Source organism: Nicotiana sylvestris, chromosome 10 (assembly GCF_000393655.2).
Source record: "Nicotiana sylvestris chromosome 10, ASM39365v2, whole genome shotgun sequence".
Classification (NCBI taxonomy): Eukaryota; Viridiplantae; Streptophyta; class Magnoliopsida; order Solanales; family Solanaceae; genus Nicotiana; species Nicotiana sylvestris.
This window is the reverse complement of record NC_091066.1, coordinates 132,470,351-132,531,298: the sequence shown is the minus strand read 5'-3', so window position 1 is coordinate 132,531,298 and position 60,948 is coordinate 132,470,351. Positions and strand designations below refer to the sequence as shown.

The 60,948-nt window shown below is 41.3% G+C and overlaps 2 protein-coding genes across 7 annotated transcripts in view; both read right to left on the bottom strand.

Annotated features, from left to right (window-relative positions):
• Positions 1–278: 278 nt before the first annotated feature.
• On the bottom strand, positions 279–7,477 carry LOC104237984 (WAT1-related protein At3g28050-like). Of its 6 annotated transcripts, none has more exons than XR_713793.2 (9): positions 7,175–7,477; positions 6,965–7,078; positions 5,765–5,996; positions 5,525–5,683; positions 3,964–4,115; positions 3,698–3,874; positions 1,560–1,628; positions 833–879; positions 279–580 (listed from the first exon to the last, which is right to left on the bottom strand). XR_713793.2 is itself a non-coding variant. In XM_009792237.2 (7 exons), the coding sequence occupies exons 1-6, from the start codon at positions 7,423–7,425 to the stop codon at positions 3,724–3,726; spliced, it is 1,059 nt and encodes a 352-aa protein (XP_009790539.1). In that variant the 5' UTR covers positions 7,426–7,477; the 3' UTR covers positions 279–580; positions 3,698–3,723. The 6 variants fall into 6 exon arrangements, 1 of the variants encoding a protein (XP_009790539.1); XR_713794.2 differs by having other exon boundaries at positions 1,571–1,628; XR_713795.2 differs by lacking the exon at positions 833–879.
• A 49,884-nt stretch (positions 7,478–57,361) lies between these two features.
• Positions 57,362–60,948, bottom strand: part of LOC104237985 (putative transcription elongation factor SPT5 homolog 1) — a 9,059-nt gene continuing 5,472 nt past the window's right edge. The window contains exons 18-22 of the mRNA XM_070160484.1: positions 60,303–60,357; positions 60,103–60,223; positions 59,858–60,001; positions 58,860–58,960; positions 57,362–57,733 (exon numbers count right to left, since the gene is read on the bottom strand). Of these exons, the coding sequence (XP_070016585.1) occupies positions 57,485–57,733; positions 58,860–58,960; positions 59,858–60,001; positions 60,103–60,223; positions 60,303–60,357 (670 nt within the window). The 3' untranslated portion in view covers positions 57,362–57,484. The remainder of the gene's footprint in view (positions 57,734–58,859; positions 58,961–59,857; positions 60,002–60,102; positions 60,224–60,302; positions 60,358–60,948) is intronic.

Sequence of the window (60,948 nt, the reverse complement as noted above, 5' to 3'; positions counted from 1 at the left end):
GCACTAAACTCCCGATATGTGCGGGGTCCAGAGAAGGACTGGACCACAAGAGTCTATTATAAGCAGTCTTACCCTGCATTTCACCAAACTCCCGATATGTGCGGGGTCCAGAGAAGGACTGGACCACAAGAGTCTATTATAAGCAGTCTTACCCTGCATTTCACCAAAAGGCTGTTAATATCACTGATGTGTGCTTAATTGCTGATTATGGTTATTATGATGAACCACATGAATGGGAATTATTTCACATTCGGAGCATTTTATTTGAACTTTTGAAATGAGAAAACCATATTCCATTTCTATAACAAATAACAGCATCCTTTGCATAGAATGTGAATGCTGACCAGAATAACAATATTATATACACTGATAAAAGAGTGATGCACCAGGTCATTACGGGGAATCATTTTGCATTTTATAGGTTTATCTACTCTGCATTTACAGCAACAGTGAGAATTTTGTATGAGTATTCCAACAATTTTATACAAACTTCAGTAAAGGAGGACTTCCATCTGGTTGTGGCTTACATGTCTGCAACTTCCACAATATGCCCTGTCACCTTGCTTTGACTTCTTCCAGTCTGCAGGCAGGCAAGAGCTTATAGTCCCAGCATCAATCAATAAGGAAAGTCATGCAAATAGCTATATTTTTTTTGTAATGTGGTGTCTGTGTCAGCTTGTGCACATCTCGACTATTCCATTGAGTACTTGCTTACCCTCCTACTAGCATAGTCATGCAAATAGACGTTTATCGAGAACAATAGATTCTTAACGAAACTTTATATGATTCTATTAGAAAGAAAATGACATGTCAGAACAAGTCATGGACATACTTTCATTGACATGAAAGAGAGGATACAACCATCTTAAGTGCCTCCACCTGCACAGAAACATTTCAGTGACTTATCTAGTTTTCTTTTCATACAAAAAGAATGATTTATCTTATATATTCAGTCATGTATGACTTTGTAAAAGCCGATGCAAAGTCAGGCCAGAGCTTACAGTCACACTGGCATCAATCAAATAAGCAAAGCCATGCAAATAGATCTTTAATCAAGAATGAAAGATTTTTAATGACACTTTACATGATGTTATTACAAAGAAAATGATGTGAGAACAAGTCAGGATCATACTACCATTGACATGAAAAGAGAGGGTACAACAATCTAAAGTGCCTCCTCCTGCACAGAGGCGTCAGACATTTGACAAAGAGTTATCTAACTTTCTTTTTTATACATAAAGAATGAGATATCTGATATATTCAGTCATGTATGACTCTGTAAAATCGATAACAAAGTCAGGTTAGAGCTTATAGTCAAACTGGTATCAACCAAATAAGCAGTCATGCAAATAGATCTTTATTGAGAACAAAAGACTTTTAATGACACATTACATACTGATATAAGAAAGAAAATGACATGTGAGAATAAGTCATGATCATACTTCCATTGACATGAAAAGATGGGACACAACCATCTAAAGTGCCCCCTCCACACAGAGGCATCAGGCATTTTGCAATGAGTTATCTAATTTTCTTTTTAGAGGCAAAGAATGAGCTACCTTATACATACCGTCATACTTGACTTTGTAATAACCAATGCTGCTTTCAGTAACATGAGGAGACAAGCTCTATCAATGTTTTTCGAAAAAAAAAACCTCTTATCAGTTCTTTGCTTCCATTCAGATTATTCAACATAAAATGTCAACGACAAGTGCATTTTGAAACGTCAAATACAATGTTATGTCAGCATATACATTCACTTTTTAATATAAAATCCCCAAATGCACATATATATCACACTATAACACACAATGTCAACTTCTTCAAACACAGAAAGATATGTCTTCTAGTTTCATAGATAAAAAAAATCTATGGTGTTCTATGATTCATTTATTTATCAAAAAAGGGTAGGTTTCTCTTTTTCTTGTTCTTCTCAAGTCATGCAAAGCATCATTCTTATTATTAATTTAGTTCATAAGTTTCATCAAGATAAAATTATTATGGGCCGCATATGCTTTCAGATCACTAATAGTCTGTCCGCTAAAAACTGATTCACCATTTTTCTTCTCAAATATATCATTCAGTCCTTCTGTACTTTACAATTCATTTCTGTAAAGCACAGCTAGTTCTTTTACTTGATGCTCAATCCACCAACATAACAGATCCGTGAAATAAAAGAAGATAAGGAGAGGATGTATGTAGGTTGAAGAAAAAAGGTTTCAAAAGACGAACTGCGCTATAAAATCAAAGGTTATATTACATCCTAAAATATGCATACTATTAAGATTATTGCAAGCCAATAATAAGTGCATTTTTAACAAATTAGAATGTTTTCAATAATATCATAAAGTAATTCCTCAGGATGGTTGGCACATTGGACACCACAGGCTATCCACACCTTTTCTTCACTTTGAAGCTAATATGACCTTTTCTATCCAACTCATCTTTTTACATATAATCCTTACGACCTGTTACAATTTATAATACCGAAAACAAGCCGTCTAACTTACGATATATACATTGAAGTCAATAGGTTTGCATCTGGGAGGGTTTACGCAGAAGAATTCAACATAGATTAAAAGGATGAGATTGAATTATGGTGGACGTCAGCTCTAAATTGAAGAAATTCTCAATGGACTGGTTCAGATGTAGCTTACATGTTACAAGCTGCCAAAACTAAGGCAGAGCTGTAGCGAATATACTAGGAAATGCCTATATATCACAAATTTGGAACTTTTAACTAGATTATCACCACGGCCAACCACTTCTCTACTTCTAACTCCCACTTGATCTCTGTGACAAAAGGCCTATCGGCATTTAAGTATCACTTCCTCAAGTTGCATCCATGTCAAAATCTCATCTTTCTAAATAAACATTATGTTAAATTGCTATCTTTTGAATACAAAGGAGAACCCCTTATAAATGGAAATTGGAATGCCACAACATTGAATACCAAATTCATATTTGACAGCACCGATTTCTGAAATCGGAAGAGCATATAGGGATAATGAATAGTTACCATATTAATCATTGACATGCCAAGAACAGAGACGTAACAGAAAGGACAATATTCTTGCATTACACTTGCTCTTACGAAACAAACTCTAAATTAAATCCTAAAACGTCTCCTGGACGTACTTTAAAAAAAAAGACAAAAAATGTTCTCTCTGGGAAGGACCGACATGTTCCACATAATGTTTGATTCAAGGATGTCATACATGTGGGTCTACATATTGGCTATAGTATTGGTGAGCAAGAATTAAAAAGAGAGTACTTTTACCAAATATTCCCTTGTTTTGTTGTTTCTTATAATTCTTGAGATTTATACTCTATCCAAGGGTCTGAGCCCAAATAGGATGTGACGGCTCTGTCTACATCCTTATTCAAAGAAAACATAAGCAGAAGGAGCATGAGTCAAAATTGTCCTAACCACACCCCATCCAGCCCAATATTTAATCATTTTCGGTCCCCTGAAGTTTCTTAACTAAGTCATATGGACTAAATACATAATGTTCTTGGAATAAGCTACAAAGACCTAGGAGATTTACGTATACACTTAAATCATCTTCACAGTGAAGCAGACTGCTCTAAGAGACTTTGCTCGAGTATCTCTTGATATAGTTATACACAAAGGATACACAGAAATCGTATTCCCCGTTTGCTTTAAACAGTTAAATGCTAAAAAAAATGGACGTACCTATGATATATGCTTTTATCTTGTGCTTAAACTTCTGTCTCTGCATCCTTTATTTGCAAGAGTGGGGCCTTTGAATTGATATTTCTTGACAGATGGTCTTCATCTACCTTCTTTTCTTGTGTTTTTCCCCACATCACAGCATAAAAGCCAACAACAATTACAATTGACCCCACCAAGCTGTAACAAAAGTGATGATTAGGCACATGTAGTCCATTTTGCCAACACTTCTATAGATTTGTAAGGTTGTCAAAGAAATATAACAATACCTTCCAAGGTAGAAAATATCTCCTAAGAAGATGATACCCAATGCAGCAGCAATTACGATTCCCAGAGGATGGAACATAGCAACAAAGAGAGGTCCTCTTCTACGAACGCACCAAAACATTACACTGACTTGAAATGCAGAGCCAAATACTCCCTAAGAAAAGCAAAATACATGTCAGATGGTTGAGATATGCTGAAGAAGGGTCAGATGGTTGAGATATGCTGTAGAAGGAAACTGATGAACCTCTCGATGCTGATCAAATAAGCAACCATAAATTCATTATTCTCAATTGATAAAGCTCAACATTTATAATTTTCTTGTAATTAGGCTTCTTCTAAGATGCACAAGCTAACGTATTCTCAAAGGAACCACTGGGAATAAAGTGTAATAGCTGGATAGAAGAAGATGGAAGCTAAACCACCATAAATGGACAACTGTTAGGCCAGGGTAGTTTGAATAATTTCTTGAACACAAGATAAACCAAATTCAAAGCTAATATCACTCCTTAGCAGGTTTTAGCACATCAATAGAAGTTATGTAAGCCTATGTCTTGTTTTACTAAGTGATTATGAGGACAGTTTTGATTTGTCTTGGTTTAGTAGTCTTTGGAAGTAATTGTCCTTAAATAGCAAAGCACTTAGTTGTAATTTAAAATATCATTAGCAAGCTGGTAGAGAAAGTAAGTAAGAGAATTCAATATACTAGTGATATAGCAATATAGTGAAAAAACTGTTCTAATTACCACTAAAGGTTCCAAATTCACTGTTCAGTGTATTTTGAAAGGGAAATGGGCACTAAGCACATGAAAGGTTTGCCTGTTAAGAAGACACGATATGTCAAGATATTTCCACAGTTGAAGCAATTTGTTGCCAAAAAATTTAGTTAACCGTATAAAGGCAGTATGTGAATCTTTCAATCTTAAGCGGATCCCACGAAGAAAGAAACTCTTCTAAAATTAGAAGTATCTATTATTCATTGATCACTTTGCCAATATCTTCTTATCCTTCTCACTTTCGTATCACTAATTTACAGCACATATTTTCCAACCTGAAAACCTTGGAACAGCCACTAAATTCAGTGTGCAAACATATAAGCCTCACATTGGCCCAGCTTATCCCTCTCGACCTTTCTTTTGTATTAGCGTTTTCAGATTCATATTTTAGAACAAACTCCTTGTCTAGTTTAGTACCGAGATTGATCCCACCTTAGCAAAACACACTAACTTAGATTAACTAAGAGTAGGAAAAAAAACTGTATCCTTAGGTTGCAATTGGGAGAGTCTAGTCTAATAGGAACAAACTGAGCCAAGTAAAGATAATGTTCAGATCAAGGGGTTAAGTGGAGAAAAATGTACAATTAGCTTGAATTTACTTCTGATACAAAGCAGGCGGAAAGCTAGAACCAGATTAAGTAAATTCATACCATTCGCAATTGAGCATGAATCATATATTTATTGAAGTACTCAAACAGAGCCTGACAAGTGCTTCGTCGATTATTATCTTAGCATGGTCACAATATGAGAAAATCCTATAATGTAAAATGCACACATTTTACCTACTTACTGAGTATAGAACAGCGAACAATCTCGTACCAGATTGTAGCATCCAAGCATTTATGTTCATGTCCATAAACAGAGAGACTATTGCTGATAGAATGGAGGAAAAGAAGCAGTAAAAGAAGACCACAATCAGCTCAACTGGATAATTTTTAAGGATGGAAGCCTGTAAAAAGCATAAATATATCAATTCTAGCGCCGATTCTCAACTAACAAAGGTGTGGCTTTCAATGAGTTATTCTCACACCTGTACAATTAGATACGCTGAAGCCGCTATGCAATCCACTACAAGATATAGTCCTCCAATCACCCAGTCAGTTTCCTGAAAATGAAGATAATTTTGAGGCTTCAAAGATGAGGAACTCAAAAAAAATTGCGGTCCCTTGTAAAGAGTGGCGGTGAAGGCTCCGGCAATTGAGACGACGGTTCCAACAGATTTAATCAGGGTACTTGTACTTCGACAATCTAATTTCTCCATCCTGATAGAAAGCAAAGAAAAATGTGCATTTTTGTTATTTGTTCCAGTCTCTTGTGATCGAAGATATCTATAGTATCCAATTACATCAATAAAGCTTACAAAGAGAGGAGACCGCACTGAATGATTTTTTAGCAGGTTTATCAAAATGATATGACCTTCTAATGTGCATGTGTATGTGCTCCTACTTCATATTTTCTTTTAAATCTTCATAACCAAATGGCAGATGAAAAGAAATATGAAACACAGCACCCTCAACAAAGAATATTGAGGCATTTTTGTATACATTCACTTTTTCCAGTTCAATGCTAACATGTTTTAGTTTAACAAATAAAGAATTATAGATAGCTAAACTCATGGTGCTGTACAATATTCTGTTTTATTTCCACCATTTTATTCTTCCTTCCATGGTTCCTTAATTTCCTACGTTGTTTCTGGTTACACATGCTCTTTAATTGAATGGAAATGAGCATTCAGTTGAATTAGAAAACAATTATACTGATTATCGAAAACAAAGAAACTCCGATGAAAACAAACATAGAACTCACTGCAATATTTGTAACATTGAAAACATAAGTATACCAAGTAGAAAATTCAAATTACGAACACTTCACTTCGGAGGGAACAATATACTAATCTGTTTTCTCATAAGCTAGAAAGTGAATAAACTGGCTTGCTTAATACTCCCTCCATTCCATTTTATATCACACTCATTCTTTTTTAGTATTTTCCAAAAAGAAGATGATCATTTCCATATTTGGTAACTTTTAACTTTAAATTTCTCATTTTACCCTTACTCTTAGCTATAGAAATGTCGTGGTATAGTTAAGACCACAAGTTCGTGCTAGCCTTTCTTTCTTTTTAAAACTCAGTGCCGAATCAAACATGATCATATAAAATTAAACGAATTGAGTATTGGTGTTCATTCTACTCTAAAATCAACTAGAACAAAAGTGAGAAGAGGGTAAAAACCTGAAAATGACGGCAAGTACGAAAGTAAAACCTGGGATGAGATTGAGCATAGCTGAAGCAAATGAAGCAGAAGTATAATTAATCCCAGCATACCCTGTTAGCTGAGCTGAACAACTACACAAAATCATGAAAAACCCATAACCCAAATATTAGACCTTTACCAATTGCTAAATCAAAAACCAGCTAATTGAAAGATGAGAAATCCCATACCCAAGAACTCCCAGCAAGAAAAATCCACATATAAGTGAGAAATTGAGTGGAGGACGAGTTGACCTATAGAAGAAGAAAGAAGGGAGGAGAATAAGGGAAGCAAGAGCATTGGAGTAGAAGACGAAAGTGAAGTTGGTCATTCCAGTGGACATGGCTTTTTTGCCTACAATCATTAAACCCACTTGTGCAAATTGTGTTGAAACCATTCCTATGTATGGCAAAGCTTCCTTCATCTTCATCTCCATCGCCATTTTTCAGTCTCTTGTTAGCTGACCCTGAACTTGGACTTTATCCAGTACACTTCCAAAATCCAACATGTGCTTCTAGGAAAACTTTTCTATTGCGGGTCCCAAAATAACCCCAAAAAAAAAATTAAATATTTGTGGAAATATCAACTTCCATATCATATTTTATCAATTAGTATATATTTTTACATCAAGATATAAAATTTATCTTAATTAATCATAGATAAAATGATATTATCTCCCACATTTTTTTTAAAACCTATTATGTAATTGTAAACTAAACGATAGTTGAGGATCACTTACTAGTTTAAATGCATTGAAAAAAAAAAAATTCATTTCGAAGTTTAAGATAGAGATAAAAATTGGCTGTCTCCGGACGCCTAGCACCATGGACGGTCTCGTGGTCTTGGCCGTTAAAAATTGGCTGTCTCCGGACGCCTAGCGCCATGGACGGCCTCGTGGTCTTAGTCGTGCCACGTGACAAGCGTGTTTGTCCCTATGTCGCCCCATTAATAGCTTTCACCAGCGCCCAGCCACAGGCAGATGCCATTAGCGCCCCTCGGCAGGCTATGCCCCAGTCGCGTGCCATTGTCAGCGCAATCGACCCATGCCCTACGGCCAGAACGGACTTGCTTTTACCTTGTGCGAATCTAAGTCATTTTTGTTGTAAATATATAGTAGTTTTACTTCCTGTATTTCCATTATGAATCTCTAGCTTATTTATGTCAAGTCCTGTAACTTTGATTTTTTTTTAAGCATTATTAGGGGGATCAAGTAGTTAAACTTTCAAGCAAGCAAACAATTCTCTGTATTGGTGTCTCTTCCCCTGGATGTCGTGTTGCCTTTCTGTAATAACTTTCATTACTGCAATCAAGTTTTCTTTCATTCTCTTTCTCTTTTTTTCCTCTTAATTTCTCTTGACATCGATTTTTCCCTACTTCACTGACAGTCTCGTACGGAGGACCCCAGTTGGTGGATAGCAACTGCACGGACATCGATTGCTTAGCCTTGTATCGCCCTTCCAAGACATCTCAGGAAGGCGTCGTGTAACAGTTGGTACCAGAGCCTAGGCTCGATATCGGACGAAGGAACAAATTGCCATTACCCCTATTTTAGACCATAGTGGATCATGGGGACCGCATTGCGGCCCTTGAAGAGACGGTTAATGTATTACGACCCATTGCGAGTACAGTGCATGATCTAAGAATCAGCCTAGTGCAAAGGTTGGACGACTTGGACAGCATGATGCGGTAGGCCAAATGAGACATTGCAATTATCAGTTGCCACTCTGAAGGAGACCGACAAATGGTAGTCACAGAGGCAGCCGAAATTTCAGTAAATTCGAGAGGCTCCAACAGGAGAGGACCAAAGATTTAGCCCATAAGCAATAAGAGGCATACATGGTGACTGTCATGCAGAAATTTATAGATAACTTGACGGGTCAGCATAATATTAGCAACGCTGTGTTACAAGGCCTACTCCGAGGAGGAGGAAACCACATCGGGGGTGCTGTGAACCTCGCCCCTATGCCACAAAAAATCAATATCCCTGAACCGAAGCCCCACAATGGGGCTCGAAATGCTAAAGAAGTGGAGAACTTCATATTTTACATCGAACAATACTTCGATGCTATGGGGGAGCTAGAAGAAACAAAGAAGATAGCAACGGCTACCATGTATCTTAAGGGTGACGCTAAACTTTGGTGGAGGGTGAAATAAGAAGCTACCAGGGCTGGTGAAGATAATTGTGATACATGGGGAGACCTGAAGGCAGCCATACGCTTACAATCTTCCTTGAAAATGTTGGATACAATGCATGGAGAAGGCTCCGAAAGTTCCGTCAGACCAAGTCAGTCTGAGATTACATGCGTGAATTCTCCGCACTTATGTTGAACATACGGGATATAGGCAACAAATACAAACTCTTCTCGTTATTGGAAGGTTTGAAACCTTATGCCCATGTGGAGCTGCAAAGACAAAGGGTATATAATTTTCCTAAGGTGTCCAAGCTGCAGAATGCCTTGGGGACTACCAAGTGGAAGCTCGTAAGGATAGGCCTCAACCACTTGTCCGTGGAGGATACAAAAGGGTTCGACCTAGAAATGGTGGCCCTAGCAGAAGTGGAGGAGATAGGTGAAATCAAATCTAAGCCTCTCACGATAATGATCAGGGGAGGAAGCCTCCTTAAGGATGTTGTCATTGCAGCAGGCCGCATTGGAGCAATTAATGCCCACAAGCATAAATGAACGCCCATCAAACTTTTGATGATAGGACGAATGACGATGCTGACCAGACAGAACCAATAGGTGCCTTCAATTCACTTATTTGTTCTATTTATGAGGCCTTAACGGGAACTAGTACCCACATCTGTAAGAAGAAAGACCCATGTACAGCTACCAAGAAAAGGAATACGGAGGCGGATGAGAAGTCTCATATTAACCAGGAGAAGACCCTAATTTTCGCCGAAATTAAAATTAATAGCAAGCCCATTTGTGCGATGATAGACACGAGTGCTACTCACAATTACCTAGCCTCAACTCAGGTAGAGTGCCTTGGTCTAGTCATAGGAAAGGGCAGAGGCCATGTCAAGTATATCAACTCACTGCCTCAGCTAGTGAGTGGAATAGCCAAAGGAGTGTTGGTGAAGCTGGATCCCTATGAAGGAAAATTCAACTTACGTGTGGTGATTATAGATGACTTCGAACTGATAGTTGGATTGGAATTCATGAGGCAAACCAACACCATTCCCGTACCTTATGCAGACATGCTACTGATAATGGGAGTAAACGGGCACAAGCCCTACATTATCCCATGTACAACCATAAAGATATCCACGGGGAACATCTCAGCCCTACAGTTGAAGAAGAGAGTCAAAAGACATGAACCTAAGTTTCTATATACCAGTGTATTAAATATATTAAATGCTCTTCGGATCTCATTCATGCACCTGTGAAGGAGATACTAAAGGAGTTTGAAGATGCATGCCACAAGACATGCTGAAGCAGCTCCTGCTTAGGCAAACTATGGACAATGAGATTGAGTTGGTGCCGGGTGCAAAGCCACCCGCCCGGGCGCCTTACAGAATGTCACAACCTGAACTCACTGAGCTTCAGATACAGTTGATGGGGATGCTGGACACAAGGATCATTATCCCCTTCAAGGCCCCTTATGGGTCCCCTGTGTTGTTCCAAAAGAAATATGATGGCACCATACGACTCTATGTGGTTTATCGGGCCCTAAACAAGATAAATCCTAAAGAACAAGTACCATATCCCGCTAATGGCGGACCTGTTCAATAGATTGGGTGGTGCTACAGTGTTTACCTAAATAAATATGAAGACATGTTTCTAGCAAGTCCGAATTGCTGAGAGATATGAAAATAGGTTATTGGAAAGTCCGGATTGCTGAGGGATATGAACACATGACGGCTTGTGTGACAAGATATTGGTCGTACAACTTCTTGGTCATTCTATTAGGCTTGACTAATGCTTCAGCCACATTTTGCACCCTAATGAACCAAGTCTTCCGAGAGTACATTGACGAATTCATTGTGCTCTACTTGGATAATATGGTATATAGCAAAAAGTTGGTGGAATACTGATCACGTCCAATCCATACTCAATAATAAGTAGGAAACGCTCATTGTAATTATAATACCCAACTTAAGTCGGGGTCGAATTTCATAGAGAGATTAAGATCGGTATTAAGGTAAGTACTCAAGAAGAGAACGTGAAATAGCTTAATTATACTTTCAAACAAAGTGAATGATTGTTTTCAAAGTTAACAGCTAGTAATTAGACTAAGAGATAGCAACTAGAGAATGAATTATTTTTGGTATTTTTAATCAATTAAGGAAAATCCTAGGGATGTAACATTCGCCTAAGTGTAAACCTAATGGGTATACTAAGTTAGTGCTTTCTTGGTAGATCGGGGTGTATTATGACTCTCAATTCTCAAGTATCCACTCAATACCTCTCGGTCATAGAGTAGTTATTCCCAAGTTGGCTTTCTCAAGTCCAAGTGGGTAGCAATCTAAGCAATTGATATGAATTCAAGTCGGTTTTTCCCTGTCTCTAGTTTAAAACCTTAACTAGCTCAATTTCTTGTTAGCCAAGTTTGCCTAGACTAGGTTCCTCTTTCTCAAGTAAGAACTAAGTCAAATAGGCATGAATCAATATTTGCACCCATTAATTCTAGATATAAAGCATAAATACGACTAAATAACAAATACCCAATCATAAACAAGAACTAGTATTAATAACCCATAAGTTTTACACATCGGGGTTGGGTCATAACCCTAGTTAAAATCTAGCTACTCATACTTGAAAACATAGAAACTACGATAGAAGAAGTAATCAAAGACATAAACAATAATTAAAAAAATAAAAGTAGTGGGTCTTCTCCAATTTTGATCACGTTTTGCCCAAAAAGATCAAATATAACCGCTACAGCTGCTAGGAATACAAAAGTTGCCCTAAAAAAGTGTTTCCCGTTTATTTATAGTGTCTAAAATTTCATTGATTAAAATACCCTGCGGGAGGTTCTGCGGCCGCAAAATTTCATATGCAGACCGTACTTTTTTCTGCTTTTGCATTAGGAGGACATTTGCGGCCGCATAATTATCTCTATGGATGCACTTCAGCTTTTGCGGCCGCATATTTTGATTGTGGACCGCATTCTTAAGAGGCTTCGCATTTGGTATTCTGCACCTTCTCTTAACTTATCAAACTTTGCCAGTGCGACCCGCAAAATGCATAATTTGGTCTGCGGATCACGCTTCTACAAAACTCCTCACAGACTTCAAGGCTTCATTTATGACCACACTTATTTATACGGATCGTACAATCATCTGCGGACCGCGCTTCTATTTGCATTTCTCCTTTTTGCCTTGTTGAGTTGTAATACTTCTTTTTGAGTTAGATTTTTTCATTGAGCTCCAATCCTCCAACATGTGTGCAATTCACACAATTTTGTTAGATTTGGAAACCAAAATCACTACTTTCGGACTAAAACTAAAGCAAGATGGTACTAATAAGTGGTTAAAACCCACACTTATCAAATACTAGGAGCAAATGCGGAAGGTCTTAGATCGACTCCGGAAGCACGAATTATACCTTCACCCAAAAATAGATCGACTTCCTCGAACATGTCAACGAGGAAGGAGAAGGACAGATAAAGATGGACCAATAGAAGATTTAGGTTGTCACAGATTGGTCGTCGCCTAAGGATATCCACGCCTTGAGGGTGTTCCTTGGCTTATGCAAATTTATCGATGATTTCTGAAAAATTACTCTCATTGAAGTGTCGTTTACAGAACTCCTAAAGAAAGTCACCCTTGGGATTGGGGTCCCAGGCGAGCAGAAGCCTTCAATGCATTGAAAGCAACTATGTCTAGTAGCCCCATCTTGGCTCTTCCTAATTTGGCCAAGCCGTTCGAAGTACAAATGGGTGCCTCCGACTATTCTCTAGGCAGAGTCTTGCTACAAGAGGGACATCCAGTTGCATACAAGAGTCGAAAGTTAAAGGATACATAACGACTCTATGCCACCCACGAAAAATAATTATTGGTTTTCGTCCACTGTTTACGCCTTTGGAGGCACTATCTGTTGGGAACCCCGTTCATGGTCAAGACAGATAACACAGATGTTAATCATTTCATGACCCAACCAAAACTGAATGGCCGACAGTCCAGGTGGCAGGAACTCCTAATAAAATTTCACTTCGACCTGGAGCACCGGAATGGGAAGACCAACCAAGATGCTGATGTGCTTAGTTAGAGGGCTGACCTAGCATCAGTGTGCCTACTCGCCACTCTAAGGGGGAGTGAAGTGGCCACCACTATAAAAGACCAAATATAGGATGTACTCATCGAGGATCCTTTTGCACAGTATTTTTTCGACCTGGCAGGACAAGACAAAACTCGCCAGTTCTACATGGAAGATGGGTTCCTGAAGGTGAAAGGGAACCGACTTTATGTTCATAAAGGAGGAGATTTGCAAAGGATTCTTCTGATGGAATGCCATGATACATTGTGGTCCGGCCACCCAGGGGAAAAACGTACCATGGAGTTATTGCACCGTACTTATTATTGGCCTCAAATGACATATAATGTTGCTTAGTATGTGAAGACTTGCCTAGTATGTCAGAAAGACAAGTCTGACCACTTGACACAAGCGGGTCTTTTGGAGCCATTGCCAATTCCAAAGAGACCTTGGGAAAGCGTGTTAGTGGATTTTATCACCTGATTGCGTAAGGTCGGAGATCTTAAAACTATCTTGGTTGTGGTAGATTGGTTTTCAAGATACACTACATTTATAGCAGCCCCAAAATATATATCAGTAGAAGATACAACTCAACTCTTCTTTGCTAATATTGTCAAATATTGGGACCTGCCTAAATACACTGTTAGTGATTGATAACTAGGGAGTATGATGCATTTTACACTCCTTCTTGCTTAAGTTTTTATTAGAAATGTGTACAAAATAGTCCCAAAGGCTCACATGTTGTACTTGATTGCAGGATTTGATCAACAAGGTGACAATTTGTCAAAAACCAGCTCAAAAAGGAGTGAAACATACACAAGTACCAAGACCAAGGCCAAGCTCAGTCAAACAGGGCCAGTGCGGCCACACACCATTCTGTGCGGTCCGCAAAGATGAAGTTCAGAGAGCAGGAATTTCAGGCAACCAAGCAATGCATCCGCAAAGGATTGTGGGGACCACATTTATTTCATTACGGCCGCACTCGATTTTGTGCGGCTCGCAGAGCCCAAGATCAGAGAGTTGCCAATTGGAGGATTATGCCCAATGCGGTCCGCGGTCTATTTTGTGCGGACCGCAATAGAATCCACCGCGGCCGCGATGCATTTTGTGCGGTCCGCGGTGGCCAACTTCAGAGAGCAGATTATTTAGTCAAGAGCCTTAGTGTGGCCGCACTCAATTTTGTGCGGTCCGCACTAGCCCCGCAGAAGTATTTTTGTCCAGAATTTTCAGCCTAGTATAATTAGTTTCTTTTTCCATTTTTAGGTCATCAGATAGATTTTGGGACAGAGCTGCGCTCATGAACACTTCTCTTTTACCATTTTGAGTAATTTTAGCTTAGTTTCACCATTGAATCTTCAAGTTTTATCTAGTAATTAATTATTATGGGCTTTTCTTTATCTATTTCTTTGTTTTCTTCTATAATTATGAGTACCTAGAACCATAAGCTAGGGTTGTGGCTCAACCCTAGTGTGAGTAATTGATGGGTCTTGTGTTTTGATGCTTGATTATCTATGGGTGTTTGATATTTGGACTAATTTAGGGTTTTAATGTTGAATTAGTAGTTGCAAACACTAGTTTATGCCTAGTTGACTTTGGCTTTTCTTGATAAAGAGAGCCTAAGTCTATAAAATTAGTCCTGTAAGCACGTGATTTTTGCTTTACGGACATTCGCTCCAAAAGAAAATAAAAATAGTGACAAATGGCTTCGTTGTACAATTGTTCGAGTTTTCATGTGTTGTTAGTCACTTGTGGATCTGTCCATTCTTTTTTTTGCATTTAATCATTAACAAACAAAATACAAAATATATGTATTAGGATGGTTAAACCATAATTCGGTCAGTAAAAGAAAATTCAAAAAATATATATGTGCACCGTTCGCCCTAGGCTTTTAGCTAACCTACGTAAATATTTTTGTGATAATTGTGTTAAAATGTTGCATTGTTGTTTAATTCCGTTACCTTATTATTTGTTATTTTTATTTTGTTTAAAAGAAAAGAAAAAATAATAAGAAAGAAAACAAAAGCAAAAGAGTAGGGAAAATCGGTTTGGGCCAAGAAATGAAACAAAATAGGCCCAAGACCAGGACACAGATCCAGTCCAAACACAGGCTGCCCGGACACGTCCCAAACGACGTCGTATCAGCGCCTCAATCTGAGCCGTTGATTCATGGCAATCAAACGGTCCAATACAGCCCCTGCTAAGTCGAAACGACGTCGTTTCAGGCAAGTTAATCTGGGCCGTTCATTCCCATTGATCCAACGGATCCAGGCCTTCCTCTAAACCCGTCAACATGACCCGATCCAATCCCCTACCCGGTCATAACCCACTATCATCTCCCGAACGACGTCGTCCCTCCTCAATGGTTAGATCCTGGCCCTTGATCTCAATTGATCCAATGGCCAGGATCTAAACCCTCAATACATATATAAACCTAACCCCCTTACCCCACGCCCCAAGCCACACCCCCCCCTCGGCCACTATTCACCATCTTCCCCAGGCTCCCTTTCCTCTCAAACCCTAGCAGCCTAGGTTTCCCACCATAAGCCTGGCAACCACAGTTCCGATGACCACCAAAATAACACCCCCGATGCACCCGACCATCCTGAACACGAATCCACTAACCACAAGCCTCGAATCACTTCCGTTCGTCTCGAATCTTCGTTTGAAGATTTGAGTCGAACCTGGACCTATGCCAAACCACCCCATCTTCATGCTAGACACTCTCCTGACCTTCCTCGTGACCAAACCAAGCTTGGTTTGGTCCGAATCCACCCACAACTCCCAAAAATCCAGATCTGGAAATCCAGACTTTTGAAGCACATGCACCTGGGGAACCCGGCCAGTTTTGACATAGGTTTGAGGTCTAATAGACCTTAACCAAGGTGTTCTCATGTGAGAACACCCTGATTAAGGTTTGTTCGGCCTCAAAGGTTCGAAGTCGAGTTTGATTTGGGTCTGTTTGGTTTAAACATTTTGGTAAGTTTTCCGTTCTTTTGTTTTATTTCCAAATAAGTTGTCAGCATATCTCTTTGTGTTTTGTTTGTTATTTTTGCTATTTTTCATCCAGAATTTCTTTCATCTCTGTTAAAGACCCTTTATTTGGTCGATTGTCTTCTGTTTGTTCTGAATACACTCTGTGATAAACATGATCGTCAGTTAGATTAATCGTCAAAGGAACTAATTCATATAGGCCCAGTAATTTAATAAAAGTTGTCTGATACCCTTTAGGTCCCCGAACGTATTGTTTATATGAGCGACTGATTATTACCTGCTATAATTAGTATAGTCGACTCGATAAATGTCGTCGATTAGTTTTCTATAACTAATGGATCGAAGGAGCTAGGAGTTTCACATAACTAATTAAACTCGGACACTGGCTGGATGACCTAGTAATGTTTGAAATGGTCTGTTGGCATTATAAAAATGACTAAAAGGGTTCAGTCTAGGCAGTCCTGAGTTCGAGTTTTCATCAGTGCAAAAATGCCCTAATGCTGCAATAGGCAGGGGCAGTAATAATCAAGGTTAACGGGGGTATTCTGGGGTGTTTAAAAAGAACAGAAGTAATTAGTTTAAGTGAGCTGACAAAAAGGGTACTAACTTAGGATTAAACTAATACCAATGGGGGAACAAGACACAAGGGTATGGGGGCTCAAAATGAATAAACAAATGAGCCCATAATTCTGGATTAAACAAAACCAGGCGTGGGGAATAAAGGGAGCTGACACCAAGCATGCTGAGCATGGGCTTAAAGAGTATGGGCATTCTGCCAATTGGCAGGCAGGGCAGCTCAGCTGTAATGGTGCATTTGGCCTATAAATAGGCCATTTGATAACTAAAACAGGGGCTGAAGTTTAAGGGTCTTAGGCTGGACTTTTAGCTTTCAGAGAGGGAAAAACAAAGGGCTGGAAAATTTGTAGTCTAAAGAGAGGTCTGGTGAGTTCAAAGAAAACTGAAAAAACATAAGTTAGTTTCCAATAAACACTGCAACCAAACACTGCCTGAAAGTTGTATAAGAGTGCATATTGGTCAAGCTGTCTTGGCCAAGTTCTTGGTTTGCATTGGTTGAGCTGTTTCTGGTTATTGAATTGGTAGTGTTGCTGCATTGAATACCCTGTTTGCTGTTGTTTCATCTTTCTTTTCTGGGTTCATTGGTTTGGTACTCGACTATTGGTTGTTCCTCTTTGTTCTGGGAAATATTGTTGGTTCATCATTCTGCCTCTGGGACTGTTTGTTTGTTGCTCGACCACTTGTGAGCTCCATCATTGTGGCTGGTTGTTGTTGCTGTGTTGTTGGTGTTTATCTGCTGTTGCTGTATTTGCTGCATACTACTCAGCTGACCATTCTCCTTCTTCTTTTTCTTTGCTATACCAGGTACACGATTAATAGTGTCAATGTAACTTGAAAGTTGAGCATGAATATAAAAGAGAAGAGCTGAAGATGTTTATTTCATACATAGACTGTTATATTAAACTTCATGTAATGTATAATAGCTTACTTTCTTGTCTAGATACTGAAGCTAGCCTGCATGCCTAGTAGATATCAATGTGTGGTGATAGAATGTTAGTTTGTATATATGGGTTGATAGATAAAAGTATTCCCAGTGCAATAGGTTGTACCTAGGCTTTATCTAATTGCGTTTAACATGTCTTTAAATGCATAAAACCGTCCATGTTAGTTAACTTCATTTCCTTTTGATAAATTGCCTCCTTATAATTGGCGAACCATTGCTTTAAAATAAACAGCGCAAGTCTGCACTTCTCAACCTCACGAAGGTCGAGCCCGAATCAAACGAACCCAGCAGGCTTTCATCAGAAAGGCAGCGGCCCAGGCCCAGCCGATACTATGTTGGCTGGGTTTGGGCCCATAATGACCGATTAGCTGCCCACGTGCATGGCCATGTTTTCTGATTTTGCGCAAGCACTCGGAATTCTGTTATAGATAAACTCGCAATCATGTAATTAATTAGGACTGTCTACCGTTTTCAATTGATAGAGACGAACACGACAAGAAACGTAGTTGCTATAGGATATCCTTTTAAAATAAGAACGAGATGAGCCTCGATGAAAATAAACAAAACACGCAGATGCGGGGCCCTTGTTAAATGTAAATCATTGAAGCATTTAGTTTCCCGGACGGGTTGTTTAGCAAATCTCACAACCCTCCTAAAATAACAACACGTTAGTCTCTTTAGGACACGCTTTAATAAACCTTACCTTCCTAAACTTGGGTGCACATTTATGTGACCCAAATCCAAATCTCGACGGATTCGAAATGTGTCTCTAATCACGGGTACATTGATTGTGACGTGGTTCGAGGTGCGTGTCCATGACGTTGCAAATTCATTTCAAAAAAAAAAAAAAAAAGGAATGAGATGAGCCTCGCCAAATAAAATACAAATTGCGGGGCCCTCAGTAAATATTTGCTTTAAAAATTGTTTAGACTTCGGGATGGACCGTTTAGTAAAATTCCACGGTCCTACCCAAAATAAATACGCTAGTCGCTTTAGGCGCGCCTTTAATAATTTAATTTCCTTAAACTCGGGTGCACATTGATGTGACCCAAATCCAAATCTCAACGGAGTCAAAGTGTGTCGACGACCACGGGTACATTGATTGTGACGTGGTTCGAGATACATTTTCACAACGTTGCAATTCTTGATAAAAACAGTAAATGATAAAAGCGGTTAAAAGTTAAATTTTGCACATAAGTTCACACTTGTATGAAATCAGATAATCAAGCCGAATATAACAGTTGAGCGACCGTGCTAGAACCACGGAACTCGGGAATGCCTAACACCTTCTCCCGGGTTAACAGAATTCCTTATCCGGATTTCTGGTACGCAGACTGTAATATGGAGTCATTCTTTTCCTCGACTCGGGATTAAAATTGGTGACTTGGGACACCCTAAATCTCCCAAGTGGCGACTCTGAAATAATTAAACCAATCCCGTTTCGATTGTCCTTTACTTGGAAAAAACTCCTTTGCGCCCATGCGGGTGCGGAAAAAGGAGGTGTGACAGCTCTGGCGACTCTGCTGGGGACCATTGACCCAGAACCACTGGTTCAGGGTTAAGAATTCGAGCCTAAAATAATTGTCATTATTTGGCTTTATTTATTATCTGATTTTTACATGTTTGAGCCTAATGTGCTAAATGCTGCTTTTACCGCTTTGATATTATTTGGACTGTATATAAACTGTGCCGAAACCCTTCTCTTCTTACCTCCGGGGAGAAGCTCGCTGGTCGAGACTCCCTATTCTGTTAGTGTCAATACCCGAAATAAGAAAGAGGACGGATAAGTTACGAAGCCGGACGGCCTTTTGGTTCCCGGTAAGTTGCCCCTCCTCGGCCCGAGTTGTCTGCTCGGGTACACTGTCTAGAACACTGACCCAGGTTTTGAACATAGAATAACGTGACTTCATGCCGGATCCCTAGTAGGAGCGCTTATTTGCATCATGTTGCATATGACTTAGGGGACTCAACACAGGGGTTGGGTCCGTCTAGGACTAGCAACCTGGTATGAAAGGACCATCCTAATGCATCCCATTTGTTTTCCGTGCATCTATTTGTCTCGAGCCCGCATGCTGACCAGTGTTTGAATAATGGAAATCGAAAAAAAAGGGGAAGGAATAGCGGTTAAGGAGTTAATTGTTTATTTTTGAAAAAAAAAAAAAAAAAAAAGAAGCCAATGCCAAAATACAGTCAAAACTCTGCTGAAATTTTGAGAAAATGAAAGGAAAATGTCTTATTAGTTTTGTTTTATTAATTGCAAAGGAAAAATAGAAAAGAAGAAAAAAGGGGTCGTCGCTCTACTTTTATATACTTTTAATATGGTTTGTCCTGTCGCAAAAATGAAGATGGAAAAGAGTCTTATTTTTGATATATATATATATCTCTACATATATATATACAAATATAAAAATACGCCTTTATTTGTGGCAAAATTACTGGTTTTGCCAAAAGTCATGAAAGTAATAAATGTGCAGGGTTTTTCATAAAGTTTTATAAAAGTAGACGTCTAAATAAAGTTTTATTATTTTTTTATTATTTTTTTTATTATTCACTTAGGCATAATCACCCCAATAAATGTGCAGGATGAGCACGGTACAAAACGAACCCTTTTCAATAATGACCAGGATCCCGTTTGAGTTGCGGTTATGGTGGAACGACTTAGGCAAAGAAGGGCAAGACAAAGTAAGGAAATATCTGAAAGGTCTCCCGGACCTACTAAACATTCAGCCTCGGGGTGATATCATCAGATCATTGGTCACTTGTTGGGATTCCGCACACAACGTGTTCCATTTTTCGGACTTCGAGCTCACCCCGACGTTGGAAGAAATAGCAGGGTACATCGGGATTGATGAAGCCCCTTTTAGGTTCAAATACTTGATTGCACCTAGAGCTGTCACGGTACACAGGTTTCTGGATTTCCTAAAAATACCTCGGACATTCCACCATCCAGATCTTGCCAAAGGATTCTGCAGTCTCCACCTCATATATGCTAGATACGGTCACATGGGCGGGTTCAATAAGCCGGATTTCAAGCTATGCAGTAGAGGCAACCGACAAAAGTGGGACGAACACAGGCTAGTGGCTTTTATGACAGCCTTTCTGGGACTTATAGTGTTCCCTAGGAAAGATGGAAACATTGATCTAAGGATAGCCGGGGTTGTCAATACTTTGCTTACCCAAGATAAAAGTACTCTGGCGCCTATGATTATGGCTGACATTTTCCGGGCTCTCACTGCTTGTCGAGCCAGGGGCGACTTTTTCGAAGGATGTAACCTACTGTTGCAAATGTGGATGACCGATCATTTATGCCATCGCTCCTCACTTTTGGGTTATGGTTCGCCAGAAAAAACTTGTATTGGAGAATTCTACACGAGAATCAAAGGGCTCAATTTACCTAAGGGAGTCACATCATGGACCGCATTTCTCCGAACTCTCACTACCAGCCAAGTCCAGTGGACGCTCGGATGGTCACCTATCGAGGAAATCATATACATGCCGGCAACCCGGCCTCACTTTCTGTTGATGGGACTGAAAAGTATCCAACCCTATGCACCATATCGGGTTTTGAGGCAACTTGGGAGGTACCAAGTGGTACCGAAAGATGAAGATTTGAGTACCCAAGTGATTGAAATCAGTCCGAACGGTCATTTCCCTGAAGAAGAAGTCCGCCAAATATGGAGTGAATGCCAACATCTGACAGCAAACACTTGTGTGATTAATACGGCACAAGGGGAAGTCGCCCCAGAATATCACGCTTGGTTTAGAGGTAGCCTGTCCTACGAAAGACCGGCTAAGAGGCCGCATCTCAAAGATTTCGTAGAATCATCCCAAGGGCAATGGAACTGGTTAGCAAAAGAGAAGGGTTATCGGGCAGAGATTGGCGATTTGAAGCTACAAATGGATAGTCTGAAATTCGATAATAGCGTACAAGTCGCGGCGGATCGAAGCGAAAAGAATAGATTGATCCAAGAGAACGAAGAGCTTAAGGCCCAAATCCAAAAATTGAGATTGTCTCTCGACGAGCAGCCCAGAAGTCGATCAGACCAGCGGTTGATAAAGGGTTTGAAAAGGGAGATCGCGGAATGGCGAGACAGGTTAGAAGAATCCGAAAAGGTCATGACAGAGTTCAAGGCACGGTGGGGAACAAGAGTAGATAAGCATCGCCGGTGTTTGAACCAATTGAAACGTGACCACGAGAAGACTGTGGCCAAAATAAAGAGGGAGATGGCTACACTCGAGTTTAAAGCAGTTAAGCAGGCCGGGGATTTCCAATCGGAGAGTAGATACTGTTACGACTTGTTGGCCCAAATGAAGGAAGAAGTGCGGCAGCTGAGGGATCAGCATATACAGGACTCACAGGTATTCAAGACGTGCAGTGATCAGATAAGACACCTACTCATAGAGAAGAAAAAAACCAGAGACAAGATCAGGGCCATTGCCCATGCCATCATCAGAAGGTGTCGACGGTGTGAAAACATGACCTGCGTTACCGTTCTCCCAGTAGTGATGGGTTATGTCAAACAGACCATGCACGAGTTGGAGCAGCTCGAAAGGGATCTCGCACCTAGAACCGCGAAAAGGCCGAACGATGCCTCGCGAGTCCCTAAGTTGGAAAATTAACCTCTGGTCGAGTCTTGTTTTAGTTAAGCTTTGATGTTTTCCCATATGTTGTTTTCCATTTTTCCTTCAATCAAATAGGGTCAAAGAACCATGGAGTCTGTACTGTTGCTATGTTGTTTGAAGCAATGTGTAATAGCAAATTTTGATAATGAAATTAAGTGACTCCGGAAGAATTTCTATGTGTCTTTACTTTGGGGCAGAACTACGCCTGGTCTGATTCACGCGGGGACGTGATACGTAGGCAATCCCCATAAGATTCGACCGCTTTTAATAAATAAAAATAAAAATACAAAAAACACAGGGTTTCCCAAAGTACTTTAAAAATGGATGAATGAGCAAACCGGGATGACGCATGTGGTTTGAAGCAAAGCATGTAGAAACGGTTAACTGCCTAGGTGCATTGCATCCTCTATGTGTTATGATCAAATCTGTTAAGCTCTAACACTAACAAAGTTTGTTGTTGTCTGATACCAGACAGTTAGTTGTTAAAGAATTCTGGCAACACATTCATACCAAACCAGATCCAAAGGACCGGTAGCAACAAGCATGACTACTTCAGAGAATAGTAATGAGGAAGAAAGGCCGATGAGCCAGTTGCTAAAAGAGGCAATGGAAAAGATTGAAAGGATGGGACTAGAGATGCATGCAATGCAGCTAGCCCTGGCCAAAACACAGAAGAGCCCTGAGACACTGGGACACATGCCGGAATACCCTCACTCTGGCCCCTCCACAAGCCGCCCAAACCCCCTCTATCATCAAGAGAGAAGCCCTCATGATTCCCAAGCTCCACCACCCCATCAACCTCTCCCAACATCCAATATTCCCATTTTTGTGGGACCTGCATCAGCCCCTTTGCAGCGAACGACCAGTGAGCCATTGTTTCAGGCTCACGATACACAATACTATCCCCCTGAGCCTACATTCCACGCACCGGAACCACAGGTTTACAATCCCCATTTGGAAGTACCGGCAGAGGTTGAGAAGCCTGTTAAGGCCCCAGAACAGGATGAAGTGTTAAGAAAGTTCAAAAGCCTGGAGCAATCCTTCAGAAACTTGCACGGGCTGGGCAATCAAGTCAGCGTGGCATACAAAGATCTGTGCCCTTTCCCAGATGTCCAACTCCCGGCTGGGTTCAAGATGCCCAAGTTTGATTTATATGAAGGGCACGGTGATCCCATGGCACATTTGCGGGGGTTCTGTAGCAAAATGAGAGGGGCAGGAGGCAAGGATGAGCTTTTGATAGCTTACTTCGGCCAAAGTCTGAGCGGATCTGCGCTGGAATGGTATACCAGGCAGGATTTCAGCAGGTGGTACACGTGGGATGATCTGGCACAGGCTTTTGCAGGTCATTTCCAGTACAATCTAGAGATAGTCCCTGACCGTCTCACGTTATTGAGGACTGGGAAGAAACCCGGGGAAAGTTTTCGCGAGTTCGGGTTCCGTTGGAGAGAACAAGCAGCTAGGGTCGATCCTCCCATGAGAGAGGGAGAAATGGTAGACTACTTTTTGCAGACATTGGATCCAACCTACTTTGGTCACTTGGTGACAACGGTTGGAAAATCTTTCAACGAGGTAGTCAAAATAGGGGTCATGATAGAAGAAGGTTTGAGGTCGGACAAGATCTTAAACTATTCGGCACTTAAGGCCACGACCCAGGCTATTCAAAGCGGCACGGGAGGTGCGCTAAGAAGAAAGAAAGAAGAGGTTGCCACGATCGAGGCAGGCAGTTGGTCCAGGGCTGGCAGGCCACACTACAACCAACCCAGGCCTCACAGGTCAAACTATCCATACAACCCACCACAAAATTTCTATCCACCTCGAGAACCACATTGTTCCGTACACCAAGCCCAGGTATACACTCAGCCTCCGGTTCGCCCACAATGGCGCGCACCGGCTCCCCAGAACATATATGCACCACCACAAAACACTTACCCTCCACCAAGGGCATATAGAAATCCTTCAGGGGCAGGTTTCCGGGGAAATCCAGATGCCAGAAATGACAGGTTGCGGAAGCAAAGAACCTTCACCGAACTGGGAGAAACCTACACCGCTGTGTTCCACAAGCTGCGGCAATTGGGTTTGGTTAGTCCCGTCCATACCCGGGAACCAAATCCCCCGCCTCAGAATTTGGATCGTTCAATCAGTTGTGAATACTGTTCAGGGATGCTTGGGCACGATACCGAGAAGTGTTGGAAGTTAAGGCACGCCATACAGGATCTTATTGACACCAATAAGATCGAGGTCCAGACACCGGAGACTCCTAACATCAACCAAAATCCACTGCCAGCGCACCACGAAGCTCACATGATTGAGTTGGTGTGTGAGGGAGGTGAATTAAGAAAACCCTCACAAACAGTGATGATGATCCAAGCTGCCCCAAAAGAAGTCTTAACCAGGGGAGGAACAAATGTACAGTCGCAGGGAGAAGGTGTCAAGCCGGTAGTATTATGGGGGAAGAACCCGTCCGTCATAGCAAGCAAACCCGAGCCAAGCAAGTTGGTAATACCAGGGATCCTGCCCACACCGGCGGTCGTGTTGAAAGGGGTATGTAGAGAACGGGTAACCATAAAGCCGGTGGTCCAACTGCCAATGCTTGACAGCAGGGCTGTCCCCTGGAAATATGAAAAAGCAGTGGTAACGTACCAAGGAAAACAGGTGGAAGAAGTCAGTTGTGAAGCGCAAGGGCTGACTCGATCAGGTCGATGTTTTGCTCCGATGGAGTTAAGGAAAACCAACCCAGTGGCAACCAAGAAGCCAGTGTCAGAAGAAGAGGCTGAAGACTTCCTGAGGAAGATGAAAGTACAAGACTATTCTGTGGTTGAGCAGCTGAGAAAAACACCTGCCCAGATCTCACTATTGTCATTACTCCTCCATTCCGAGGAACATCGTCGGGCCCTGTTAAAGATATTGAACGAGGCCCATGTACCCAGTGAGATTTCTGTAAACCACCTGGAAACCATTGCTAGCAAGATTTTCGAGGTGAACAGAGTGACATTCTCAGATGATGACCTGCCGGTGGAAGGTACGGAGCATAATAAAGCTCTATACCTAGCTGTCAAATGTGAAGACTCGGTGGTAACCCGAGTATTGGTGGATAACGGCTCAAGCGCCAATATTTGTCCATTATCCACCCTGGACCAGTTAAAGATTGACCGTGGAAGAATCCGGGAGAATAGCATCTGTGTCCGAGGGTTTGACGGAAACGGAACAGCCACTGTGGGGGATGTTGTACTTGAACTAACCATTGGCCCGGTCCTGTTTACCATGGAATTCCAGGTGTTGGACGCCACGGTATCTTACAACTTGCTGTTAGGGACGACCTTGGATTCATGCAGCTAAAGCGGTGCCTTCCACCCTACATCAGGCAGTGAAGTTCGAGTGGGAAAGACAAGAGGTCGTGTTGCACGGTGAGGATACAACATGCACCATGGGCGGAACCATTGTGCCTTTCATAGAGACCACTGATGACAAGGGTCCTTGGGTCTACCAGATTCTCGATACAGGGTCGGCCAACAAAATCTCTGAAGGAGAAATCATCCCGCACCCTAGGGTAGCTGCCGCAACAGTCATGATGGTATCGGAGATGCTGGGTAATGGGTTTGTGCCGGGAAAAGGCCTGGGAGTTGAACTTCAAGGGATAGTCCAACCTGTCTCCCTTCCTAAGAATCTGGAAACTTTCGGGTTGGGGTTCAAACCAACCCCAGCAGACAGGAAGCAAGCGCGAAAAATGAAGAAGAGAGTCTGGTTTCTGCCTAAACCAGTACCACGCCTCTCGAGGTCTTTTGTTAAAGCTAGTACCAAGGGGTCAGCAATCCCAAAGATTCGAGGACCTTTGATCGGAATAAATGAAGACCTCAATCAGAGTTTTGAAAGGCTATTTGCGGATGTCAGTATGGTGGAAGCTGGAGAGGGTTCCAGCAGGGCAGAGATACAATTTGTGGGGCCTGAGGCCAAGACCAACAATTGGACGGTTACTCCTCTTCCTGTCCGAGGGGAGTCTTGGTAGTAGGCTTTGATTAATGTTTTGTTTGTTTGTTTGTTTGATCGGATTATTCAAGGGTGTAATCCCAATTTTACTTTCGTTTTGTAAAAGTGTGAACCCTTTTTATCCTGCAAATTTAATAAAGTTCTTTTCTTTTGTCCCATTTTAATTTCTGGTTTTGTTCTTTTTCTTTCTGAACAGTTCTCTTTTTACTGGTCCTAATGACATGGCATGCACAGCGGATCTTCGACCTAGTCTAATAAATCAATCTGAATCTGACTCAACAATGCAAGAGGTCGTTTGTGATAATGAATCCGAATGTGACGAAGGAGAAGCCTTCGAAGAAATAAATCGAGAACTGTGCCAATTTGAAGAGAAACCCAAGCCTAACCTAAATGACACTGAGGCTGTGAACCTAGGAGACGCTGATATCATCCAAGAGACCAAAATTAGCATCCACATTGAGCCAAATGTCAAAGCAGAATTGATCGAAACTCTCAGGGAATTCAAAGATGTTTTTGCATGGTCATATGATGATATGCCTGGATTGAGCACCAACTTAGTGGTTCACAAATTGCCCACTGACCCGGCATACCATCCGGTCAAGCAAAAACTAAGGAAATTTAAAACAGAAATGAGTGTAAAGATCAAAGAAGAAGTGATTAAGCAGTTGCAATCGAAGGTCATTCGGGTCACTCGGTATCCCGAGTGGCTGGCCAATGTGGTACCAGTCCCAAAGAAGGATGGAAAAATCAGGGTGTGCGTCGACTACCGCAACCTCAACAAAGCAAGTCCCAAGGACAATTTCCCGTTACCCAACATTCATATCCTGATCGATAATTGCGCTGGGCGCGAGATCGGATCCTTTGTGGATTGCTATGCGGGATATCATCAGATCCTAATGGACGAAGAGGATGCTGAGAAGACAGCATTTATTACGCCATGGGGAACCTACTGCTATCGGGTAATGCCGTTCGGTTTAAAGAACGCTGGGGCAACGTACATGCGAGCAATGACTGCTGTGTTTCATGACATGATACACAAAGAAATAGAGGTGTACGTCGATGATGTGATCATCAAATCTTGGCGTCAGGAGGACCATGTGGCAGACCTAAGGAGATTTTTCCAAAGACTCCGGAGGTATGATATCAAGCTTAACCCGGCCAAATGCGCATTCGGGGTTCCATCAGGAAAGTTGCTAGGATTCATCGTCAGTCGACGGGGGATTGAGTTAGACCCATCCAAAATTGAATCCATCCGAGATTTGCCACCGCCAAGGAACAAAACAGAGGTAATGAGTTTGCTGGGTAGACTCAATTACATCAGCAGGTTCATCGCTCAACTCACAGCAACTTGTGAGCCCATATTTCGGCTACTGAGAAAGGATGCTGCAGAAGGTTGGACGACAGAGTGTCAAGAGGCTTTCGACCAAATCAAAGGGTATCTGTCTAATCCACCCGTGTTGGTCCCACCTAAGCCCGGGAAACCCCTAATCCTTTACCTGACGGTCTTGGAAAATTCATTTGGTTGTGTACTGGGGCAACATGATGACACAGGAAGGAAGGAGCAGGCCATCTACTATCTTAGCAAGAAATTCACAGTGCATGAGGTCAAGTACACTCAACTCGAGAAAACATGCTGCGCCCTAACTTGGGTAGCTCAGAAGTTGAAGCACTACCTGTCTTCATATACTACTTATCTCATATCCCGCTTGGACCCATTGAAGTATATCTTTCAGAAACCTATGCCCACGGGAAGGTTGGCAAAGTGGCAAATTCTGCTCACAGAGTTTGATATCATCTACGTAACGAGGACGGCCATGAAAGCCCAGGCACTGGCAGACCATTTGGCAGAAGAATCCCGTTGATGAAAAATACGAGCCCTTAAGAACGTATTTTCCTGACGAAGAGGTGATGCATACGAATGAGTTGGAATTACCCGAGGAACCGGGTTGGAAGCTTTTCTTCGATGGAGCTGCAAACGCAAAAGGGGTTGGAATAGGGGCAGTACTCATCTCTGAAACAGGACGGCATTATCCTGTTACGGCCCAACTGCGCTTCTATTGCACTAACAATATGGCCGAATATGAGGCTTGCATTCTGGGTCTGCGCTTGGCTGCTGACATGGATGTCCAAGACGTCTTGGTCTTGGGAGACTCGGACCTCTTGGTACATCAAATTCAGGGTGAATGGGAAACACGAGATCTAAAGCTCATACCATACCGACAATGCTTGCATGATCTGAGCAAGCAATTTCGATCGGTGAAGTTCAAACACATCCCGAGAGTTCACAATGAGGTTGCAGATGCTTTAGCCACCTTAGCATCAATGCTGCACCACCCTGACAAAATGTATGTTGATCCTCTGCATATCCAAGTCCGTGATCAGCACGCCTACTGCAATACCATAGAAGAAGAAGCAGATGGCGAACCCTGGTTTCATGATATCAAGGAATATCTCAGAATGGGGATATATCCAGAACATGCCTCTGGAGACCAAAAAAGAGCCCTTCGGCGTTTGTCGAATGGTTTCTTCCTCAGTGGAGGAGTATTGTACAAAAGAACCCCGGATTTGGGATTGTTGAGATGCATAGATGCCGGGCAGGCAACGACGGTTATGGCGGAAGTACATGCCGGAGTTTGTGGGCCACACATGAGCGGATATGTATTGGCAAGAAAGATCCTTCGAACAGGGTGTTATTGGCTAACCATGGAACACGACTGTATCACTTTCGTAAGGAAATGCCATCAGTGCCAGATACATGGAGATTTGATTCATTCTCCGCCAACAGAGTTACATACGATGTCAGCACCCTGGCCGTTTGTAGCATGGGGCATGGATGTCATTGGGCCCATCGAGCCAGCAGCGTCCAACGGTCATAGGTTCATTCTAGTGACCATTGATTACTTCACCAAATGGGTGGAGGCTAAAACCTTCAAATCGGTAACCAAGAAGGCGGTGGTGGACTTTGTTCACTCCCATATCATCTGCAGATTTGGGATCCCAAAAGTGATCATTACGGATAACGGTGCGAATCTTAATAGCAGCCTGATGAGAGAGGTGTGCCAACAATTCAAGATTACACACCGCAATTCCACCCCATATCGTCCCAAGGCGAATGGAGCAGTCGAAGCAGCCAATAAGAATATCAAGAAGATACTACGAAAAATGGTGGAAGGGTCCAGACAATGGCACGAGAAATTACCCTTTGCTTTGTTGGGGTACCGCACTACCGTCCGGACCTCCATAGGCACAACTCCTTATTTGTTGGTGTATGGAACTGAGGCCGTGATACCAGCGGAGGTCGAAATTCCATCCCTCCGAATTGTCGCTGAAGCCGGGATTGATGATGATGAATGGGTAAAAGCTCGATTGGAACAGTTGAGCCTGATAGATGAGAAAAGATTGGCAGCAGTGTGCCATGGTCAACTGTATCAGAAGAGAATGGCAAGAGCATATAACAAGAAGGTGCGCCCCAGGAAGTTTGAGGTAGGGCAGCAGGTGTTGAAGAAGATCCTCCCACATCAGGTCGAAGCAAAAGGCAAATTCGCCCCAAATTGGCAAGGGCCTTATATCGTGACCAGAGTATTGTCCAACGGCGCTCTGTGTTTGACAGATATCGAAGGTAGATGTGTCGACATGGCTATCAATTCAGATGCAGTCAAGAGATATTATGCGTAATTTCTTTAATTATGGCAATTTTTGGTTTATTTGTTTGTATTTGGCATTTGATGGATAATGAGATGACGGAGGCAATTCTTTCTTCTATCCAAACACTGTTTAACCCTTGCTTCCCCCTTTGAGCCTTAAGTAATTCTTTCATACCCCTCTTTTGGAATCACTAATGGAAAGGACATGAAAAAAAAAAGAAAAAAAAAAAAGAAAAGAGAAAAGAAAAAGAAGAAGAAAAAGAAGATGAAATCATAAAGAAATACAAAACCGTGGGAACTACGTTTGACCTGATTCCTCAAAGAGGATACGTAGGCGCCTCACGGCTCGGTCATAGTATGCATCATAATAAATATAGGATGCATAATGTACATAGTGTGCATAATAGACACAGCGTGCGTAATGCACGTAGCACAACATAAAAGTAAAAAATAAATAAATTCCCCAAGCAAGAAAACTGGGGCAGAAGTTATGTTTTAAGTTCCAACAAAGGTTTGATTCCAAAAGTTGTAGCACATCACCCTCCAAGTTGTTTTCATTTTTTTAGCCTTCCTTCAATCCCACACCAAAACCAACATCGACATCCAAAAGACCTCCCGATCAATGTTCGAGAGATGCCAAATCCGGCAAATAAGGCCGAGAATGATACACCGATCCCCAGCAAAGAAAAGGATCGTAAGACTGGGAATGAGTTGATAGTCAAAAGAATCTCCAGAAGAGAGGGTCATATCTACAACACCCCGATTCCTCGAAAAGAAATAAAATGAGAGAGTCTCATCGGTGAAAACCTTCACAGGCACCGAGAGGCGATGTAAGATGAGGGATATGAAATGAGAGAGTCTTATTGGTGAAAACCTTCACAGGCACCATAAGGCGCCGGGAGATGAGAGAAAAGAGAGAGTCTCATTAGTGAAAACCCCTCGAAGGGCACTATGAGGCGACAAGATAGAGCAGCGAAACCTACCACATTCGCAACAAGATGAACATCCATTTATCATCCCCAGCAAGTCAGCCCGTCGGACAAATCAATTGATACAAATAGACTGGGTCGGGAATCTATGGTGCATGTCATGATCACGGGGACCAGTTGTGTCATCCAGATAAGTTCTTTTGATTGTCTCCTCCCACAAAAGATTGGTTCAGAAAGATTTTCTCTTTTCCATATCTTTATTTTCTTTTCCTAAAAAAGTGTTCTTTAAAGGATTTTTCAAAGCTTACTACCAGAAACCGAAGGGAAATTCACCCAATGCAGGGTAATACAAACAGTCTTAAAAGGCCGGCCCCAGGCGATGCAGGGATTGTGCTCGGAAATGTTGGAAGAAGTAAGCTCCAAAGGGAGTGGTTTCGGGAGTTAGAAGCAGACTCCCACATCATGTGTTTTAAAAGAAAGCAGAAAAGGGGATAAATTGAAAACCATATCCCCAGCAGGCTAGAGATCCCCAACAGGCAACTTTGCCTGCCAACCAATTATGGGGACAAAGAGCAAGAAAAGGGGAAGAGAGAAAAATGGCTCGCCAGAAAGGCACCCTCTACCACCACGATTAAAACTGACTAAATCCTTTTGTCTTTTGCAGGAGAGCAAAGAATTGATGACGGCAACAAGATGCAATGCCATGGAAGTTACCAAAAACCGGGGCAGAAAATTTTCTGCCGATTGTCGAAAATTTTCTCGGAAGAACGGGGAAACAATTTCAATACATTTAAGTTCTAGGTCGCCCACCAGTATAATGCGGGAATACTTTTAAGTTCTAGGTCGCCCACCAGTATAATGCGGGAATACTTTTAAGTTCTAGGTCGCCCACCAGTATAATGCGGGAATACTTTTAAGTTCTAGGTCGCCCACCAGTATAATGCGGGAATACATTTAAGTTCTAGGTCGCCCACCAGTATAATGCGGGAATACATTTAAGTTCTAGGTCGCCCACCAGTATAATGCGGGAATACTTTTAAGTTCTAGGTCGCCCACCAGTATAATGCGGGAATACATTTAAGTTCTAGGTCGCCCACCAGTATAATGCGGGAATACTTTTAAGTTCTAGGTCGCCCACCAGTATAATGCGGGAATACATTTAAGTTCTAGGTCGCCCACCAGTATAATGCGGGAATACTTTTAAGTTCTAGGTCGCCCACCAGTATAATGCGGGAATACTTTTAAGTTCTAGGTCGCCCACCAGTATAATGCGGGAATACTTTTAAGTTCTAGGTCGCCCACCAGTATAATGCGGGAATACTTTTAAGTTCTAGGTCGCCCACCAGTATAATGCGGGAATACATTTAAGTTCTAGGTCGCCCACCAGTATAATGCGGGAATACTTTTAAGTTCTAGGTCGCCCACCAGTATAATGCGGGAATACATTTAAGTTCTAGGTCGCCCACCAGTATAATGCGGGAATACTTTTAAGTTCTAGGTCGCCCACCAGTATAATGCGGGAATACATTTAAGTTCTAGGTCGCCCACCAGTATAATGCGGGAATACTTTTTCTAGGTCGCCCACCAGTATAATGCGGGAATACATTTAAGTTCTAGGTCGCCCACCAGTATAATGCGGGAATACATTCAGCTCTAGATTTTGGAATCAGTCACCCCACCTGAAGACGGAAGGTTACGACAGAGATCCCCAAACGGGAAACAATAAAATCCTCAGCACCAAGAAGCAGACAACTGCAAAAGCAAGCGCACATTCAAAGGGAAGAAGGAACGCGTCTCAAAAGAGCAGTTTGGGAACGCTATGGCATGCCCAACATAACAATTCTGATGAAAAGCCATACCACTGAGGAAACCATTGAAAGATTTAAAGAAGAAAGTCGTATCCCCAGCGGGTCAAGCAAAGTGACGAAAACTGGCATTCAAACGTCAGCGAAGGATCAGCATCATCTCCAAGTTCACAAAATACAGGCGTCAGAGGAAAGCATTAGCCGACAAGAAAGCAAGACAACAAGAACAAGTGGGAGATAGATGAGACCTCATACTCTAGCTTAACTTCTTGTTTTTCCTTTTAGAGCAATGTAATAGGGAGATCGGTTGAGCAGTAGCATCCTACAGCAGCATGCAACAGCGCACAACAACAGCAAGCAATACAGTCACATGGTAGTCCCAGCTACCAAAATTTCCCGAACTACATTGACCTGATTCCTGTTCAGCCCAGGATATGTAGGAAACCTCCGAAGCAAAGGTTCGGTCAAATCTTTTTCAAAAATGCTTCACACGGAGTATTCGGACGGGCAAAAATCGCTCGCTTTATCTTTGCGCGAAAACCCTTCGTGTCTCCGTGCAAAGAGGGGCAGCTGTAAGCACGTGATTTTTGCTTTACGGACATTCGCTCCAAAAGAAAATAAAAATAGTGACAAATGGCTTCGTTGTACAATTGTTCGAGTTTTCATGTGTTGTTAGTCACTTGTGGATCTGTCCATTCTTTTTTTTGCATTTAATCATTAACAAACAAAATACAAAATATATGTATTAGGATGGTTAAACCATAATTCGGTCAGTAAAAGAAAATTCAAAAAATATATATGTGCACCGTTCGCCCTAGGCTTTTAGCTAACCTACGTAAATATTTTTGTGATAATTGTGTTAAAATGTTGCATTGTTGTTTAATTCCGTTACCTTATTATTTGTTATTTTTATTTTGTTTAAAAGAAAAGAAAAAATAATAAGAAAGAAAACAAAAGCAAAAGAGTAGGGAAAATCGGTTTGGGCCAAGAAATGAAACAAAATAGGCCCAAGACCAGGACACAGATCCAGTCCAAACACAGGCTGCCCGGACACGTCCCAAACGACGTCGTATCAGCGCCTCAATCTGAGCCGTTGATTCATGGCAATCAAACGGTCCAATACAGCCCCTGCTAAGTCGAAACGACGTCGTTTCAGGCAAGTTAATCTGGGCCGTTCATTCCCATTGATCCAACGGATCCAGGCCTTCCTCTAAACCCGTCAACATGACCCGATCCAATCCCCTACCCGGTCATAACCCACTATCATCTCCCGAACGACGTCGTCCCTCCTCAATGGTTAGATCCTGGCCCTTGATCTCAATTGATCCAATGGCCAGGATCTAAACCCTCAATACATATATAAACCTAACCCCCTTACCCCACGCCCCAAGCCACACCCCCCCCTCGGCCACTATTCACCATCTTCCCCAGGCTCCCTTTCCTCTCAAACCCTAGCAGCCTAGGTTTCCCACCATAAGCCTGGCAACCACAGTTCCGATGACCACCAAAATAACACCCCCGATGCACCCGACCATCCTGAACACGAATCCACTAACCACAAGCCTCGAATCACTTCCGTTCGTCTCGAATCTTCGTTTGAAGATTTGAGTCGAACCTGGACCTATGCCAAACCACCCCATCTTCATGCTAGACACTCTCCTGACCTTCCTCGTGACCAAACCAAGCTTGGTTTGGTCCGAATCCACCCACAACTCCCAAAAATCCAGATCTGGAAATCCAGACTTTTGAAGCACATGCACCTGGGGAACCCGGCCAGTTTTGACATAGGTTTGAGGTCTAATAGACCTTAACCAAGGTGTTCTCATGTGAGAACACCCTGATTAAGGTTTGTTCGGCCTCAAAGGTTCGAAGTCGAGTTTGATTTGGGTCTGTTTGGTTTAAACATTTTGGTAAGTTTTCCGTTCTTTTGTTTTATTTCCAAATAAGTTGTCAGCATATCTCTTTGTGTTTTGTTTGTTATTTTTGCTATTTTTCATCCAGATTTCTTTCATCTCTGTTAAAGACCCTTTATTTGGTCGATTGTCTTCTGTTTGTTCTGAATACACTCTGTGATAAACATGATCGTCAGTTAGATTAATCGTCAAAGGAACTAATTCATATAGGCCCAGTAATTTAATAAAAGTTGTCTGATACCCTTTAGGTCCCCGAACGTATTGTTTATATGAGCGACTGATTATTACCTGCTATAATTAGTATAGTCGACTCGATAAATGTCGTCGATTAGTTTTCTATAACTAATGGATCGAAGGAGCTAGGAGTTTCACATAACTAATTAAACTCGGACACTGGCTGGATGACCTAGTAATGTTTGAAATGGTCTGTTGGCATTATAAAAATGACTAAAAGGGTTCAGTCTAGGCAGTCCTGAGTTCGAGTTTTCATCAGTGCAAAAATGCCCTAATGCTGCAATAGGCAGGGGCAGTAATAATCAAGGTTAACGGGGGTATTCTGGGGTGTTTAAAAAGAACAGAAGTAATTAGTTTAAGTGAGCTGACAAAAAGGGTACTAACTTAGGATTAAACTAATACCAATGGGGGAACAAGACACAAGGGTATGGGGGCTCAAAATGAATAAACAAATGAGCCCATAATTCTGGATTAAACAAAACCAGGCGTGGGGAATAAAGGGAGCTGACACCAAGCATGCTGAGCATGGGCTTAAAGAGTATGGGCATTCTGCCAATTGGCAGGCAGGGCAGCTCAGCTGTAATGGTGCATTTGGCCTATAAATAGGCCATTTGATAACTAAAACAGGGGCTGAAGTTTAAGGGTCTTAGGCTGGACTTTTAGCTTTCAGAGAGGGAAAAACAAAGGGCTGGAAAATTTGTAGTCTAAAGAGAGGTCTGGTGAGTTCAAAGAAAACTGAAAAAACATAAGTTAGTTTCCAATAAACACTGCAACCAAACACTGCCTGAAAGTTGTATAAGAGTGCATATTGGTCAAGCTGTCTTGGCCAAGTTCTTGGTTTGCATTGGTTGAGCTGTTTCTGGTTATTGAATTGGTAGTGTTGCTGCATTGAATACCCTGTTTGCTGTTGTTTCATCTTTCTTTTCTGGGTTCATTGGTTTGGTACTCGACTATTGGTTGTTCCTCTTTGTTCTGGGAAATATTGTTGGTTCATCATTCTGCCTCTGGGACTGTTTGTTTGTTGCTCGACCACTTGTGAGCTCCATCATTGTGGCTGGTTGTTGTTGCTGTGTTGTTGGTGTTTATCTGCTGTTGCTGTATTTGCTGCATACTACTCAGCTGACCATTCTCCTTCTTCTTTTTCTTTGCTATACCAGGTACACGATTAATAGTGTCAATGTAACTTGAAAGTTGAGCATGAATATAAAAGAGAAGAGCTGAAGATGTTTATTTCATACATAGACTGTTATATTAAACTTCATGTAATGTATAATAGCTTACTTTCTTGTCTAGATACTGAAGCTAGCCTGCATGCCTAGTAGATATCAATGTGTGGTGATAGAATGTTAGTTTGTATATATGGGTTGATAGATAAAAGTATTCCCAGTGCAATAGGTTGTACCTAGGCTTTATCTAATTGCGTTTAACATGTCTTTAAATGCATAAAACCGTCCATGTTAGTTAACTTCATTTCCTTTTGATAAATTGCCTCCTTATAATTGGCGAACCATTGCTTTAAAATAAACAGCGCAAGTCTGCACTTCTCAACCTCACGAAGGTCGAGCCCGAATCAAACGAACCCAGCAGGCTTTCATCAGAAAGGCAGCGGCCCAGGCCCAGCCGATACTATGTTGGCTGGGTTTGGGCCCATAATGACCGATTAGCTGCCCACGTGCATGGCCATGTTTTCTGATTTTGCGCAAGCACTCGGAATTCTGTTATAGATAAACTCGCAATCATGTAATTAATTAGGACTGTCTACCGTTTTCAATTGATAGAGACGAACACGACAAGAAACGTAGTTGCTATAGGATATCCTTTTAAAATAAGAACGAGATGAGCCTCGATGAAAATAAACAAAACACGCAGATGCGGGGCCCTTGTTAAATGTAAATCATTGAAGCATTTAGTTTCCCGGACGGGTTGTTTAGCAAATCTCACAACCCTCCTAAAATAACAACACGTTAGTCTCTTTAGGACACGCTTTAATAAACCTTACCTTCCTAAACTTGGGTGCACATTTATGTGACCCAAATCCAAATCTCGACGGATTCGAAATGTGTCTCTAATCACGGGTACATTGATTGTGACGTGGTTCGAGGTGCGTGTCCATGACGTTGCAAATTCATTTTAAAAAAAAGAAAAAAAAAGGAATGAGATGAGCCTCGCCAAATAAAATACAAATTGCGGGGCCCTCAGTAAATATTTGCTTTAAAAATTGTTTAGACTTCGGGATGGACCGTTTAGTAAAATTCCACGGTCCTACCCAAAATAAATACGCTAGTCGCTTTAGGCGCGCCTTTAATAATTTAATTTCCTTAAACTCGGGTGCACATTGATGTGACCCAAATCCAAATCTCAACGGAGTCAAAGTGTGTCGACGACCACGGGTACATTGATTGTGACGTGGTTCGAGATACATTTTCACAACGTTGCAATTCTTGATAAAAACAGTAAATGATAAAAGCGGTTAAAAGTTAAATTTTGCACATAAGTTCACACTTGTATGAAATCAGATAATCAAGCCGAATATAACAGTTGAGCGACCGTGCTAGAACCACGGAACTCGGGAATGCCTAACACCTTCTCCCGGGTTAACAGAATTCCTTATCCGGATTTCTGGTACGCAGACTGTAATATGGAGTCATTCTTTTCCTCGACTCGGGATTAAAATTGGTGACTTGGGACACCCTAAATCTCCCAAGTGGCGACTCTGAAATAATTAAACCAATCCCGTTTCGATTGTCCTTTACTTGGAAAAAACTCCTTTGCGCCCATGCGGGTGCGGAAAAAGGAGGTGTGACAAGTCCAACAAGGAATTGGGGCGTATTCAAGAGATGATAGTCCCAATTAAAGGGTTAAGTCTAGAGATAGTAATACCCGACTTGAACCTCAATTGCTTGCACAAATTATCATACCCAATTGGTCTTGAGAAAGTTAAGAGAAAGTCAATTCGGGCAAAAGTACTCGAACTACCGAGAGGTATAGAGTGAGGAGAATCATGCAATGGTTATATCATACTCCCCAAATGTGACAATCTAGCCTTAAACTCAAGAATCCATCAATTAGCCACCTAGGAGAAAGTCACTACCCTAGTGCCTTTTATCTATTTGAACAACCTTAAATAATTTGATCTTAGCTTTACTTAGCTTAATTTAGCATCGTAGTAGCATAAAATTAGAAGTAAAATCAAAACCAACAATGTTTAGAAGTGCAATTAGGAACAATTACCTAACACCAATTTAGATAGAAACTCAACTCCAATATCTAGATCCCTGTGGAAATCGATTATGACCTTCTCGGGTAAAAGCTGCTTCGACCTCTCTTGCTACTTTGTAGTAGTACAGGGTTGGCCTCGATCACTTTTTGGCGCCGTTGTCGGGGAGCTAACAGTTTTGGCTATCTATCTAAATAGTTTTGTGTATTGTTCTTCTTTCCTTCTGTGTTACTAAATTATGTATGTCACAACTTTAGGTACCAAATGGCAGCAAACAACAATGACCCTCTTGGAAATGTGATTGCGGGGGAGGAGGTAGATGATGTCGGAGATGATGAGGTGCCTCTTGTACCTCAAGGACAACGTAAAGGCTGCCAGGCCAATGCTAATGCCAATGACAATATTCCAGACCCTCCTCCGCCACCTCCAAGAATGGCTCCTCGAGTGCTTCCAAACCAAGGCTATGCAAGTGCAATTGTCCCACCCCGGATCCGAGCGGGAAATTTTCAAATTACCAATATGATGATGATATTGCTGGAGCAGCGTGGGTATTTCACGGGCGCTACCAATCAAAATGTTTACAAACATCTCAAGGGTTTTGTGGATACCTGTTGGGGTAGAAAGCAAACAAATGTGTCCGATGATGCATTTTGGTTGAGACTCTTCCCATTTTTACTTAGAGGGAAGGCATTGGATTGGCTTGAGCGACTTCCCAACCATTCCATCACTACCTAGGATGAGTTGGCAGACAAGTTCATTGCAAAATTTTGCTCACCGAGGTATATGGCAGCATTGAGAGATGAGATCTCGGTATTCAAGTAGGAGCCCACTGAACATTGCATGAGATTTGAGAGCGCTATAGAACAATGGTAAAGGAATGCCCCAACAATAATATGACTGAGGCGATGATCTAACAGACTTTCTACCGGGGCATTAACACAACAAACCAGTGCATAGTGAACCAACTTGCTGGGGACAACTTCATGAAATTATCTTATGATGAGGCTTGTGACATTCTTAACGAAATGGATGACACTTCTTCTGCTTGGAAAAGTAGAGCCAATGTGCCCCAGGGTGACCCCACGGTTACTTATTTGCACAAAGAGTTACATGATCATGGGCAGGCTATAGCTGAGTTGACAACTACAATAAACTAACTAGCAAAGTCACAGTTGCAACAAGTTCAAAATCCTCGCCAAGTGAATGTTATGGAGGGTGTCAACATGCTAGTCAACAAAAGAAGACAAAGAGGTCAACAGAACCAAGGGAATTTAGAGCAATTTGACAATGATTGTGGCGGATTCCAAGATGATAGTTATGATGGGCAGAATGAAGAGGTGCAATATGTGAAAAATTATTAAGGACAAAGGGGCAATTCTTCCAACCAACAACAATGGAGACCCCAAGGCAATTGGGGCAATCAACAACAACAAGGCAATACTAATTAGGGGAACAACAACCACAACTCCAACTGGCCCAATCAGAACAATCAGGGTAATTGGAATGAGAACAACAACAACTGGGGTGGTAACAACAATCAAGGTGGGTGGAATAATGACAATCAAGGAAACCGGGGGCAAGGCTTTCAAAGGCCCCCAATGTACAAATAACCGAACAATCCACCCCCATTTCCATCCCAAGGTCCTAGTTCTTCCAACAATGACATGGGGAGAATTGAAATGATGTTTGAACAGATGATGAAAAAGGGTGTGGATACTGATGCTCAGTTGTCTTCCCATAATACTTCAATTAGAAATTTGGAGGTGCAATTAGGCCAAATATCATAGTCCTTGAATACTCACCCTAAGGGAGCTCTACCAAGTGATACGGTAGTAAACCCTAAGGGTGGGAACAATCATGTTATGGTGGTAACTACAAAGAGTGGATGAGGCGGTGATGTGAATGCCTCCAAACAAAAGAAAATTTTGAGTGATGAAGTTGAGTTGCAAGAAGATGGAGTTCCTTTGGTGGTTGAAAATGTGATTGATGAGAATGTGAATGAATAAGTGAAGATTGATATTCAAGATGCCGAGGTGGAAACTCAAAATGATGTGAACCCGTCTAGGGAACACGTAATAGACATGCCGGAGCCGGTTATGCCTAAAGCCAAGGCTCCTTTGCCAAGCCCACCTCCACCTTATCCTCAAAGGCTCGCGAAGCAGAAAAATGAGAATCAGTTTAAAAAGTTCATTGATATGATGAAGATCTTATCCATCAATGTGCCTTTGGTGGAGGCTCTTGAACAAATGTCGGGCTATGCTAAATTCATAAAGGACTTGGTGACAAAGAAACGATCCATGGATTGTGAAACTATAAAGATTACCCACCAAGTTAGTGCAATAGTGCATTCAATGGCGCCGAAGCTTGAAGATCCCGGTGCTTTCACCATTCCTTGCACCATTGGGAGTGTGGACTTTGCTAAGGCTCTATGTGATTTGGGGGCAAGTATCAACTTGATGTCCTACTCAGTTTTTAAGACTTTGGGTATTGGGCAACCGAGGCCGACTTCCATGAGATTGCAAATGGCGGATAGAATGATGAAGAGACCATTGGGTATTATTGATGGTGTCTTTGTCCGTGTGGACAAATTTATCTTGCCAACTGATTTTGTGATCTTGGATTGTGAGGTGGATTATGAAGTTCCAATCATATTAGGGAGACCTTTCCTTGCTACTGGGAAGGCCTTAGCTGATGTGAAAGCAAGGGAACTCACCTTCCGGGTGGGTGATGAAAAAGTGGTCTTTCATGTGTGCAAGTCAATGAAGTAGCCCAACAGTTCCAAGGTGTGCTCTTTTGTGGACCTTGTCATGACAGTGATAGTTGATGATACCAGTGTAATGAACAATGTGTAGGACACTCTGGACGTTGTATTGTTGAATCTTGATGTCAATGATGATGAGGGCCGAGTGGAGTGTGTGAATGTTTTATATGGGATGGGCTCTTACTCTTACGAGCCTAGAAAACTATCTTTGGACCTTGAGAATAGGAAGACTCCACCAACAAAACCTTCAATTGAGGAACCCCCGGTGTTGGAGTTGAAACTGTTGCCTCCACACCTCAGGTATGAGTTCTTAGGACCTAGTTCTACTTTGCTAGTTATTCTTTCCTCTTGTCTTACTAACATGCAGGTTGATGCCACATTGGCAGTGCTTCAAAAGCAGAAAAAGGCAATTGAATGGACGTTAGCTGATATTCGGGGGATAAGCCCCGCATTTTGTATGCACAAGATTATTTTGGAAGATGATGCAAAGCCCTCCTTGGAATATCAAAGGAGGTTGAGCAAAACAATGCAAGAAGTTGTGAAAAAGGTGGTGATCAAATGGTTGGATGACGTGGTTGTGTACCCCATCTTTGATAGCTCTTGGACTTTGCCGGTGCAATGTGTACCGAAGAAGGGTGGCATGATCGTGGTTGCAAATTCAAAAAATGTGTTGATTCCTACTAGAACCGTCACCGGTTGGAGGGTATGCATGGACTGTCGCAAGTTGAATAAAATGACTTGCAAGGATCATTTTCCATTGCTTTTTCTTGATCAGATGTTAGACCGACTTGCTGGGCGTGCCTTTTACGTTTCTTGGATGGATATTCTGGGTACAACCAAATCTTGATTGCTCTGGAAGATCAGGAGAAGACCACATTCACTTGTCTATATGGCACATTTGCCTTTTCTCGGATGCCTTTTGGGTTGTGTAATGCACCGGCTACATTTCAGCGGTGTAAGATAGCCATTTTCACTGATACGGTGGAAGATATTTTGGAGGTGTTCATGGACGACTTCAGTGTTGTGGGTGATTCATTTGATGAGTGTTTGAAAAATCTTGATAGAGTTTTGGCCCGTTGTGAAGAAACCAATCTTGTTCTTTATTGGGAGAAATGCCATTTCATGGTGGAAGAGGGCATAGTTCTTGGGCATAAAATTTCAAAGCATGGTATTGAGGTAGACAAAGAAAAAATTGATGTAATTTCAGGGCTCCCTCCCCTAATTCTGTCAAGGGAGTTAGAAGTTTTCTTGGGCATATAGGGTTCTACCGGCGATTTATCAAAGATTTTTCGAATGTAGTGAATCCCTTATGCAAGCTATTGGAAAAGTATGCCAAGTTCGTGTTCGATGAGAGATGTATGCAAGCCTTTGAGCTTCTCAAGCACAAGTTGACCACCACTCCTATCATTACCGCACCTAATTGGATCTTGCCCTTTGAGCTCATGTGTGATGCGAGCGATGTTGCGGTTCGAGCAGTTTTGGGTTAAAGAGTGAACAAAATGTTTCATCCGGTGTACTATGTGAGCAAGATAATGAATGATGCTCAAGTGAACTACACGGTGATCGAGAAAGAACTTTTGGCTATTGTGTTCGCAATGGATAAATTTTGGCCGTATCTTATGGGTGCCAAGGTTATAGTCCATACCGATCATGTCGCACTCTGGTACTTGATGACGAAGAAGGATTCCAAAGCTAGACTGATACGATGGGTCTTGTTACTTCAAGAGTTTGATTTGGAGATTATGGACCGGAAGGGTAGTGAAAACCAAGTAGCGGACCATTTGTCCCGCTTGGAGGAGGAGGGGAGGCCTCGTGATGGCCTAGAGATCAATGATTCATTTCCCGATGAACAACTCCTTTTGGTGTCAGTGAATGGTATTCCATGGTTTGCGGACATTGCTAATTTCTTTGTGACTAGTATAATCCCGTATGAGCTCTCTTCTAACCAAAGGAAGAAGCTCAAACGGGATAGTTTGTATTTCTATTGGGATGAGTTGTACTTGTTCAAGATTTGAATGGATGGTGTGATCTGAAGGTGTGTCCCGGAGGAAGAACAATTGAGTATCGTGGAGGCTTGTCATTCCTTCCATATAGTGGCCATCATGGCAGGGCAATGACGGCTTCCAAAGTTCTTAGTTGTGGGTTTTATTGGCAACTTTGTACAAAGATGCAAGTGAACTTGTGAAGAGGTGTGACGAATGTCAAAGAGCAAGTGGAATTTCGAAGAAAGATGAGATGACTCTCAACACCATTCTTGAGGTTGATATTTTTGATGTATGGGGGCATTGATTTTATGGGCCCGTTTGTTAGCTAGTGTGGGAACACGTACATTCTTGTGGCGGTTGACTATATTTCGAAGTGGGTTGAGTACGTGGCTTTACCCAACAATGAGGCCCGGAGTGTTGTTGCATTTCTCAATAAAAGCATTTTTACAAGGTTTGGCACTCCCCGTGCAATCATAAGTGATAGGGGGGTCTCATTTTTGTAATAGAGCTTTTGACACTTTACTTGCAAAGTATGGTGTCAACCACAAAGTTTTCACCCCTTATCATCCTCAAGCGAGTGGCCAAGTTGAAGTGTCAAACAGGGAAATCAAGAGTATATTGTCAAAGATGGTCAATGCAAATAGGACCGATTGGTCAAAGAAGTTGGATGATGCTCTATGGGCTTATAGGATTGCTTACAAGACTCCGATTGGTATGCCTCTGTATCGATTGGTGTTTGGGAAATCTTTTCATCTACCGGTTGAGTTAGAGCACAAGGCCATGTGGGCTTTGAGGAAGTTAAATCTTGAATAGGATGTGGCAGCAAATCTTCGTGTGGAGCAGCTTAATGAACTTGATAAATTTCGATTCCATGCCTACTCCAGTTCGTACTTGTACAAGGACAAGATGAAGTACCTTCATTATAAATATGCTTGTAGCAAGGAGTTCAAAGTGGGTGATTTGGTTCTCTTGTTCAACTCTCGATTACGTCTGTTTTCGGGAAAGCAGTCAAAATGGAATGGACCTTTTGAAGGTGGTGTTTGTGACCTCGTTTGGTGCACTTGACTTGAAGAACAAAAATGGGGAAGTTTTCAGAGTGAATAGGCACAGGGTCAAGCATTACTTGGGAAAAATTAATGACAGCCACGTGGGGGAACTTCTTCACCTCAAATGATTTGATGGTAACCTATGTCGTGCCACGATGTTAAATCAGGCGCTTCTTGGAAGGCAACCCATGTGTTTTTCTTCTTGTTTTTCTTTGATTTTCATTGTAGTGTAGCATTTATTTTTGGACTGACTGGTTGTGAGATGTTGTAGGATTGTGTTGATGCAGTGCAGGAAAAAAATTGGAAAATGACCTCTCTCTGAAGTTGTCAATACGGATTGCACTCATCTTATGCGGCCCCAAACACTTTTGTGTGGGGGCAAGAAATCAATGCGGACCGCACTGATTATTTGACAAAAGTTGGGACTCTCTAAAGTTTTCCACCGCGACCGCATTACATTGTGTGCGGTCTGCAATGGTCCACTGCGGCCGCATTGCATTTTGTGCGGACTGCAGTGGTCGATTTGTTTGTGCCTTATGATTCTGAGCACCGCAGACTGCGGTGCCATTTTGTGAGGTCCGCGATGGGTAAGCAAGCTGGGCCCTAGGACCTTTTTCTATAAATAGGACCTGAGGCCCTACATTTGAACTTTTCGACCCTTTTACTCTCAGAGCATAAATAAATTACTGTTCATCTCTCTCTATTGCACGTGATTAACTGCTAAGGCTTATTCATCATCACTACATCTCACTTCTGGTACCTTTAATACCCTTTCCTTTGTTTAATTTTATTATTTTCTTTGAATTTTTGTTTTTCGGGTTTCTTCTTTTTTCCCTGTCCGTATTTCTTTCAATTTTGTAGCTTAGGTTAGTTAATTGTTTTGTTTTAGTTAGGACTAGGTAGTTAAAACACAATGCCAACACTTAGGGAATCATTAATAGGTGCATAAATTGGACAAAAATTGAACAAACCATGAACCTTAGGTTGGCATTGCTGTTGGGCATTCAGTGCGCGCCGCGGTGGATTTTGTGCGGTCTGTGGTGCCCCTGTACAGTCCGCAATGGTATTTTGTGTGGACCGCAATGACAAAGTCCTGAAAGCTGAACATTTGAGGACCGCGACCGCATTGGATTTTGTGCAGTCTGCGGTGCCTCAATGCGGACCGCATTTCCATTTTGTGTGGTCCGCGGTGCATAGATTTAGAGAGTGGGTAGTCTAAACCCCACCTTTTTGCGGACAACAATGGATTTTGTGCGGTACGCAATGGCCTCTTTGCGGCCACACTGCATTTTGTGCGGTCCATACTCTGCAATATAACTGTATGCAATATAGTTTTTTTCTGCAACTTTAAAATTCATTGTTCCTATATACTAACAAAGCATGATTGAATGTTGTTTGCAGACAATGGTGAAATCATGGGGCAAAGGTGGTAAACAATCAGGAAGAGGAGAGTCCTCCCGGGGTGGGAAGCAAGGAATATTAAGATTGACCCCACAAGTCCGGCAGAACATAAAGAACACAAGGAGGATCATGAAAGCTGCAGACAGGACTATTGACCAATCGGAGAGTGAGTATGAGCCCGCCCAGGAGGCATCTTTAGATTCAGTGCCAGAATACTATCCTGACTGGCCGGAGAGAAACCGGTTGAGAGATACACCTCCAGCATACCCCACTGCCCAAGCCTCAGTTCATATATCTTCTGATTCGTCTAAGGGGTCAGCTAAAGGCAGTAGGGATGAGTACTCCACCTCTCCTACAACTTCATTATTCGGAGAGGGTGCAATAGCAGAAGAAGGGGAAGAAGCAGAAGGGGGTGAGACCCAAGTTGGCGGGGTAGAGAGGACTAGGAACCCGGAGGCATGGGAGGACTGGTTTGTTAGTGAGATTACCTACCACAAATTCAGAGAGTGGTGGCCCGAGAAAAGGTTGATACCTGAGAGAAAAATCATCACCCAGGATCTTCTACCTCACAACCCCAATGTGTTGAGGCAATTCAGAGATAGATCTGATAGGACTACTTCATAGGGCATGTGGATGACGCCAATGAGCACTTGGTGAAAGAATTCTACACCAATGTGGCCCACATCAAAAAGGGTACCATAGTCACCAAAGTGCGGAACTTAAAGGTGAAATTTGATGGCAAGACCATCAATGACTACTTAGGCTTCACGGAGGAGGATGAGTCCCTATACTTGGACAAGATGAAGTCGGGTGAAGAAGCCCGTCCATGATTGGCGGAGTACTTGGCAATCCCAGGTACCACCCCCCGAGTGGTTGACTGCGGGGGTGAAGATATTGAGGAGAATGTTGAACTTTAAGGCTAAAGGGTGGGAGACATTTGTGTGCAGCAGGCTAGATCCGACCACCCACGACAACTCACTCCCAATTTAGCAGGCGATCTTGGTAGCATCCATCATGGCAGGGTACCCGATCAATGTCGGGAATGTGATATCCCGGGTCATTACACAGGTAATGAATGAGGGTGACATGTCTTACCCATTCCCCAACTTCCTGACGATGTATTTGGAGGACCTCAATGTGGAGAAGTGCAAATTTGACGTGAAAGTGAAGGCAAAGGCACCTTTCTCATGGTATAGCCTACAGGCTAATGACAACCCTAAGGGCAAGTACTTCAAAGGGAAATCAACTACTTCAACTGGCCAGTCTGAAGAGCCAGTAGTGGTAGTGACTACTCCGCAACCTCTTTCCACTTCAGTGGACATGGCTCCAGGTCCATCCACTTTCACAGCTCCAGAGATACCCTCCACCACTGCCTATCAATTGACTGCCCACCGTCTGAGTTAGGCCCTCACTAGCATCAACATTTGGATGCAGACAACTACTTCTAAGCTGTCTGTATTATCTACTATTGTAGCAGCTCAGTCAGCACCTCCTCCTCCCACAGGTCCCACAGTCCATTGAGGACACTCTCAAGCATCTTTTGGACAACCAGAACAAGATCCTAGAGACTCAAAAATTGCTTACAGACGCTGTTGATTCACATGGAAAGGCTCTCAAGGAGCTTGCTAGGGAGGAAAAAAAGATGAGGAAGGCTAGGGCTTCCAAAGAGTCGGTAAAGGAGTTGCGGGTCAAGGTTGAGAGATTGAAGGCGGATCACCTGCCTTTAGATTTGCTACTACATGACCCAGCACCAGCAGCCCATCCCCAGCCAGAACAGTCCGAGAGGCCTCCTAAGAGGAAGAGGGTGATCCCCTAGTCTGACGATGCAGTCATTCAGTTGGCGGACCCACCGGAGGATTCATCCAGCCAGCCCCAAGATGCAGCTCAGGAGCCAATCCAGGCCCAGGTCCCAGTAGAGCCACAGACCACATAGAGCCAGTCAAAGGTTCCCGAGCATATAGAGGACCCAGGGACCCAAACTCAGGATCTCATACAGACGGATGGCCTATAGGGAGTCTCTTTTTCCTCTTTCATCTATTTTTGTGCATATTTTGCTTAGTTGGTAGTGACGACAATGCCAGCTTTCATTTGAGGGGGTAGACCCTACTTGGATTTGGATGACTGTACATATGGAAGATTTTATGATTTCTTTCTTTTTTCTTTTTTATCTTTGGTATGTATATAATTTTAGCATTTCATTACATTTTTTGTACTTTTTTTACCTTAGGTCTATATATAAAAGTTATGTTCTTATGTATATATTCATCTCTCCTATTGTATATTCGATTAAATCCCCTCTTGTACATATTCATTCTACTTTCCGCATTTTCCTTTTTTTTAGCTTCTTATTTTATATTTGTAGCTTCTTGTTTTGAGTTTTTGCAATAAGCCTTTGGTTTTCTTAATGCCACGGTTCTTTCCAAAGGTAGAATTTGTGTGAACCGAGTGGCTTTTCCCGATGATGGATGGCATGACAACCTTCTTAAGGGTTTGAGTCTGGTTTTCTTTTTGCTTTTTAGTAGTTAGTGGTAAGGGTTCCTCAAGCAAAGCTTCACTTGGTCCTAACACATTTGCCTTTGATCCTATGGTCAAAAACAAATTGTTGTGTATAGGATGGTGAAAGTTGTGACCTTGAGACTCTTGTTGGTCGATAATCATCAAGTGGTTTTTCGGGACCATTGTGTGCTTAAATCTTATCTAAGGTTGTTGTGGTCCCTCGACTGTGTCTTTAGCGATCCCAAAGCTTGTGTGGTGAGAAATTGCATTGCAAGTCCAAGTTCCGAGCCATTGGTCTATAACTTGCCCTAAATGTTGTCTAGGCGAAATTCTAAGTGTAATTTGACTTGAGACATGATTATAGGCTCTCCTTGATCCAAATGATATCTTGAACACTTCCATATCCCACCAATGATAAAATCCTTAGTCAACCCTTTTGATCCTTAGACCTTTTTCTTTCAAGAATCACGATACAAGCCTTTACCCATTCTAAAGATACCCTCTCTTGGCACCCGATCTTTCCTTAGCACATGGCAAAAGTATAAGTTTGGGGGGGAGATGAGGATGGCAACAAAGTGGTAAAAAGTACAGAATGAAGAAAAGGAAAGGCAATTAAAAAAAAGAAAAGCAAAAAGACAAAAAGAATGTTCAATGTAGAAATGAATAAAGGGATTCAATAAAAGCAAAGAATGAAAGGTGTGGAAAGTTGAGAAAGGAGAAAAGATTTGAAATATACAAGAAAGAGTGACAGTGCGTCTCTATAACCCCTTAGAAAGAAGTGAAATGACTTAAAAAGCCAAGTAATGCGTGCCAAAATGAAGCAAAAGAAGTACTAAAGGGAAGATGGAACCTACTTAGACCAAACATTTCCTACCCTGAACCAAAAGCCTTCACTGTGTCCCCATAAAAGCCCTATATGATCTTGGGTTGAATGAAACTTACATTAGTAGTGACTCACATAAGGGGCAAGCATATGGTACTTAGAGTCGGACTTGTGACTTTTCCTTGAGAAAGATGAGTGAATTTCCATTAACCTCGTTCTGAGTGCCACTATCCTGAAGGTGAGGTTTGCTTAGGGAGAGCTGAGGATGTGTGAGTTTGGGTTCCACAACGACCAAAGTAATAGAAAAAGTTTCTTTGATGTGTTAAGTCAACTCTTGATACTCTTGTGTCGCACTAAATCCATGGTGTTTAAAAGAGTGAATGTTATTAATGATTCATTTGAATTGAGGGCAATTGTTAGTCCCAATTGATGCTAGATGAGGTCACTTTAGGTCAGCTGAATTTTCTTGGATTGTCTCTTAAATGAGGGTCTTATTTTGTTTGCTTGAGGACAAGCAAAAGCTTAAGTTTGGGAGAGTTGATAACTAGGGAGTATGATGCATTTTACACTCCTTCTTGCTTAAGTTTTTATTAGAAATGTGTACAAAATAGTCCCAAAGGCTCACATGTTGTACTTGATTGCAGGATTTGATCAACAAGGTGACAATTTGTCAAAAACCATCTAGAAAAGGAGTGAAACATGCACAAGTACCAAGACCAAGGCCAAGCTCAGTCAAACAGGGCCAATGCGGCCGCACACCATTCTGTGTGGTCCGCAAAGATGAAGTTCAGAGAGTAGACATTTCAGGCAACCAAGCAATACGGCCGCAAAGGATTTTGTGCGGACCACATTGATTTCATTGCAGCCACACTCGATTTTGTGCGGTCCGCAGAGCCCAAGATCATAGAGTTTCCAATTGGAGGATTATGCCCAATGCGGTCCGTGGTCCATTTTGTGCGGACCGCAATAGAAGCCACCGCAATCACAATGCATTTTGTGCGGTCCGCGGTGGCCAACTTTAGAGAGCAGATTATTCAGTCAAGAGCCTTAATGCGGCCACACTCGATTTTGTGCGGATAGAGTGCGGCCCGCACTAGCCCCGCAGGGGTATTTTTGTCCAGAATTTTCAGCCTAGCATAAATAGTTTCTTTTCCCATTTTTAGGTCATCAGATAGATTTTGGGACAGAGTTGCACTCGTGAACACTTCTCTTTTACATTTTGAGTAATTTTAGCTTAGTTTCATCATTGAATCTTCAAGTTTTATCTAGTAATTAATTATTATGGGCTTTTCTTCATCTATTTCTTTGTTTTCTTCTATAATTATGAGTACCTAGACCCATTAGCTTGGGTTGTGGCTCAACCCTAGTGTGGGTAATTGGTGGGTCATGTGTTTTGATGCTTGATTGTCTATGGGTGTTTGATATTTGGACTAATTTAGGGTTTTAATGTTGAATTAGTGGTTGCAAACACTAGTTTATGCCTAGTTGACTTTGGCTCTTCTTGAGAAAGAGAGTCTATGTCTATAAAATTGGTCCAACAAGGAATTGGGGCTTATTCAAGAGATTGATAGCCCCAATTAAATGGTTAAATCTAGAGATAGTAATACCCGACTTGAACCTCAATTGCTTGCACAAATTATCATACCCAATTGGTCATGAGAAAGTCAATTCGGGTAAAATCACTCGAACTACCGAGAGGTATAGAGTGAGTAGAATCGTGCAATGGTTATATCATACTCCCCAAATGTGACAATCTAGTCTTAGACTCAAGAATCCATCAATTAGCCACCTAGAAGAAAGTCACTACTCTAGTGCCTTTTATCTATTTGAACAACCTTCAATAGTTTAATCTTAGCTTAATTTAGCATAAATTAGAATTAAAATCAAAACCAACAATAATTAGCAGTGCAATTAGGAACAATTACACAACACCAATTTATATAGAAACTCAACTCCAATATCTATCTCCCTGTGGAAATCTATCCCGACCTTCTCGGGTAAAAGTTGCTTCGACCTCTCTTTCTACTTTGTAGTAGTATAGGGTTGGCCTCTATCAGTGATCGCGACTCTCGCTTCACTAGAAACTTTTGGACTTAGCTCTTTAAGTGCTTCGGGTCTAAGCTGAGCCACAGTTCAAGTTTTCATCCGCAATCTGATGGTCAGATGGAGCGGTTCAATGGAATACTGGAGGAATACCTTCGTCATTTTGTTACCAGATCCCAGAAGAATTGGGTGAAGCTTCTGGATGCTGCTCAATTATGTTTCAATTCACAAAAGAGCTCTAGTATGAACATAAGCGCTTTCCAAATTATTATCAGACAACAACCGCTACTCCCACACACTGTGAATGCCCCAAACATGTCAAAATCTCCTGAAGCCACTAGCTTCTTGAAAGAATGAAATCAAAATTTAGAGATAGTGCGAAACTATCTTGTGAAAGCCCAAAAGAGGATGAAAAAACATGCTGATCAAAATCGTCACTTTGTTATAGGGGTCCATGGCCCCTCACCTATTGCAAAAATACATTGGGCCCTTATCCATTGAGAAGCTCATTGGAAAAATTGCATACCGGGTGGATACCTCAGCTTGATGGAAGATTTATCCAGTCTTCTATGTCAGCTTTCTGAAACCTTTTCGAGAAGACATGGAGGATATTTCACGGAGCCAACTCACAATACACAGTATTCGAGGCCCCAATTCAACCAGGAAAAGGCATGTAGAAGCTATCATTAATGATCGAGTGTTCACACTTCAAGGAAAGATCACCAAGATTTCTTGGTAAAATGGCAGGACTGTGATACAAAGGAGAATACTTGGGAGAGGGGAACAAACCTCAAAGCTTACAGGAGTCTGATCGATGATTATCTTGCAAGTACGGCACCGAGGACATTGCCATCCCAGGTGGGGGAGAATGTCATGAGCAACTTTCCAACCATGCCCCATGACCCCTTGGATGTGCCCCATGGCGCCCTAGCAAGGCCCCTAACGCCTAGCGCCATAGACGTCCCAGTGGTCTTGGCCACCAAGTGACAAGCACGCATGTGCCTGTGTCGCCCCATCAATAGGCCTCACTAGCGCCCAGCCGCAGATAGATGCCAACAGCGCCCCTTGGCAGGTTACGCCCAGCACGTGCCCGTCGTCAACACAATCGACCCATGCCCTGCAGCCAGCGGCGTCACGTGCAGACACTGATGCTAAATACAAGGTTGCCACCAATGGAATTACTTTTACCTTGTAGGAATTTAAGTCCCTTTTTTTGGTAAATAAAAGAATTTTATTAACCAATTAAAGAATTACAACCAGAGAGAAAAGAATTGCTGGAACCCTGTATCACATGTCCAACAACAAACAACACCTAACTATTATTCTTGATTCCTAGTTCTAAGAAGGGTAGAAATTTAGATTTTCCAACTTAATCTTGGACTTCAAGCTTCCCAAGTAGAAGATCTCTTGTATGACAGTTCTAACAATGCCTTCTACACTTGTACTTTTGCCTTGAAAAAGTCTCAGGTTCCTCTCTTTCCAGACATGGTATATACAACCAGCAATAGCAATTCTATAGATGTGAGAACTGGCAGACTTCCCTTTGCAATTGTTTATCATCCATTCCAACTCCTCCTGCCACCTGAAAGCTTGTCGACTTATTCTTTACCATCGGAGCATTTTTTTCCCAACTTTAGAAGCAAATTGGCACTCAAAGAAAAGGTGAGACACTGCCTCATTTTCAATCAAATACAAAGGGCACTTTATATCGACATTTATTCCCCCACTTTGCAAGTCTGTCTTTAGTAGCCAATTTCCCCAAAGCAGCTAGTCTGATAATAAAGATCCATTTAGGACTTCCATAGTTGTTACACACTAATCTCCTCCAAGGCACCTTAGGAAATACACCAAGTAACTTTTGGTAGAATGTTTGATAGAGAAGTTCTTCATTGCTTGGAATTTTGTATAGTCGTACCCAACCTCCTCAGCATATATCTTTGCTCTGAATATCTTCTGAATAACCCATGAGGCTTGCTTGGGATATGTATCCCATACTAGCCCTTGCTTCACATAGTAAATGAGTACCCATTATATCCAAAGTGTGTTTTTCTTTTTGCTTACATTCCACAATAATTTTGCAATGGCTGCTTTGTTCCATATTTGCATATATATAAGATTAATCCCACATGATGAGTTAGGATAACATAGTTTGTCCCATGAAACTAGTGCCTTCTTGGATGTATCAACACCACTTGTCCACATAAAGCTTATACACAATGCTTCAATCTTTTTGAGAATCTTCTTTGGCAGAACAAATACTTGGGACCAGAATGTCTGAATTGAAAACAGTACCCTTTTGATAAGTTGTACTTTGCCCGCACAAGATAGAAATTTGGTTATCCATTTAGTTATTCTATCAGTCATCTTTTCCAGAAGAGGTTGATATTGCATAATCGATAACCTTTTTATGCCAAGGGGCACTCCAAGGTACCTAAATGACAGCTCACCTTTAACAAACCCGAGCAGATGGATAATCTGTTGTTGTACTACTTCCTTAACCCCAACAAAATAAATTGAGATTTTGGAGATATTTTCAATCAGCCTTGATGTAGTCGAATTTTTTTGAAAACAGTCATAAAGATAAGTGATGGAAGTTATGTCACCTCTACAGAACAAAAGTAGGTCGTCAGCAAAACCAAGTTGAATAAGTCTTAGTTTGGCACACTTTGGATGATACTTGAAACCATTTGTAGTTTCTAATGTCTTTAATATCCTACCAAAATACTGCATGACAAGCACAAAAAGAAAGGGGGAGATGGGGTCCCATTGTCTCAATCTTTTCTTAGCCTCAAACGGTACAGTAGGCTTACCATTGATGACAATAAAATAAAATATTGTCTTAACACATGCGAGGATCCACTTCATAAATTTCTCAGGGAAGCATAGATGAATCTGAACTTGCTCAAAGAAAGGCCATTCTATTGAGTCGTATGCCTTCTGCATATCAATTTTCAACATACACCTCGGGGATATGTCCTTCCTAATGTACCCTTTGACTAGTTTATGTCCCAAAATAATATTATCTGTTATTATCCTCCCTGGGATAAATGCGGCCTAACTAGAGTCAATTAAGCTATCCATTACCTTACAATAGGATATGGGTATAAACTCTTTTATAGTTGAAGGGTTATTTACTTTTGGTATTAGTGTCACAGCTGTACAATTCAAAGGCTTGCATATATTAGTAGAAGCAAAAAAAACCCAAGATTGCCTGAGTAATATCTTTACCCACAACTAAAAAAGCCTTTGTGAAGAAAAATGCATTAAAACCATCAACTCATGGAGCCTTGTTATCATCTATGTTTGTAACATCATCATACACTTCCTGTTCAGTGATAGGTTTTATGAGATATAATTGTTGTTATCTTGTTAGTCTATGTCCCATCTTCAGTATTCTAGGATCAATTGTTGGGAGGTGAGTCGCAGCAGTTCCAAGCAATTTCCTATAAAAGCCAGTAATTTCAGCTTCAACATTAGTCATAGAGTTCAATAGCTCTCCCTCTGTATTTACTAATCTTCTTATCCGATTTTGTACTTATCTGCCTTTCATACTTGCATAGAAAAATTTGGTGTTGGCGTCCCCTGCATTCAACCATTGTATCCTAGACTTTTTCCTAGCTATGCCTTCCTCAATCAATGACCATTTTTCCAACCGAGTCTTTAAAGATTTTTCCTCTTCAAATTGATCTGTTGTTTGACTTGGATCCCTCATTCTTGACTGTAATTCATTAAGCTGACTTCTGATAATAGTAATTTTATGCTTAATGCCACATAACTCTTTTTTATTCAGCTGCTTCATTACCTGCTTGATACCCTTTAGTCGTGCACATACATTGTACATGGATTGGTTATGATCCTGCATCGTCCATGTTTCTTTTACAAGATGCAGGAAAATAGGATGATCAGCCAGGCAATTGAGGAATCTGAAAGGTCTTTGACCCATATCCGGAGCATCTTCAAAGTTAATTGCAATGGGGTCTCAGATCCATAACTATACCTTCTAAGTATAGTAGACTTTGCATCCAATCTGAGTTGACAAAGGCCCGATCTTGCTGAACATATGTGAGTTTGTCCAGGTATATCTTCTGCCCACACTTTTCAATTCGACCAAACCAGAGTCTAATAGGAACTTTCTAAATTCTCTAGTTTCGACATCTTGAATTGGTGCCCCTCCTATTTTGTCATCTGTGTCTATTATAGAGTTGAAATCACCCAAGGCTATCCAAGGTCCCTGCACTGTATGAACCATATTTCCAAGTTCATTCCACAATCCCCTTCTATCGTTAATAGTGTGAAGGCCATAGACTGCTGTAATGGTGATTTGCATATTTAGTGCATAGATGTTCGACAAACCATGAATGAACTGAGTATGTGCTTCAATCAAAGTAAAGTCCATCAAATCTAAATCCCATATTAGCCAAATTCTCTCTCTTGTGCATGTATTGTAGTTATCACACCATCTCCACCTACCTGTGATCTTCTTTATTATTTGACTAGCATATTGTTCATTCACCCTATGCTCAGTTATTGCAAGCATACTAACTTTATTATTCCTAAAAAACTCCTTTACCTCCTTCTGCTTATATACATTATTTAATCCCCTTACATTCCATGTTACTACTTTCGTATTGGAATTGATAAGGGTTGAGTACCAGAACTTGTCCCGCCAAAACTACATTGTCCTCTGTACTTTCCTATATTTGTACAGTTAGGTTCAATTCTTTGTTGTTCTAACATACTATCCATTGTTAGTTAGCACCGTACTTGAAGATATATTTGCAACTAGTTGAGCCTTTCCTGCTGATTCCCCAAACCTCTTGCCACTCTTCATTACCTTGTTGAGTACCCTTCAATGGTTGATTACCCTCCTGTATTATCACTCCTGGTTGGGTAGCAGTATTTGCCTTCTGTGACTGTGTATCATTCTTTCCTTCCTCTATTTCCTGTGTTGTAGCAACACATATCTCTTTATTTTGATCTTGTGTTTGTTTGTTCCTCCACTGAAGGTTTGGCTTTTGTATCTTCTTTTTAGATTATGGTATAACTTGTTTGCTTTTCTCTATACACGTGTGGCCAACTTGCAAACATACATTACAATATTCTGGGATCCAATCATAATCAACAACTTGTTCAAACACTTTCCCTTCAGGATCTTGCTTCTCGATAAGGGCCTTGTAATGTCCATCTCTACTAACACTCTAGCATATGAAATTCTGTCAACACTAGATGTACATTCATCCGCGTACAGAGAAGTGCCCAAACCACCGCTAATTCTACTTAGTAACTTTTTGCTCCAACAATTCAAAGGCAAATTAGGATACTGCACCCACATTGGAATGGTTTTCAGAACTTCATCGTGAAAATTAAAGTTTGTCGTCCATGATTTCACAATAAGTGGCCTATTATTCATAGTATGTGATCCCGAGTACAATGCCTCATTTTTGTCATCCAAACTATTAAAGAGAACGACAAAGTACCCTTCATGGTGGTAGTATATTCTGGGCTTTGCTGTGAAATTCCATTGAGCAACAATGAACCTTTCCAGTGCCCCAATTGTGGGAGAGTCTCCGACAACGTACAAGATTATTGTCTTCCTCTATTTATCATTTTCAGCTTGAACTTCTTCTTTCTGTAGTTGTACCACCTTGACTCCATCCTGTATCAATGGGGCAATATACTCTAGATCCATCCCCTTTGCAGCAAATCTATTCCCCGTAAAGAGGTTATGCCAAGCCTTTCCCTATTTTTCAGCGGCCATATTCAATTTCCTCTGTGCACCGACAGGCTCCTTTGTTGCTATTTTCTCTATCCTTACCTCTATCATATCTGACTTTGTTTCGTCCCTGATGGCAATTGTAGGCGTTACGATCTTTTTCTCTACATTTCCCACTGTATTTGCAGGTGGGTTTTGTGAATCTTCTACCCTAATTGGATGAGTTAGAGTTTTTGCTACATCTCGATTTTGCGCAACTTGAGGCAAAATTACCACCCCTTTCCCAGAGTTTCTTCCTTCTCGTGGTCAGAATCTCCATCAAATTGAGCTTCATAGTATTCCTTTTCGGTCTCCCCCGAGGCATTTTCCACTGGTGGCGCAAGTTAGCAAAGGCATGCTAAGGTGCGTCGAGAGGAAAAAGAAAGAGACAATTTAATTTAAGTCCTTTTTTTTCTGTACTGTTGTCCCTCGATATCGTGTTGCCTTTTTATAATAGGTTTCATTAATGCAATCAAACTTTCTTTCATCTCATTCTCTTTTTTGTTCTCTCAGTTGCTCTTGACATCTATTTTTCCGTACAACACTTGTCTAACGTACGGAGGGGATCCTAGTTAGCGGTTAATAACTACACGAATATTGATTGCTTAGCCTTACATCGCCCTTCCAATCCAAGATATCTCAGGAAGGCGCAGCATAACAGGTTACATGAGAGGGAAAGAGAAAGAAGATTACATTGCCAAAATTATACTAGTGGTTGTAGCGATACTAGTGGTTGTAGCGATACTAGTGGGAATTCAGATTTTGCTTAACAATGATAGTGAGTTTTTCCCCAAAATTTATCTCACTGATTACGATTAAAATTTTTGTTAAGTTAATTTAATCTAAGCCTTTAAAATTTCAAAGAAGATAAGCGTCAATTATCTAATTATAAACTTGAGGAAATAAAAAGAATCTTTAACGAAGAGCAGCCGGATCCAGAAAAAATAAAAGCCGATTCCCGAAAAATAATGCAAAATCTGCATACTGCCAAATCAGCAGACAACAGCACGGAAAAGAAAAATGACTTGGGCAATCTATTACTTACTACTACAACCATCGACGCTCCTGCAACCTACTAACAGTAATATTACCTTTAAGATTAACCTCATATTCATGATTAACACGACATGAAATATATTCACTCTGCATTCGCTAACTTCGCCAAAATTACCATGTCTAATATTTTAACATCAAGGGTATCATCAACCTTTACAATACCGTCAGTGCCATCAACACCAATAAGTTTACCAGTGGAACCACGTTGTGGGCCACCTATGATCTTAATTTTATCCGACTTCTCCGGTACAACTATCTCAATTTCAGTTGCGTGTGCGATGATAGTGTCACCACTGCCGCTTGATCTAAGAGCAACGCTACAGGAACCGTCCTGCACCAGAAGTTAAAGATCGTTTGGTTATTCTCCGAAGAAAAAGACAGATTATCCTCTTTGAAAAGGAGATTTTAACTATGGTTCTCAGCCAGAGATCATATAGGAGAAAAAATCTCTGATCAAAGCAGTCACCTTCTTAGAATCTTTTTTCTTTTTTAACCTTCTTAGAATTATGTAAACAACAACTACGATTTGTGTGCTACGACACGTGGAGCAGTTAACACAGTATTATATAATTCATTAAGTTGAAATATGTGCTCTCTTTTCATTTAATTGACTTGTATAGCATATTAATAATGATGGAAGAAAATGTTTAAAAGCCGTAATTGAAAAGAGAGCATCACATCAAAGTTAAACCATGAACGGTTTAATGAATTCAAACGCTTGAAAGATGTGAAAGTTGTACAGGAATAGAACGATCTCGCACATTTTGAAACATCCCAATATGGAAAGAGTGATGGAGTATGTACTTTTACTTTTGGTAAAGGAATAATAGAATTACAAAGTTCAAGATTTAATCCAGCAAAATCAGCAATAATAAATTTTCTCCCGCACATAAAAATCAAATGAACGAAAAAAAGAAGTTTCAAAGCATGGAAACTAATGCCAAAAAAAAAAGATCCAATTTATGCGGCCTTGTTTGCCTTGGCATGTAATATGAAAATTGAAACTTGTGATCTAAAACAAATCATAAATACTTGTGTAGCTGTAAATCAATTCATCAAGGAAGGATTCTAAAGATAAATTGTTTCTAAATAAAAAAAATGTAACATTCTTTTTGGAACTGACTAAAAATGAAAGAATGCAATCGTAGAGTGCCACATAAATTGGGAAGGAGAGAGTATCATTTACAAGTGATAATATCACAACCTTAAATTCATAAGTCGATATTATCACTACCACTGCCTAGGATACCCCAAATAACTATCTAATAATACTCACTTCCTAATTAACATAAACATGGGATGCATCTACTCAGGAAGTGGTTAAGAGGTTCGTAGGCGGTTTCCAAAGAGAGAACATTCTCTACATGATAATATTAATCACATACACATCCCCAGGTCGTAGCATGCAAAGAAAATGCCATCTAAAGGAAAGGCAAATCAGTGCAGAATAAACATACCGCTAGCACCTCACGTACAACTCCAGTGACAGTATCATCATTGGACTTGCGTACATTGACCAAGATATCAGGCAAGAGCCAAGGACTTTCGGTATCCCCACCTGCAATTAAAAAGTTATCCACTACTACTGAAAGTTGAAAATACCATTAATTACCAACCACTCTTCTAGATGACAAGCGTGAATCTGCACGAAATCTCAAACAAGGATAAAGCTGGATCATCACAAAAACCGCCATCAAGCTAATCCGGTTACAACGATATCATGATTTACATATCTAGCGGACATTTGACTACAGAGATGTCAACATTAACATCAAGCATTTTCATGCAACTCTCCTCTACTCTATGACAGGTAAAGCACATGTTAATAAAGTAGAAATTTGTATAGAACTTCCCAAGAGAATCCAGATATATTGCATTACCAAACTATACACAGAAAGCTTAAATAATAAGTAAGATTCATTTGCACTAATGAATAGCATTAAAGGTCATTATACTCAGGCTCATCTCTACTTAATGCCTCAAGTAGTAAAGAAGTAACCGTTCGGACTTCTTTGCATTCAGTGATTTTGATTAATTCTATACTAATTTTGACATTAATAACCAAAAAAACCATTAAGAACGCGAAAAAACTGAACTCATAAAGCTAAAAGACAACATTTGAATTTCAATCTATTACTGGAACTCACACTATAATTACCAACAAAAAATGAAAGGAATAATTATACGCTAAAAGCCTAAAACATTGAATCAAAATGCATGAAAATGAAATACAAGCCCGCTAGTTCATCACTTTGCAATGTGGAAAAAAGAAATGTTTAAGTTTTCTTTCGCTAGAATACAAGAGAATAATGGTTAAATATCTAGATTCTGCGGCGATCACAAGTTTACTGGCTCAATAAACTAAAATGTTTCTCATTTAAACTTGCAGCAACATATATTAAGTTTTTTGTCATTAAAAAGAGACACAAGTTATTGCGAGGAGCAGGGGACACACCTCCTAAAGGTGACATCATGTCCAGCGCACCACTTCCAGGAGTCATTGGCTGCCCACCAGGAGTGCCTGGTACATATGCTGAACTCGGTGTCATTGGTGGTTGGCCACCAGGAGTTGATGGCAAGTACGGACTTGAAGCATTAGCTGCACAGAATAAGGATAATGGCATTATATTCTCCATATAAAGACCCAAAACGACAATGTAACTCTCATTTTGACTCCTGTAAAGGGAAACTTCTGGTTACCACATGCAGAACCATTGTCCCTTGGGGTCCCAGAATCACTGTAATTACCGCTAGGAGTGCTGGTCCAACCAGAACCAGGAGTAGGTGCTGCCTCATAAGCACTTGAACGAGGACTGGACGGCTGAAAATGAAAGGATCACAATCACATTAAAGGACAAAGCTCCCCATTTATACCGAAACAGAGTGGAAAGCTTAAAAACCTGATATTGCGGACTTGACCCCCACGAAGCAGGGTTTCCGTCTTCCCAACTGTCCCTAGTATTTTGCAATTGCAACCAGTTAATATCAAGAAAATGGAACTCCAACTCACTAATTTTATGACAGTAAGAGCGACAAACTGAAATAGCAAGACTGTAATTTAAAAGGAGGGCATGCCACCCAAAGTGTAATCGCAAACGCAAAAGAAGATTGACACCCCTAAATGCACAAAGGCTTTCAAGAAACAACAACAACAACCCAGTATAATCCCACTAGTGGGGTCTGGGGAGGGTAGTGTGTACGCAGACCTTACCTCTACCCGGGGGTAGAGAGGGTAGAGAGGTTGTTTCCAATAGACCCTCGGGCATCCCTCCTTCCAAGAACTCCCCTCCTTGCTCTTGGGGTGACTCAAACTCACAACCTACTGGTTGGAAGGCTTTCAAGTACAAGACCATAATTTTAATCTGATCCTTACCCATCTTATATAAGAGAAAGATGAGAACTTCACACATGAATGCATAACGACAAATCCATTTCCAAGACCTAAACCACCCAGGAGACACGAATGTCACATTTTATGTGAAGACATTGCTCTTTTTTATTTCTTCAAGGATTATATCAATTAGTATCAGGTCAAATAAGAATTAG

What these genes read in the sequence shown, in the direction of transcription:
- LOC104237984 (XM_009792237.2), bottom strand. Translation starts at nt 7,425, where the DNA reads ATGGCGATGGAGATGAAGATGAAGGAAGCTTTGCCATACATAGGAATG. An exon ending in GTACTTGCCGTCATTTTCAG is followed by an intron (nt 5,997 to 6,964) that starts GTTTTTACCCTC and finishes GCTTTCTATCAG; the next exon opens with GATGGAGAAATTAGATTGTC. An exon ending in GATATTTTCTACCTTGGAAG is followed by an intron (nt 3,875 to 3,963) that starts GTATTGTTATAT and finishes CTTTTGTTACAG; the next exon opens with CTTGGTGGGGTCAATTGTAA.